The 72,089-nt window shown below is 34.6% G+C and overlaps 3 protein-coding genes and 1 long non-coding RNA gene across 4 annotated transcripts; 1 reads left to right on the forward strand and 3 right to left on the reverse strand.

Moving 5' to 3' along the window:
- Positions 1-5,290: 5,290 nt before the first annotated feature.
- Positions 5,291-6,286, reverse strand: LOC132637101 (uncharacterized). The gene has a single exon (XM_060354249.1). It carries the CDS (start codon positions 6,284-6,286, stop codon positions 5,291-5,293), a length of 996 nt encoding a protein of 331 aa, XP_060210232.1.
- A 9,974-nt stretch (positions 6,287-16,260) lies between these two features.
- Positions 16,261-18,943, forward strand: LOC132635006 (uncharacterized). The gene is made up of 2 exons (XR_009580405.1): positions 16,261-16,905; positions 18,617-18,943. It is a non-coding gene; the product is annotated as an uncharacterized LOC132635006 (long non-coding RNA).
- Positions 18,944-20,326: 1,383 nt separating this feature from the next.
- On the reverse strand, positions 20,327-23,299 carry LOC132635007 (subtilisin-like protease). Its single transcript, XM_060351208.1, has one exon. The coding sequence runs from the start codon at positions 22,836-22,838 to the stop codon at positions 20,562-20,564; it is 2,277 nt and encodes a 758-aa protein (XP_060207191.1). The 5' UTR covers positions 22,839-23,299; the 3' UTR covers positions 20,327-20,561.
- Positions 23,300-29,755: 6,456 nt separating this feature from the next.
- On the reverse strand, positions 29,756-32,254 carry LOC132638117 (subtilisin-like protease). Its single transcript, XM_060355098.1, has one exon. The coding sequence runs from the start codon at positions 32,163-32,165 to the stop codon at positions 29,889-29,891; it is 2,277 nt and encodes a 758-aa protein (XP_060211081.1). The 5' UTR covers positions 32,166-32,254; the 3' UTR covers positions 29,756-29,888.
- Positions 32,255-72,089: the final 39,835 nt, after the last annotated feature.

The raw sequence follows: 72,089 nt of genomic DNA on the forward strand, positions 1-72,089 counted from the left end.
TTGGTTTAAATATTTTCATTAAAAGGATTTAGTTTGCAAGTCAGCCTTCATTTTCTTTACAAACAAATATAATCTTCCTTTGAATACAAATTGATCTTCAAGTTAATTATACGTTGCATACATTTTAATGGAAAAGAGGCTTTTGTGGCTATAGGATCATTTCAATTTCTATGCGTCTGGCCAATGTATATTTTCATAAAAAATGTTTTCCTAAGTATCGATTGAAAACATAATCTGAATTATCAGCCTTTAATACATAATTTTTTACAACCTACACTTAGCCTAATTAATTCACTTAAGTCCGGTCGGTTAATCATTATTAATGAAATTTAAAGGATGCTTAATACCTTCCCTTTAAATTAGTTGAATTCGTACCTAGAATCATTTGGTTTTGTAGACTTTAAAATAGAGTTGACTTTAGATAAATAACTTTAATTAACTTTAGGTGTCCTAATTCACCATAATTAATTAGGTGGCAACTCCTTGATTTTAATTAACCTCGGAATTACCGGGATGTTGTATGCTATTTTGACTCCGATTAAAATATGGTATAACAACCAATATTTTTTTCATCTGTCAGACAATCACCGAAAAATTAAAAAAAAAATTAAAATGTATAACGTGGACTTATCCACGTTATACAATATATTTTGTATAACGTGGATCAGTCCACGTTATACAATATCTGATACATTAGGTATATGTTAAAGTCATTTCAGTTTTAGACATGGGCACGAGATGTTCATTAATATCCAATATGTCACGTCTAAAGAGTGTGCTTCATCTTTGAAGATCATGACTCTAGCCGTGAGTACTCGTACAAATATATTTTGTAAAACATGGACAAATCCACGTTATACAAAATATATTGTATAACGTGGATCAGTCCACGTTATAACTTCATTAATTTTTTTCCCCCGTTTTACAAATACTTGGTAAGACGTTGCCTCTATTTAGATCATATTCGGCTGTGTTTTTAATAAAAATTGTTTATTGATTTTTTAATTTTTAAAGCATATAGTTAATTTCAGTGATTAACTCGAATAAATATTTTAACACATGCAATAATTAGATATGTTAAAATAAATAACACATATTTAATTATTGCATGTGTTAAAAAAATCAATAACACATATTTAATTATTGCATGTGTTAAAAAAATCAATAACACATATATAATTATTGCATGTGTTAAAATATTTATTTGAGTTAATCACTGAAATTAACTATATGCTTTAAAAATTAAAAAAATCAATAATTTTTTTTTATTAAAAATACAGCCGAATATGATTTAAATAGAGGCAACGTCTTACCAAGTATTTGTAAAACGGGGAAAAAAAACTAATGAAGTTATAACGTGGACTGATCCACGTTATACAATATATTTTATATAACGTGGATCAGTCCACGTTTTACAAAATATATTTGTACGAGTACTCACAGCTAGAGTCATGATCTTCAAAGATGAAGCACACTCTTTAGACTTGACATATTGGATATTAATGAACATCTCGTGCCCATGTCTAAAACTGAAATGACTTTAACATATACCTAATGTATCAGATATTGTATAACGTGGACTGATCCACGTTATACAAATAATTTTGTATAACGTGGATCAGTCCATGTTATACATTTTTTTTTAATTTTTCGGTGATTGTCTGACAGATGAAAAAAAAAACGTTATACCCGTTTTGGTATATAAATTTTTGGCCATCCCCTTTTGGTTTATACCGTGTATTTTTATACCCTTTAGGCTCCGGACTAAAAAAAAAAACCAGCAGCAAGTAAATAAAAAGAAAAGAAGAAACAAGGAAAATAAAGTAAAGAAGAAGCAAAATAGAAAAAGAAAATAAGAAAAAAGGAGAACGAATCTTCTGTAAGCTTCTTAGAAAAGAGAAGTCTTTAAAAGAATTGGTGCAAGTTAGACTCGATCCCAGGTGCTATGGGCACAGCTTTCGGCCCTTCACCAGTGGCACCAAACAATCATTTGTTAGTCGGGGTGCCATTTTACATATTTATACTATTTCCCATATATACTCACATATATATACAAGGTTTTACTTGAGGTGTGCGGGTGGCGTGGCATCCCCACCCGCCTTACTAGATCCGCCCCTGCTGGTCCGGTTCAAACCGGTTAACAGGTTTACCTGCAGTTGCATCTGTAAGCAAAGATAAATTGATGTTAATAATATATCAAGACCAAGTAATAAAATTATTGAAGTTGCCATGTAAAATTTACCTGCACCATTATCTGAACCAATTTGACGTGCCTGATCTTTAATCATTTCATCCATTGTAGTAATCTTGTATAAGTATTTGACAAATTCAAACAAAGTCGATATTTGAACAAAAGATAATTTATTCAGGTGCAATAGTAATGAACGTTATATTTAACAAACCAACCTGGATCAAACACTTTGACAGATGACGACTGTGTAGCTTTATGGAGTGTACTGTATGCAGTTGTTGTCCAGTGTTCTGTAGTATTTAAACATCTTTTCCTCTACGTTGATTGTGCTGTATTTAATTCGCAGCAATAATGAGGCAATACTTGGATGTTTGAAATGTTGTTATTTTTGGAAGTGATACAACCGTTATTTAGTTGTTTTGGTAATAGAGTTATTGGTATGGTGGGGTGAAATTGTTAAGGATGGTGTAATTAATTAAAAGTTATCTAAAAATAAGTAAGGTCAATTTCGTAGCAATAATGAGCAAATATTTGAATGTTTAAGAGCCTTGATGAGTAAGATAAGTGTCATGATTTGAATTAATAGTAGGAGGAAGATTAGTGGTTTGCCTTGTTATTATTTATTCTGAAACTTCCGTTATTCATTTGTGACGCTAATAGAGTGAATGGAAGGTGTAGAGAAATTGTTATGGATGGTGTAATAAATTTAAAAGTTAACCATAAATATCACTAACGGCAAATGTTACCTGATTCCATCATTGTTGGTTTTGAATTATAATATTTGTTTATATTTTACCCCTTTTAACAAAGTGGGAAGTGATGTAACGTATTTGTGCAGTAACTTGGGATGTTTAAACATACAGGTGTATGGGTTAATTGTAATTTATAAAATCATAAGAATCGATATTACCATATTGTTTAGGTAAGTCGACACAAGTTTACGGTGATTCCTCTTCTTGTATGATCTACCCGAAAGCCTTTTTCCGTTTTTTAAGAGCTGGTTTTTTGCGGTGTTCATTAGAAGATAGCTCATTAATCTCACGCTATGCTTTTCCGCAGTGGCGGACCTAGTAAGAGCCCAGGGAGTTCATTCCCCCTTCGGCGAAAAATTGCACTGTATATATAAGGTGATTTTTTTTTATGTGTATATAGTAGACGTTGAACCCCCTTAGCTTCTTCATTTATGACTTCTTTATATTTTTGAACCCCCTTGGCATTAATCCTGGCTCCGCCACTGCTTTTCCGTACATTGAACATTAAAAATAACAATTAAAAGTTATTTTTTTGAATAACTAAAAATAGTTACAAAATCTAAACATTAATGTGATTAATTCTTGGAGAGTTTCCTTCCGTAGGTTTGCTACTCGGTAATTCATCTAACCAAATCTATAGTCATGGATCAATCAGTAGCTTTCAGGCGTTTTATGATGTTATAATTGCCAGATAGATTGAGTCCGGAGCATATACCGATTTGATTTAACTGAGCATTGTCATCTGATATGCAACCTCCGAAATATGTATTGTTGGATTATTTGGTTGTTCCGGTTCCTTCTCAATATAACACATTTCATATGATGGCAAAACTTCCACGTCATGTCCATATTTGCCTTGGAATAGCATTATTCGTAATCAATCTCCATGGCCTACTTTTCAATTGGTACTGTCGTTTCTTTTTTTTTGTTTTTGTTTTGCAAAAGCCGCCTTGTGGTGGCTGGGGGTTTGGCAAAGACCCCTACCATGTATATTTAAATTTGAAAAGTGAATACATCAAGTCAGGGGAACATGTCACCTAACCCCCACAAAATTAGGTTGTGAAATGGGCATTCCCAAGTCACTGTAATCTACTGGTATATACCTATTGCATGTTTTGGTGTCCTTAATGTGTGCATCTCCATTGAGATGAGTAGTTAAGCAGACAAAACATTCAGCAGTAGGTACGTGAGCCAAACCATAAAAGCAACGTCATAACTTGTTTTTTTGCTTGCATTTTCCCGGGGCACCTAAAAGAGGGAGGTCCTCTTCTCTCTTCTTCCTTCTTCCTCCTGGGAGCTCTTATTCTCTTCGCACATGTTTGCATTTTTACTTGTGCCTGAACAATGATAATTACAAATATCACAAAAGAATCAAAGCTACATAAAAGAATGACTTTTTTCCCTGTTGCCTGTTTATTTATAGTATATGATACGTTGGAAACTTTTAAAAATATAAAGGAACAATAATATATAAGATCATTATTGATGTAGTGAAAGATCATTAAGTACCATGGATATGTAACATGTTCTTGAGAAAATTTATAGTTTTAGCTATATGACAAAACACATTTACCTCCTAAATATCATTTTTCATTCGTTAGAGAGCATTTTGGAGAGTTCTTTGTGCTTCAGCTACACCATCATTCTTCTATTGTATGCCTACATATACAAAAACACAGCAATGTTGGATGAGCATAATGAGTTAGGATTTGTTAGATTATATAATACTATAGGGATAAAAGAAGAAATACCTTATGTGTGTTGAGCTGGTGGACATATATTTTGGAATACTTCTTTGTAGACAATATTTTTAATAAACATAGTGTCTTCTATGTCGTCATCAACATTCAGTATAGTCAATCCTTGTCTTGTTGTTACTCGGGATATAGCTACATATAACTGGCCATGGGTGAATACTTGTTTCGGAAGATACAATCCGACATGGTTAAGGGATTGTCCTTGACTTTTATTAATTGTCATGGCAAAACATGGAGCTAAAGGAATTTGCCGTCTCTTAAGCTTAAATGGTCACTTTGAATCATTAGGAGACATAATGATTCTTGGAATTGTTACTCTTGAGCCAATGTTCTTTCCCGAAATGATATTTGCGCTAACAGACCAATTACCAAGATGTGTAACAATCAATCTTGTTCCGTTGCATAGGCCTTCACTTTGGTTTAGATTTCTGAGAAGCATAACTGGAGTGCCTACTTTTAAGTGTCTTTCATGATTAGGGATTCCCGGAAATCTTAGGCTATTCAAAAATTCAGTTGGGTACAACAGATCTTCATCATTAGTGTTCACACTTGCTTTACACACATTGTCCGAGCTAAAATATGTTCTTCCTTCACCTGGTATCATTTGCATAATTGTGGCATTCAACTCGTAGTATTGCTCTTTCTTTCAAATATGTTGGGTCATTGTACTTCTGCAAGAGTGATGGGTAAACTACCTCGACAGTTGATCCGATTGGATTGCTGGATGATGCGATGCATATATCGGGAGGTAATTTAATAAGCTCATTGTCAGTATCATCATAAAAGGATCCATCTCCAATTTGTAACAACCATTTATTGAAATTTGCAAGTTCAGCTGCCTTAGAATTAGTTACTCTTCCACTGCGGAGTCGCATATTATGCTTCAATTCGTATATTCTTAAAAATGGCCACAAGTATGAGGAGTTTAGCGATGCATCAACAATATCAGCTCGTCTACCCTTTGGAATTACTGGTAGTATTTGACAAAAATCACCACCAAATACGACTGTAAGACCTCCAAACGGTTTGTCAGAGCTATTTTCGTATTTCACTCGGAGGATATCTCTCAGAGTCCTGTCTAAGGCTTCAAAACAAAATTTATTTGCCATTGGCGCTTCATCCCAAATGATTAAAGAAGTTTTTAAGAGTAGTTCAGCTAACTGGATGCCTTGTCTTATTTCACAAGTTGATTCAGCACTGATGTCCAAAGGAATATGAAACCGTGAATGAGCAGTCCTGCCATTTGGTAATAATAAAACTGCTATTCCCGGAGTAGCAACTGGGAGAACGATTTTTGATTGTGATCTCAACTTGGAAATTATTGTATTCCATAGAAATGTCTTTCCGGTTCCACCATGTCCATTTATAAAAAATAAACGGCCTTCTTCTTTTTCAACTGATGTTAGCATTGCTTCATACGCCGACTTTTGGCAATCATTTAAGAGGGAAAATGATTTATCATGCACTTTCTTTAAAGATCCTTTGTCATAATCTAGCTCCTCATTGATTAGACGATTCCCTGTCTCATTCATTAAAGCAGAATCTGGAAGTGGCAATCCATCTATGTCTTTTAAACTTTTTCCCATCTTTCGTAGGATGCTTTCAATCTCAAATAATGTGTATGCTTCAACTTGTTTTTCAGTTAGCTGTAATTCTTTCAATTGAAATCTCTTCCGTTGTAATGATATTATATCTTCTGATAAAATTTCATAGTTGGTCCTCCAGAGTTTGTATGAATCAGATACTTGATAGTGAATTAGTATCGTCACAAAGCCCAGCACGCAGCTTCAGCCAAGCAGTCATTCCATTCTTTATCATCCTCCAATAATCCTAATGCGTAGCATGCCTCCTTATATGTTTTATGCGGTACTCCATTTATTGTTCTGATGCTTTCAAAGGAAGTGCTTCATTTGACAAAATTAAGCAACATTCTCATGTAAAACCGTTCTCCACTTGCAGGATGTGCGAAGTAAATCCTACCAACTGCCCTCCCATTTTGCCTTCTTTTCCATTTTTTCGATGTTGCATCCCACACCTAGCGTGTAGGAAAATCTAAATATGTCAGCTCTCGCGCATCTTCATTTTTTCTGTTTGCCTCGAACCATTCCGTGAATTTTGTTTTCTCTATATCGGGCTTGCTAAGTACGTTTTCAGCTTGCCTTTCTTCTTTGAATACTATGGTGTTTTCTCCCTATAAATGGAATGGCAAACGCTCAACTGCTGGCTCTCTGTGATGTATGTCAAATGCAAAGATCCTCCAGCAAGCTTCTGTAGCTGATATGTATCTGCAGTCTAGATATCTTTTGATCTCATCACGTTCTGCACCAGTATCGGTACATTCTATAGTCGCAGTTGCTCTATCAGAACCTTTATTGACATATTTGAATAGGTACTTCACCGACCTTGAGTAATTGCATAATTCAACATTTATAAGTGCATCATATTTGACAATCAAATTCCTGTTGTATGGAACGACATATCTGTTGTCTAAGAGAGCATTGTTTTTCTTGACTTGAGTACCTGTGTTCCTTCTCCTATAAACAGGGAGTCCATCTGCATCAAAAGTTGTTTGATTGTTGAATTTCTTCGGAAAATGTTTGGTGCACTTTCCTTGCTTCATACATGGGCATTGGGGATTGAGTTCTCCACAAGGTCCGTGCATCATGTAGTTCTTGACAACATTATAGCCGTCCGGATCAACTTCCATATCAGGTATTTCAGCTGCTATTATTGTGTCGATATGATCGATGGAGGGACTTTTTAGTGTGGGATGGAGGAAGAGCAGTATATGTGCATGAGGCAGTCCTCTTTTCTGGAACTCTATCGTATATAAACCTATAGAATTAATGGTATAGTATTGGTTAGGATGCAGGATATGTAACATCAATGAAATATTGAAACTAAACTTTTTATGCATCATAGTGGAGATAGAAGAGTTAAATTTCATGTATATAACAAAAAAGATTAATTCAACACACACACACACATATATATATATGAGCTTAGATGGCCAATTACTTTTTGTTATTAAATTTTCTTTTAAGAAAAAAGAAGATTTCTTAAGAAAATACCTCTCTATGGCTTCCATTCATATTTATCTTTTTTCTCCTTTTTTTGACTTTTCTCTATTTTTTTTTTTTTTTTGGTTTTCCCTACTAATTTTATGTATCTTTGTAATAACATTAAATGACACAATAATTAATACCCCACTTTTCCCTTTAATTTTTCTAAAACCTCCAAATTTTAATTACCAGCACTTCTTAGTGGACAACAACAGTTTTCATTTTAATTAAGGGATAATCGTGCTCTTTCCAATTGGAAGATCAAAAGCCTCAACAGTTTCCCTTTTTCCCATCTTCTTTCATTGTGAATTAAATATCATCGGTCTGTTAAATATATAGGTGAACCAGAGAGGAAGGTAACACTGTGATTCTGAAGGGTTGAAGTTTTATCGATGATCATCACACTTTAAGAAGATTGGTTCCATAGTGTATTTTAAAAAGGTCATAAATTAGGTATTTTGCTTGATATTAATTATTACATCCAACTTTTCTAGGAGGGTAGGATGTACGCAGGCCTTACCCCTACACCTTGTGAGTTGCTTCCGATAGAAAAGAAAATAACGACAGCAAAACAGTAAGATGAATAACCAAAGAAAGTAATTTATACGATAGCTGCGTATTCCCAATGATCTTTTCAGTTTTGAGCTAACAAAAAGCATAATCTCAACCTCATTACCTAATGCAAAACAGATTAGATGAAATAATAACTGATGCCTTCAATGGGTATGTATAAATTTGAACTTACATGCGATTGTTTTCCCAAACGGTTGTTGCTTTTTCAGATCTTGCATTAGTTGGAATAATTTTATCTGGAAAACTCTGCATATAATGTCCACCCGGTTATTATCACCTTGCTGCCCTAGTAAGCTGAGCATTGCATTTATTTCTGGCCACTTAGGATTGCAAGTGAAAGTGAGGAACAAATCTGGATACCCAGCCCACCTACAAATTGCCATTGCATCTTGATAATTTTGTGCCCTATATCGAGGCCCCCCAGTGTGCGATGAAGGCAGGATAACAGATTTCCCTATCATTGAACAATCTGAATCACCTCGGAGTATGGCATCCATTAAGCCAGAGTAAAGATCAGCTCTGAGTTTTTTTTGATTATTTCGAATATAACGAAACCTTTCTTCCTCTATTACCATGTAAGCATCAACAATGTATTGTTGCAATAGTCTACCAGCTACTAAGAGAGTTTGCCCCTCGTTAAGTCTTTGTTGTATCCTGAAGCAATAAAACTCTCTCATTGACAAATTTTTATGCTTGTAACTTTTGTTGATCACACTTCCAATTGAATTCCAGGTCTATATCCGTCTTCGCCATACGGATGTATTAATGGGTATGTCATAGACATGAAACTTGGGTCTAAATCTGTAATTCTTTGAAGCCCATTCTTTCGATGTTCTACAATAATATGTCGCTGGAAGTTTTCTTCAGTAACATCACCAACGATTAATCCTGCAACTTTAGAAGTTGTTGGCATATTGTCTTGTCGACCATCTCTTGTCCTGTTAGATATGAGTCGTAGCCGAAACACAGATTCAGGATGCTCTCTATATCTATCCCTAGCCATTCGAAATGATTTTACCAAAATATTGTGGTTGTCTAGCATTTCAAATAAGGCTTGAACAATTTTTGGATCAATTTCTTCTTGCAAGAGACAATTCATTCTACTGTTTATCTCATTTTCAGTATCATATATATATAGCTGAGCAAACTGGGGTTTTTTACCAATTTCAATCAACAAAGAGCCTATGCGATGGTAATTCTGACCACTTATCCTGAAAACGTATGGCCCTTTTGAGTGATTGATAGATCCATCAAGTCGGCCTCCCATAGAGGTAAAGGCAAATATTGAGTTGTAGACCCTGATATTTCTACGAAAGTCGATACCTAATTGTCCGGATTCTGTTCCCAAAAGATACTTGAGATAAGGTGGTGGTTCACTCATTAACGACAGTTGTACACAGCCTCCTTCCATGCAACAAAATGAGAATATAGGATTTGTTGGCTGCACAGTTTTTCTTGTCCGTTCTTCATACCATAAAAGGGCTCCACAATATTGGCATGTGTACATTGGGGGGCAAAAATTCCAAGTTGTTGTGTAGTGGCCTGCAAAATTCAGGAATCCAAGTATAAACATAAGCATTTTATACATGCCTAATGTTTTTTCATATTTTTTATTTAGTTTCACATATCATCAAAAAGTCTAACTTTGGAATTTTGTTAATACATAAATCATGGTATTGATTAACATTCCATTTTGATGAATCGGAACACGTCTCCTTGAGATGTTTGTCATCTTCATCAACTTTGTGAATCTTCGCACGAAACGTAGAAGCTGAATAATTTTCTTTTTTGGATGGTACTTGTATTGTTTTCTAATTAAGGCGACCTTTCGCGTCAATCTGGAATACTTGCATCGCCTGTTTTTTACAGCACCTAGTTCCTTGTTCAATTGTGTGCACTCGTCTGTTGATTCATATCTCTTCATTTCTAATTTTAGTATCCGTTCTTGCCGAGCTAAATCGGGCAGAAGCTGTTGTAGGAGGTTAATTTCCAATGGAATATTCACCGAGCCACTGTATTCCTTCACAACAGCAAATACCAATTCCATTTATTTCACCAAAGGAAACTTGCAATCCTTATTGCACTGGTGACATCGATATACACCATCTGCAGGTTTAATCTTATTTGAACAGACATTGCATGAAATGTAGTACCAGCCAAAATAGTCCCGTATTCCTGTAATTTTTCCCCTTACAGTAACAACATATTCCTACAAATGTTAAAAAAAAAAATACAAGCATATAGTAATCTGGTTGATTTGCTTAAAAGGGAAATCAACAACTTAAGGAGGAAAATATAACCTGTATTTCAGGACTCCAATCAGACTCTAACAACTCCTTAATGTCCATCCGGTTAAAAAACATCTCTTCCTCTATAGGAATGGTATTAACATTAGAGCTTTCGACAATTTGCACTCCCGCGGACATGGTGGAAAACTTTTGCATCAAAGATCTTATGTAATCTATATCAAGATTTACATATACTTTGCTTGCAGAGGTGGTGGAGAAGCTAATCTCACCTATTAACAATGGATGCAATAGAAAATAACCGTGACATTACTTAGAAAGTTAACAGATAAATACATGACACTGAAGATTAAATCTGAAACAATTACCACAGAATTCTTTAACTGTGGTGGAAGTTACAATGACTATATACGGGCCAGAATCCTTCTTGTACAAATAAGGAGCAAACTGTTCTCCAAATTCTTCCCATAAGGTAATTTTTTATTTTGCCGAACTATGCAGAAAAAAGACAAATCACAATTTAATAGTTCATCTAAATCTAATAAAAATAAGCGACCAACATCTGGTTCCAATAATGTTGACTATTGAGTGACTGTAAAGAGGAGATTAAGAGGTTGTGTACTTATAGACATGTGCAAATAATGTAGAAATTTAACAGGTATAAAAAAAAGAGTTCCAATAATGAGTACACATTCGTTGGCATCTAGATTATCATAAAAACACTGTTCAGGCCGGATCCAATGAATATAATTTAAAAAGACTCAATGATCGATGAAATTTATCAAGGTTGTGTATTTTGTAATACAAAATCACCTTTACAAACAAAAAATACTTAAAATGAGATAAGGGGCATACTAATCCGTAACAATTTGGATGTCCCTTTTTTTCCACTTTGATCGAGCGCTCTCCATATCCCCAACTCCGTATAAACAACCAACCACGTCTACAAATGTAGACGAAAAAGTATTTCTTATTAGAATATCGTTGATATTTAATTAACTAACCACAAAAATTCATAATACTAGGTGTTTATACCTGATAAGATAGTGTTGTTGTGCACCCTTGACTCAATCATATCAGGTTTAATAAACTGAAATCCGTTAATAGGAATATCACCAATATCTTCGGATAATTTCTTGATCACAGTTGAGGCAAAGAAAATAATTTTCAATGAAATTTCGACAGGTCTATATCCACCACAACTTTCTATGACTTTAAAGTTCTTGATGGTAAATAAAGCACCTTCAATCAACTTGTATTTAAACTTGTGGACATGACTCTTTCTAACAATAGCATGCATCAAATTTCCCTGATATAAGAAACCCGAAAGTGAAGTGAGGATCAAAAGTATCAAAAAAATTGATATATGAAAATAAAAATCATGTAAGAAAGTACCTTTTCATCAATAAAAATCATATCCAAACTGATCAATTCGCCGTTATTCTTGGGATTAATGGCATCCCACATTCGACAAATCCTAACCCTTATGATCCAATAATCTTTATGAATAACCAACTCTGAAAGAAAAGAATTTGTCATTCTAAAATCCAATATAAAGCAAGATAGACTAAGCAATCTACAATCAGGGGCAGAGCTACAGGGGTGCGAGGGGTGGCAACCGAACCCCCTTCGTCGGAAAATTGCACTAAATATATATGGTGAATTTTTTTATTCATGTACAAATATTATTTTTGCATCCCCTTAACAAATGGGGATTCCGGATCAGTGGATGAGGCGCCTGTGATTGAGCCTGCGATCGCGGGTTCGATTCTTGGCAATGACACCTTTTTTAACATTTTTCATCCAGTCCCTTTAAAAAAAAAAGATTAACAAAAACGACGTCGTTTGCTGGACTCAATTTTTTTTTTAAAGCAACCACTAAGGAAACTTAGTGGAGGGATATTATTAAAATATAATAGTCAACAAAAGTAAAAACCAAGACAAAAGCAAAAGAATAGCTGGAACAAATCCTGCCCAAATAAAGTTCAGCAAAAACAACTAGAAACGTGAGCCATTGGGGATAAAAGAATCCCTAATTTCAAAAGTGTTAACATTGTTCTTCACTTCTTTGTCAACTCAATTGTGTTGCTGCCTTCGCCCATGGCTTCCAATTCCAAGGTTTTTTTTTTTTTTTTTTTTTTTTTTTACCATACTCAAAATCACAATAAACCCATTATTGTTTCTTGTTAGTTGTTAATCAACCCATTTTGTGAAATGGGTAGCTGACCCATTTTCCATCCATGAACCCAAGCCTTGATTGTTTTAATTCTTAAATGTTGTTTGTTTGCAAAATTGGTCTTTTAGATATTTATTTTTAGCTAATAAAAGAATCAGAGTGTAGATTTTTATTTAGTAATCAATTCCCTTTTATGTGTGCTGGAATCTGGATTGTGGATTTGTGGTTAAGTTGTTTTCTTGCTTATTGAGACATTTGGTAGAATTTTTCTAAATATAGGATCATCTATAGCCTAAGCAAATATTTTTCCTCAAAACTTTGAACAAGTGAACCACTAGGAACATAATTCTTCCAGTTTTCCTGTGGCTTTAGTCTTTGATTCGATAACTTTTGATGTTTATACTCATAAATCAGTGTTAAAGTAGGTTATGATCCTATATTATAATATGGGATATGCTTAAGGTTACTGATTATTTTTTGCTGTATTGCTATATACAAGATTGAGTTTTTATTCTCACAGTTAGATGTCCTTAAATAGGCTTTATTTTATTGGCTTTTAAGATTGACATTATGCCTTTAATTCTAACTAATTTTTTTATTATAATTCAGTCTCAAAAGTCAGTGAAGAATTATTTTACCAAAGTTCCAAAATCAAGTTTGGACTCTCATGATCAACCTAATCTAGAAGAAAATGTCAACCACTCAGAAGTAACATTGCTTTCTTCTCAGGAATTTGATTTGAATTCTTTAAAGCATGATCCGGGTGAAAGAACTCAAATCTTGGACTTTCATCCAAATCATCGTGATGTCATTCGAAGAGAATACCTTAGGAGAGGTCCTTGTCAACCTCGGCTTAAAGAGTATCCTAAAACAAATGAATAAGAGTTATTTTAGTGGTTGCTTGGTGCCTTATGTAGAAAAAGATGTGTTTAATAGGATCTCTAATGATGTTATTATAAAAACATTTCCAGGAATGAAACCTCGTCGTGTACAGTTGTAGTAATATACTTGCACTTTCAATAGAGAATTGTGTTTGTTTTGATTTCTTCGCGTGTTTATTTTTTAATTTTCTTGAACCCCCTTGTCAAATGTTCTGATTCCGCCCCTGTCTACAATATGAAGAAGATTCACTGCTAATCTATATATAGTGTAAGAATTAGAGTATGAAGAGGCACAAGAGTAATTACCAGTGCAATTACTCAGGGATTAATGAACATTAAAAGTCAATGTAATTGCAAATGATGAAGATGAATATTCTTTAATCAGAAAACTGTGTGGAAGAAAGCGTACCTTACAGAGTTTGGAGGAAATTAAAAAACGCTTTGTTTGGTTTTACCATTCAGGTTTTGGATGAAATTGAAAAACACTTCTTTGGGGTTTAATGCCAACCAATTTAATATGGTTTCAGGTGCTACTACGTGGGCTGGGCTTTATTGGTTTTTAGTAAAAGGCTATATTGATTACTCGAACGTGGGTTGCAGATGCATTTATTTTTGGGAAAATTTCATAATGACTACATTTTAAGGGTTAAAAATCTGGCATAACAACATTTTGCTTATTTACAGCTCGTAGCTACTTTTTTGTTTGTTGTATTCATTTTTTTCGCTGTATTCAATTTTTGTTTTCGCTGTATTCATGACTAAAATAATTTTTTTCCACTGTATTCATGAAATAATTATTTGTATTCATAAATTGGCTTATTTTATTCATGAATACAACAAGTAAAAAACCGAATACATATACACCAATAATTACACAAAAACATCATATTTTCCGGTATGTATACAATAGATACAGGCGAAAAATACTGTATACAACATAGATACACCAAAAAAATAACAAATACAAGCGAAAAACATTGTATACACGGTAAATATACAACAAATATAGCAAAAAATTAATGAATACACTGAATTGTATGCTAAAAAATTAATGAATACACTAAAAAAAAACATGATTTTCTAGATTCGGCATCGGAATCTGACCGGAAAAGTCACCGCTGGCCAGATTCCGACAAAGCAAAATCTGTCCAGAACTGAGTAGATCCGGTCAGATCCGGCCAAGATCTAACCGGATCTGACCGTGAAAACTCAAAAGCCACTACGTCAGCAACAACAAAATTTCAGTGTTGGATCAATGGTATTTTTAAAGTAAAACAACAAGTTGGAGATGGCATCAATTCAATTATGAGAAGGTTTATGAGAAGAAGGGATGCTAATTAGATGAGAAGGTTGAAAATTGAAAGTTGCTTGATTGTTTCTCGCCGGAGAAGAGGTCGCCGGAGCAGTGGGTAGCGGGGTAGGGAGAAGGGGAGAGGGGAGAAAGAGAGATGAGAAGGTTAGTTTGGAAGTGAATAATGTGATATGGGGTATTCTACTTTGTATATATATATGTAGCTATAAGTTTTATTTAACATATTATAATTAGCTATGAGATGTAATTATTTTAAACTATAACTACTAAATATAAATATGTGGTAGAGTTAGTTATGCCATGTAGTTATCCCTTTATTTTTGTGAGACATTTTTTAGATGATTTTGCTGATTTATTATATAAAAGAAGTTCATAAAAAATTCAAAACAATGAGAAAAAAAGATAAATGTCAATGGAGGCCATTGAGAGGTGCCACATAGGATTGTCTATGCCTAGCTTTATATTATATATAGATTAGTCCTTAAAATTCAGTTTCTTACTCCAACTTTTTATATTCTTTATTGTAAACTAAATAAGATATGCATGAACTGATTTTTTATTCTTGTTCCCCAGTAGATACTTACATTAAAGTAGATAAAAATTTAAGGAAGAGATTTGAACTGGAATGGTTGGATCAGTTATTTTTGGAGTCTCTAATTGAAAAGAATAATAACATATCTTTATTCTTTTCAGATGATCGGGGTAAGAATACAATTTAATATTTTACTAGCAAATATGGATATAACATATGCTCTGCTTCTTATATAGCAAAACTCTAAACAAGAATCAGAGTATTTTAGTTTCTACATATGAACTTTGGTCGGGTTGGATCTCTTCTTTTTAATTGAATTTGTATTTATGAGAGACTATTTTTTTTTTTTTTTTTTTTAAAATAGTAAAAGATTATTGTTGACATGCAATTTTGTCCCCCTTTTTCTTTCAATTAATTTATCTGCGTTTCTTGATCAATAATAATTTGAACGAGTTATTTCAAATTTACTTAACAAAGCATTAAATTAATACTTTCAAATATTTATTGCACGATTATTTATTTTAACAAGAAGTTGTATTATATATTTGAAAGCGGTTAATCCTAGTTTAAATTATTAAGATGAAGATATCCACATAAATCAATTAAAAGAGGAAAAGGGCCAAAATTCGGTACCAGCCCAAATCACCCTTTAACAACTTACCCAACAGACCAGCCCAACAACTCAAATAATCCAGCCCACTACCCGTTTCTACCCGACCCGGCCCACTCTCTTTTAAACCCATCTGTCTTCTACAAGCAAAAGAAAAGGAAAAACCTAAAGAATACAGCCGCCGTTCTCTCTCTTTCTCTTTCCCTCCGCCTCTCTCCTCTCCCATTTAGAGTCAAACCTCAGTCTCCCTTTCACCCTGCCAGATCTTGCCCGCCCATTTTGGGCAAAAGGTTTCAATATTTTTGTATTCTGCCCAGCTAATAGCAACGTTCAACGGCCGCACATGATCGTCTCTCTCATCTCTTTCCTTTTGCATTTCTTTCTTCAACCATGGCAGATCCTTGCCATCCCTTTTTCGTGTAAATAGCTACACGGTCAACGCAAGAGGCCAAGCAAACGTTTGAAATCTGATTTTATACAGAGAAAAAAAAAAACAAAAGTATTTCAACCCGTGACACCCCTCAGATGATACTGGCTGCCACACTTTTGGACTGTTCTTGAACGGTCGATTTTGAAATTGGAAACCTTTCAACTTAAAATCCCGCCCAAATTGAAACCCTAGACTTTAATTTTTCGGGTCCGTTGGCTTACCCCTAAATTTTATGCGAGTTGATAAATTACTTTTAGCTATTCTTGAACATTTTCTGGACATAAAACTTTCTGGTTCGTTTCGATCATCTGAGGTTCGAATCGTTCGTCGTAGTCGAGTACAGATTCGAGACCCGACGCCCCATTTCACTGTACACGGAAAAGGTCAGAAATCCTCCTTCTCCCTCTGGATTATTTCTGTTCTATGTGAACTCATACAGTTAGAACTATTTTGATTTACTGTGATCCTGATTTGGCATGATAATTAGCTACTTTGCTAAGTATGTCTTACTAATCCAGTTTGTTCGAGATATAGGAGCTATATGATGTAGTTAATCTGCCTTAATAAGATTATGTGTGTCAGTTTAATTGGTTGTTTAGATGGTTAAGCTTAATTGGAGTCGTTCATGTATGACACTCAATTGTTAGTTACTTATGAAAGGAATTTTACCAATTACATCATGTATATCTTGTATATACTTGAACAAGATTGATGGTCGTATATGCCTGCTTTGAACAGTTCTTGAGTGTGCAATGGTTTTCTTTGCTAACATGGTTGCTGTCATACTATGTCAAAAAAAGGGACACTGTTGGAGTTTATTCCCTTTAATTTCTATAGCATGTTTCACTTCTAAATTTTTTCTACCTAGCATATTCATGTAAATCCTGGGCATTCATATCCCCTGGATTCCATAGATAAAAAGGTTCCGAAATTAAATTAGCTGGTTGTGGTTCGAAGAAATTATTAGAAGTTATTGGTGTATTCACTCAGTTGACTGCTATAAGCTGTGCATCGAGCAGCGACTGAAAGAAAGTGTCCATTTATGCTATAAGCTGTGCATCGAGCAGCGACTGAAAGAAAGTATCAATTAGGCATCAATCTAAATATGCATTCCTTTATAGAATTCCTGAGTTCAAATATAAGCTAAGTTTGTTTAGTTAGATGTTTTCCAGTTTGTTTTCTCTTCCCTTCTATATGAATTAAACTAAGGATGATTTTTCTTCGATAAATGATAAGTACTTTGGCTAAAGTTTCTGTTAAAAATTGCAAGCCTCCTTTCTCTTTAAACATTCACTTATGTCCTGTTTTCAACTTTTATGTGAGTTAAGTTTTATTTGGATTACTCGGTTAATCTTTTCCCTCTTAGTCCTTATGTGTAGGACATGAACTACTATCCCTCCCTTTTCAAATTCTGTTTCTTTCTCCAGGTTGTTGCGTGGAGAAAATGTTGAGTTTGCATCTCTTTCTCTTTGTTGTGTTATGTTGTTTACTTTTCTAAATTCAGTTGGTCTATAGTGTATTTCACAAGCTAGAATGACGAATATCCGGTCTAGTATTCATATGAATGTGTTCTTTCGGGTTTTCGGTTTTATTGTAGGTTAATGGTTAACTTGCGTCTAAGTTTTCAATTTGAATTCACTTAGTTTTTTTGTTTTGTTTTGTGTTTAAGTATTGTATGAGCCAAAACATGACTGTGTATTTTCGTTTCTCGTTTTGTGTTCAAATCCCTATGTGTGGCTCATAAAATTTCCAATGTAAGAATCTCGATACCCTTTTAGAAAATTGATGCTAAGATTCATATATTATAAATATCCATTCCTAAAAAAAAAAACCAGAGTCTCGTTTAACCTATCTTTGGTGAAGATAATATATAAGTAGTGGAGATAAGTTTCCTAGCAACACCTTTTAATTAGACTATGATATTTTAGGAATGTTTTACAAATATTTTACTTACTGTTAGTACATACATGTGGAGTATTTGTACATTTCATTCACAAGTTAGTTTGCTCTACATTGTTGCTTATGGATAAGAACCAATATGTCTTTTCTAACAAGCTTCTTTTCTTTTCCTTTGCATGAACATCGGAGCCGAAGAGTTTCATTTTTGAGACTCAACGACGTCGTTATCACACCGAGTCCGCTCATCGTTATCCCCCTGGCTCTTTCTTAAAATGCATCTGGACAAAAAATGAAAGAGGAGGGGTGAAATCCTGAACCTCAAACGCAAGCTGGCTGCTACAGTGCCTCTGTTTTCTTCCATGCTCGGGTTGTGTAGGAGGCATTAGATATTTAGCTAAATGTTCCATTAAGTTGTTTCGTTGTGTTAGTTTATTGCCTCTGTTTGCTTGTGTGGTATTTGGTGAACAATAGGACTAACAATCGGTTTATTTAGTCATAATAAGTTTCATCTATAACTAGTAATTAAGGAGTGTTTTTTTTTTTTTTATCATAGATGGTAGTATACAGCAGTAACTAGAACATTGGAAATCATATTAAACAATTGGTAGTTGCATGAGTTAAGATACATTTTCAAACCAACTGAGTTTTCAAAAAATTTTAGACAAGCTTAACATTCGGATTTCATTAGGGTCCAAAGTTGTTGAAATCTAATGAAATATTACCAAACTTTCCTAAGTCTTCAAACCAAAGTCCTACTTTCAAAATTATATCGGCCTTTTTGCTAAAATATCATGTTAACCCATTTACACTCTATACTATATTTACAAATAGATTTTCAACATGCTTTCTTTCAAAAAATGTTCACATTTTACACTTAGCATAATTAATTAACATAAGTCCGGTCAGTTAACCATTGTTAATGGGTCTTAGAGGATGCCTAATACCTTCCCTTTAGATTAGTTGAACCTTTATTTAGAATCTTAAATTTCGTAGACCTTTAAAACAGAGTTAACTTTAAAAATAACTTTAAATAAATTTAGGTGTCTTAATTCACCAAAATAATTAGGTGGCAACTTCCTAACTTTAATTAATTCCGGAATTACCGGGATGTTGTAAACTATTTTGATTACGGTTAAAATAGGGTATAACAATTATTACGATCGGATGTGAGTTTTAGATTGAGCCGGGTCGGATTTTTAATTGAATTTGTATGTATTAAATTAAAACAAGTAAAAAAGTTAAAAATAAATAAAATAGTAACAAATTATCACATACCGAAAGTTGAATTTTCCGGCATATGTGACTTTTGCGTTAGTAAGGACAAAGTTTTGAGACTTTTGCGTTAGAAAAACTTAATTAAGTGACCTTGGTGAAAAAAAAGTTATAGTTGTGCGACCATATGCGAAATTTACCCAAGTTTAAGTGCTTGAACTAATTTCATGTTTGTTTTCTTCTCAAGAAATGAAAAAACCAAACATGCCAGCAGTGGCGGAGGTAGCCGTAGTATTATGGATTCAACCGAACCCATTTTTTTTTTTTTTACACAAGTCACGTTAAAAAGTAAATTAGATTCATTCCAAGTACATAAATTTATGTAGTTCATGTATTAGGAAATTAATGCTAAGATGTATGTATGCATTTATTCATGAACTAGGGTAAATTATGATAAACACAATATTTTATGTAAGTCAAGTTGGTAGAACTCCACTTATCTTCAAAGAGAAAACCAACCATTGATTTAGTACGCAACTACGGTGAAGTAAAGAAGAATCATTTACTCCACTTGTTTTCAAGAAAAAACTTGAGTGATTGACAGTGCTTCTCCTCCCTAATTTTCCAATAGAAAACAGATGTATACGTGAACATCAATAAAATTTCAATAAAATATTAGATTCTAAACCGTAATTTTAAAAGTGTATTAAGTTCATGCTAAGAACATGAATATGATTGTATTGACATAATATTTGTTTTTATTGCAAATGAAAAGAAGAAAGACAAAAAAGAAGAAGATACATTTACAATGTAGACAAATGACTAAACACGCGGAATATTATGCAAAAGTTAACATCTTGAAGATGGTTTTACTGCAAATGAAAAATCTTGATCAGTGTGTATGAGATCAGCTCCTTCATTTGTTTCTTCAGAGAAAGGAAAATCGAACACCAATGGGGCTCCTAACAATATGGTTTTCAGAAATCCAACTAAGAGATCCCTGATTATAATATATGGTACTTGGTCTAGTAGCCGAAGGCGTAAATATAACTTGATAACTCAGTTTTTGCTTCACCTCTGAAAAAACAAGCATAGTTGGATCAACTTTCACATCAAGGCCCGGCGGTGAATCAATTTCAACTCTGTATGTTGAGTTGGCTTGTCCTACATTCGTCACAGTTCTTGAATATACTTGAGCTGTTGAGTTGATTCTTATTTGAATCGAAAACGATGGATAATTTAGTTGACCATCTAAGATGGTTGTTATCTTCGAACAATTAACTTTGCGCTGCAAAAAGAGCCCAACTTGTCTGTTCGTGTAATTCAAACCACATAAATAAGGTAAGTAATCGGATGGTTCTATGTCATATATAAGACTGGGATCATTGGCTTTTGCTGGATTAACGTGGCCTGCACCCGTGGCAAAGACATTAGCTGGAAGGTACGTCTCATCCTCGATTAATTTGGATCCAAGGTTTAAGACATCGGCTGTTGTCATAATTGCTGACTTAATTGCAGCTGGAGACCAATCAGGGTGAGCGCTTTTTAGTAGCGCTGCAACGCCACTGAGATGAGGACAAGACATTGAGGTACCTGAGATCATGTTAAACCTGGAGTTGGTGTTCGTGTTGTTCTCCAAGGAAATATGCCAAGCTGCTAGAATGTTAACACCAGGGCCAATAATGTCCGGTTTGAGAATTCCAGGACTTGCATAATTTGGGCCCCTCGATGAAAATCCAGCAACCACTGGAGCACGATCATCTCCGATTATAGTTCCCTTGAACACGATTGTTGCAGTTGGGGTTGTTGTTGAGTTTATGTACTCTTTGATTTTAAGACCATCTGCATAGGTAACGTGTGTCACGGGTAGGACATGTGCCTCGGCTAATGTTGTGTTAGCCCAGGATTGTGGATTCATAAGAATCATGGCAGCACCGCCAGCTTCCTTCACTGCTTTTCCTTCATCGACTTGTGTTGTTAAGCCAGGCTCACACAACACTATCTTTCCCGTGACATTTGTGTTGTTCAATGAAGCAGGGGTACAATATATAGCAGAAAAATCACTAGCATTGCTTCCAGGATAAACAAGAGGCAACAGTGTTGGTGGGAAGTCACTAGGTTGAAATGCTGATTCTCCGTCAAATTCTTGATTGTTTCCAAGCACTGCAGTGGCCTTGATTTTCCTGTCGATAGTGCTTGCACCAACGGTTAAAATCCAGGGCGCTTCGTTAGCCGTTGAAAAACTGGATGGTCCTGAATTTCCAGCAGCACAGCTGACAAAGATTCCCTTTTCCATAGCACTAAATGCACCAAGTGCAATGTTGTCTTGGTAGAAATTATTTCTTTGTCCACCAAGGGAAAGCGAAAGCACGTCGACACCATCCTCAATAGCAATATCCATTGCAGCCAAAATGTCGCTCTCGGAACAAGTGAGAGCAGAGCACACTTTGTAAACGGCAACATGAGCAAGAGGTGCAACTCCCGCGGCAGTGCCATTAGCATTGCCAAAAATGTTAGCACCTGGCACGAAACGTCCAGCAGCCGTGCTAGCAGTATGTGTACCATGTCCGTTTTCGTCCCACGGGGTACCGTTCCCTGACGACTGGAAGTACCTCGCTCCAATGAGCTTGTTATTACACTTTGTGACATTAAATTCACACTTACCCTTCCATTTAGCAGGAGGAGGTGGCATCCCCTCATCGCTAAATGAAGGGTGGTCCGGGAAAATTCCCGTGTCAATGACTCCAATGATCACGCCTTTCCCATAATTCGAGCCATTCCAGAACCCCCTGTTCTGGTGCAACCCCATGAAACTGACACTATGTGTGGTGTATAAATCGAGTACCTTTTCGGGGTGTGCTGAAATAAACCCTTCCATTCTCTCCATTTCCTTTAGATCCTCTGGCGATAATTTAGCTGCAAAACCTGTTAGAACGTTGCGATATGAATAGATCAAACGTGGCACCTCACGAGAACTATCCGAGGTTGTTGCAGGCAAGAAAGAAAGATACCAGCTATCTAAATCTTGATATCTGGTAGCCCTGTCCCCATCAGGAAACTCACAATGAACAATATAGATTTGTGAAATGCTCTTTTCTTCTTCTTTAGGCCTTTGATAAACAGGATATTCAGTTGCATTAGTCGTAAATGGGAAAATCACACAAATAATGCCAATTATAGTGAGAATTGACCTGAGTCGAGCCATGTCAACTTTACTACGAGTGAAAGAGCTGTTATTTGTGCTAATGAGTTTGGATTATATCTAAAAGAGAGGGATGAAGTCAGAAAAATAATGTATTTGCCTAAGGATTTTGGTGAGTGTTTTGGAACTTTGATTGAGGGTATATATAGTTATTGGAAGTATATTTTTTTATTTGCTAGTCAGAAGCTATTATAGATATGTGAAATAGTAATACCTGGAGATTCTTGGATTAAATAGAACAATGAAAGGTGAATTGGTCATCTACAGGCTAAAACGATTTTATTCTATTTTAACTTCTCTTTGATAATGTACTTAGCACAGCAACAGCATATAGTTGAAATAGTACTTGGCATTGCTTTTTGAGTGGATATGGTACAATCCAAATATGGGGTCTAAAAAGTTCAGGTCAGTCTCACGGAAAGGAGAGGAGGAGCGGAGTTACGTGTGTTTGTTTTTATTTTATTTCTGCTGGATAGAAAACATTTTTGAATATCTTCCATTTTTTTATTGGAGAGTGAGAGTATTGATATTTTTGAAGTATTAAAGATTGATGGTAACGTATAATTGATTGTTTTTCCTTTCACTTTCACGTCTTTTCTGGCATTACACAAACTAGCTCTCGTGCAAGTGTGTCGCACGTGTACCTCATATTAATTATCATAAAACGTGTATTAATAAAAAAAAATTCACAAATATAGCATAAACTTATATTTGAACCAGATTACACCCTCTTGGGAATATGATAAGCATAATAGTCCTCAAAAAGATACTGAATATGTTATGTTATACTATATTTGATCAAGAAATAATACTATAGTAATTAATTATGCAATATTTATATCACCATTAGAAAGTTCGTTTGCGCTTCACACGGTCATTATAATCAGCTTAAGCTTATGAAACGATCATTACTTTTGTTTATTTTTAATATAAAACCTCCTTGAGGTGGAGGAAAATGTAGCAAAAGCGCCTACCAATAGTATATATTACATCATTAAGAGGAATGAAGGATCCAATCCAGTAAAAAAGTTAATAAAGCACAAAATTAAAATTAAGGAGGGGTTCCCTCTCTTACAATTAAGCTCTCAAAAAGGGAGTTAACAAATGTGGAACCTGATTCATAGATAGTTCCAATATTTGTTCAATTCTAAATTAGACAATGCCTTTTTTCTGTTTAATTATGAAAAAACGATAAATTAGAAAAGTGTAAAAAAAAAAATGAAAAGATTCCAACCTAAATTAACAGGAAAGGACCATAACACCTCAATGACCTCACTCTTTATGAATATTTACATATTACATATAATATATTATTAACAAATGAGGATATTATGTGGCCTTCTGGAGAGGACATCACAATTTGCTAATCCTTAAGATTAGAAGCAATTTTCTCCTGCGAAAACAGACCAATATATTTGATCAATTAATTGCCACTAAACAATGTTGACATAATAATCTGAGCTATTCAATCGTGGCTCCTCCATGGTTTCAAAACATCAGAAATACAGTGTCAATACCCAAAAATCAGTCTGCAAGTTCACAATGCAAATTTCATCATCATAAAGCAGGATTCAAGCACACACCACGATGAAAGAGAAGAAAAACACATAGACAAAAGTGTCGGTGTTGAATTCTCCCGATATCTTTATAAAAAAATCTCACCACTTCAAAATGGTCTAACAAATAATATATAAAGAACTTAGGAAGATGAAACGGAAGAAAATTAAACAAGGCAAAGGAAGGGGTTTTAGGAAATTAAATGAATAATAACAGTGAGAATGAGAAAGCTAAGGTGGAATGTACCAAAGAAAAAGGAAGAGAAAGCAAACCTAGGGGTTTTAGGAAAGGAATAAATAGTAATTATGAGGAAAGAGATATGTGATGGTGTATTTAATTTTCTGCAGATTTCTATATGCATTTATATCTAAGTAGTACTCCTCAGAATAAACTTTTAGGAGTACTTTTCTTCAACGGATGAAAGAGTTCATCAGCAATTTAAATGTGCATATCGTGATTTTCTTTGGCAGATGAGAAAATTCATAAAGATAAGTAATGGCTCTTCATTTGTAACTGCTAACTCATTATAATTTGAACGTCATGTAAAAGAAATGAATGCTATTACATACATCATTTTCAGAAACCAAAAAAGCCTTGCTGAAAACTAATTAATTAATTAATTTGTACTGCCATTTATTAATTTGGTTTGATTCAATGTAGGGTCCTAAATTTCTTTACTGCCGTCGAACTTGTAGTTCAACCTTCATATAATTTAAATATTACTATTTAACATGGGGAAATTTCATAAATATACAATTTAGTCACTTACATTGCAAAAAATAGCTCAAAACTTACATTACAAAACTTTAACCCATATACAATAATATACAATTTTATAAGTCATATACAATATTATAACCCATATACACTCATATACCCATATACAATTAATATTATAACCCATATACACCCATATACAATATTATACACTCACTACCCCTGCCCTTTCTCCATCACCAACCTCAACCACCTCCGGCGAACCCCATATACACCCATATCATAGCGTCACAGTTCACGAGGCCAGCAGAAGCAAATACATTCTCAACACCTTCCTTGAATTCACCAGCGGCATAAAATCGGCCTGAATCGAAGAAATTGAGACTAGAAGATGACTCCGGTGCCGATCGGTGATATAAACCAGTCACGAGAGACGCAGATGAACTATCTTGAAGAAAATTGAGAAAGAAAGAAAGACATGTGTTCTGATTCGAGAGAGTTCGGGTTTGTTATGTAGGGATCCGCCATTGTATGGATCCACCACCATATCACAAAGTGATCATCTGTTACAGAATTGTATATGTTTATTGTGTTGGGTGTTGGGTTTCAGCTAGTGTAAAGTTTGACTATGGATTTAGAAGTACACATTTCCGATGGTGTCGACCGCCAGCTCAGGCATCAGCGTTGTTGAGATGCCGGCGTAGCGAAGAAGAGAGAGAGTGCGGAGGAGGATGAAGTGAGTGCAGAGAGAGGAGGAGGAGGAGGAGGGAGTGAGTCACTTTTTGTAAGATTTTAAAAAACGGGTCAATTTTGATAGCATTAGTACCCTAATTAACATAGAGTATAATTTTCTCATTTAACATTTAAATAGATTTTTTGTTACATTTTGATTTATTGCAAGGGTAAAATCGTAATCCAGCTTTAAAGATAGGAGCTTTCCACTTTTAGTATAATAGATAACATGTCAACTTGGGCTCACCTTGATTAATACACCAGGTAACTTATTCAACTCGCAACTTGAGCTGAAGATAAGTACTATGTTACTTAACAATAATGTCATTTGCTTTTCCTCCAATTTTTCTAAAATTACACATACATGTAGGGGTGCACAGGCCGAATTACCGTAGTGAAACTGAAATTTTCGACGCATTGATTTTGGTATTACGATATTTGTTACTGTAATTGATTATGCATTTTAAAAAAATTGGTATTCCGTATTAGTAGAAAAAGTATTGAAATACCGCTACCGTACCAAAATACTTAATTACATGTACAATCCATATACATATAATAAACTAAATAGTACAAACTATTACGATATTTGTTACTGTAATTGATTATGCATTTTAAAAAAATTGGTATTCCGTATTAGTAGAAAAAGTATTGAAATACCGCTACCGTACCAAAATACTTAATTACATGTACAATCCATATACATATAATAAACTAAATAGTACAAACTAATAAAAGGTTAAAATCCTTAAATATTAAAATCTTCCTATCTTTACTACTACTAAATATAAACTAAATATGTACTTAATTTTATATAGTCATAGACAACACATATTACTTAAACAATGTGTTGTTATAATTTCCAACCAACACCATGAGTTTCCTAAATTGTAGAAGTCATAATTAATACTCTATTATATGTAAGTCTCTATTATATGTAAGTCAAATTCGAACAAATCGTAGTTAATGACTTACGGTACCGCATAAATCGAAACGGAATTTAAATATACGGAACTATAGCCGAACTAATACATCATGGTAATGATAGAGCATTTTTAAAAATTTAATATCAAAATTACCGAACCGAATTTCAAAATTGTACGTATACCGTACCATGAACACCCCTACATACATTCCCTTATTTTATCCCTCTTAACCAATGGTGAGATAACGAAGGAGAACTAGAATAATGTTACAATCTTGCACCTCATCCAAATTAAAAAAGAGATTTTTACACTGTATGCTAATTCAGGTAAAATATTTACCCGATTTGGCCAAACTTTTTTCTTACACGCTGTAGCCAGATCAGTTAGCCGCCGGTGTTGTGTGGTGGAGTGTTGGTTGTGTTGCCGAAGCTCCTGTATTGAGAAGACAAAGAGGGGCTGGTCTTTGGTTGCTGGTTTGATATTCGCCAGAGCTCCGACGTTGGCTAGTAGGACAAGAAAGCTTTGGTGGCTGTTTTTCAATAGATCGGAACTCCGGAGTCAATGGAGAAGAAGGAAGCGACACCGTCGCCGGTGACTGGAAGTTGGACCGGCGACAACAATGGAGAAGCAACGCCGTCGCCGGTTTGGATGCCGGTGACTCTGCACTTTCTGCTTCTTGTCGTTGCCGTCGCCATCGCCAGATCTAGGGTTCCGATAAAGTATTTTTATACACTTTTATACATTGTAGAAGTGTGTATAAACACCTTACACATTATGTATAAACCTCTCTTGTATAAGTTTGTATAATATTGTATACTAGTCTTACACATTATTATACACTTAGTTTTATAATCAACCCCTTTAATGGGTGGGCTATGAAATGTTGGGTTTTAGGTTTGCAATTTAAAATATGGGCTATAAATATATAATTTTGACCCATTAATTGTTTATTAGTGAAGTTTTCACATTAAAAAATGGATCTAAGTTTTATAGGATCCGGCCTGATGTTGATTGCTTCTATAATCATATGCTAACTTCTAGTTTTTAAAATTTTTGTGCTTTGTCAATATTGATAAAGTCAAGCATTAAATTGTTTTAAATGAGGAAAAACATGTGTGGTGCCTTCTTAACTCCAGCTTGTTAAATCCTTGGTAAACAAGGAACAACACAACATATTTCTTGTCGGCTTAAACTTCTGTCTCAGAGGCTGCAAGTTTAAGGGGTAAATTTCACATACAACTATGACTTTTTTTAATCAAAGTCACTTAATTAACTATATTTTCTAACACAAAAGTTACAAAACTGTGTCGCCCTTACTAACCCAAAAGTCACATATGCTGAAAAATCCATCTTCCGGTGGGTGATAGCTTTTTACTATTTTATTTATTTTTAACTTTTTTACTATTTTATTTATTTTTTATTTAATAAATACAAATTCAATTAAAATTCCGACTCGACTCAATCCAAAACTCATATCCGACCTGTAATAATCTTTTACCCGTTTTTTAAAAAAAATTAGTGCATAGTAAATACAAATTCAATTAAAAAGAACCGATCCAACCCGGCCCCACGAAACCCATATGCAGAAATTACAATACTAAAAGGGTGAATGAATTGTATCACAAAATTAATATTTTCGGTGCAAGTAACAGTAATTATTAGTACTTAAAATTCAGTTTCTTACTCCAACCTTTTATATTCCTTATTGTAAACTAAATAAGATATGCATGAACTGATTTTATAAACTTGTTCCCCAATAGATACTTACATTAAAAGTAGATAATAATTTAAAGCAGAGAATTGAACTGGAATGGGTGGATTAGGTCTCTAATTGAAAAGAATAATAACATATTTTTATTCTTTTCAGATGAGGGAAAAATACAATTTTATATTTTTCTGGCAAATATGGATATAACATATGATATGCTTCTTATATAGCAAAACTCTAAACAAGAATCAGAGTATTTTAGTTTCTGCATATGAATTTTGGTCAGGTTGGATCGGTTCTTTTTTAATTGTATTTGTATTTATTAGACTATTTTTTTTAAAAGAGTAAATGATTATTACGATCGGATATGAGTTTTACATTGAGTCGTGTTGGTTTTTTTAATTGAATTTGTATCTATTAAATTAAAAAAGTAAAATAGTCAAAAAGTTAAAACTAAATAAAATAGTAACAAATTATCACATCGAAAGTTGAATTTTCCAGTACATGTGATTTTTGTGTTAGTAAGGACAAAGTTTTGTAACTTTTGTGTTAAAAAATATAGTTAAGTGACTTTGGTGAAAAAAAGTCATAGTTGTATGACCATATGTGAAATATACCCCAAGTTTAAGTACCGGAACTAATTTCATGTTTGTTTTCTTCTCAAGAAATGAAAAAACTGAACATGCCAGCAGTGGTGGAGGTAGCCGTAGTATTATGGATTCAACCGAGCCCATTATTTTTTACACAAGTCATGCTGAAAAAGTAAATTAGATTCACTCCAACTACATAAATTTATGTAGTTCATGTATTAGGAAATTAATGCTAAGATGCATGTATGCATTTATTCATGAACTAGGGAATATAAAAAATTATAATTAAATTATGATACACTACAAAATTTTACGTAAGTCAAGTTGGTAGAACTCCACTTATCTTAAAAGAGAAAATCATTGATTGAGTAAGCAACTTGAGTGAAGTAAAGAGGAATCATTTACTCAACTTGTTTTCAAGAAAAAACTTGAGCGATTGACAGTTTCTACTCCCTAATTTTCCAACAGAAAACAATGTATACGTGAACATCAATAACATTTCAAAAAAATATTAGATTCTAAACGGTAATTTCAAAAGTGTAGTGAGTTCATGCTAAGAACATGAATATGATTGTATTGACAAGAGTGAAAAAAGATAGCATAATATTTGTTTTTATTGCAAATGAAAAGAAGAAAAACAAAAAAGAAGAAGATACATTTACAATGTAGACACATGACTAAACACGCGGAATAATATACGAAAGTTAAAACATCTTGAAGATGATTTTATTGCAAATGAAAATTCTTGATCAGTGCGTATGAGATCCGCTCCTTCATTTGTTTCTTCAGAAAAAGAAAAATCGAACATACTTCATTTGTTTCTTCAGAAAAAGGAAAATCGAACACCAATGGGGCTCCTAACAATATAGTTTTCAGACATCCAACTAAGAGATCCCTGATTATAATATATGGTACTTGGTCTAGTAGCCGCAGGTGTAAATGTAACTTGATAACTCAGTTTTTGTTTCACCTCTGTAAAAACAAGTGTAATTGGATCAACTTTCACATCAAGGCCCGGTGGTGAATCAATTTCAACTCTGTATGTTGAGTTGGCTTGTCCTACATTCGTCACAGTTCTTGAATATACTTGAGCTGTTGAGTTGATTCTGACTTGAATCGAAAACGATGGATAATTTAGTTGACCATCTAAGATTCTTGTTATCTCCGAACAATTAACTTTGCGCTGCAAAAAGAGCCCAACTTGTCTGTTCGTGTAATTCAAACCACATAAATAAGGTAAGTAATCAGATGGTTCTATGTCATATATAAGACCGGGATCATTTGCTTTTGCTGGATTAACATGGCCTGCACCCGTGGCAAAGACATCAGCTGGAAGGTACGTCTCATCCTCGATTAATTTGGATCCAAGGTTTAAGACATCGGCTGTCGTCATAATTGCTGACTTAATTGCAGCTGGAGACCAATCAGGGTGAACACTTTTTAGTAGCGCTGCGATGCCACTTAGATGAGGACAAGACATTGATGTGCCTGAGATCATGTTAAATGTCGAGTTTGTGTTGGTGTTGTTCTCCAAGGAAATATGCCAAGCTGCTAGAATGTTAACACCAGGGCCAATAATGTCCGGTTTGAGAATTCCAGGACTTGCATAATTTGGGCCCCTCGATGAAAATCCAGCAACCACTGGAGCACGATTATCTCCGATTATAGTTCCCTTGAACACGATTGTTGCAGTTGGGGTTGTTGTTGAGTTTATGTAATCTTTGATTTTCAGACCATCAGCATAGGTAACGTGTGTCACGGGTAGGACATGTGCCTCGGCTAATGTTGTGTTAGCCCAGGATTGTGGATTCATAAGAATCATGGCAGAACCGCCAGCTTTCTTCACTGCTTTTCCTTTATCGACTTGTGTCGTTAAGCCACGTTCACACAACACTATCTTTCCCATGACATTTGTGTTGTTCAATGAAGCAGGGGTACAATATATAGCAGAAAAATCACTAGCATTGCTTCCAGGATAAACAAGAGGCAACAGTGTTGGTGGGAAGTCACTAGGTTGAAATGCTGATTCTCCGTCGAATTCTTGATTGTTTCCAAGCACTGCAGTGGCCTTGATTTTCCTGTCGATAGTGCTTGCGCCAACGGTTAAAATCCAGGGCGCTTCGTTAGCCGTTGAAAAACTGGATGGTCCTGAATTTCCAGCAGCACAGCTGACAAAGATTCCCTTTTCCATAGCACTAAATGCACCAAGTGCAATGTTGTCTTGGTAGAAATTATTTCTTTGTCCACCAAGGGAAAGCGAAAGCACGTCGACACCATCCTCAATAGCAATATCCATTGCAGCCAAAATGTCGCTCTCGGAACAAGTGAGAGCAGAGCACACTTTGTAAACGGCAACATGAGCAAGAGGTGCAACGCCCGCGGCAGTGCCATTAGCACTGCCAAAAATGTTAGCACCTGGCACAAAACGTCCAGCAGCCGTGCTAGCAGTATGTGTACCATGTCCGTTTTCGTCCCACGGGGTACCGTTCCCTGACGACTGGAAGTACCTCGCTCCAATGAGCTTGTTGTTACACTTTGTGACATTAAATTCACACTTACCCTTCCATTTAGCAGGAGGAGGCGGCATCCCGTCATCGCTAAATGAAGGGTGGTCCGGGAAAATTCCCGTGTCAATGACTCCAATGATCACGCCTTTCCCATAATTCGAGTCATTCCAGAACCCCATGTTCTGGTGCAATCCCATGAAACTGACACTATGTGTGGTGTATAAATCTAGTACCTTTTCGGGGTGTGCTGAAATAAACCCTTCCATTTTCTCCATTTCCTTTAGATCCTCTGGCGATAATTTAGCTGCAAAACCTATTAGAACGTTGCGATACGAATAGATCAAACGTGGCGCCTCACGAGAACTATCCGAGGTTGTTGCAGGCAAGAAAGAAAGATACCAGCTATCTAAATCTTGATATCTGGTAGCCCTGTCCCCATCAGGAAACTCACAATGAACAATATAGATTTGTGAAATGCTCTTTTCTTCTTCTTTAGGCCTTTGATAAACAGGATGTTCAGTTGCATTAGAGGTAAATGGGAAGATCACACAAATAATGCCAATTATAGTGAGAATTGACCTGAATCGAGCCATGTCAACTTTACTATTAGTGAAAGAGCTGTTATTTGTACTAATGAGTTTGGATGATATCTACAAGGGATGGATGAAGATAGAAAAATAATGTATTTGCCTAAGGATTTTGGTGAGTGTTTTGGTACTTTGATTTGAGGGTATATATAGTTATTAGAAGTATATTTTTTTATTTGCTAGTCAGAAGCTATAATAGATATGTGAAATAGTAATACCTGGAGATTCTTGGATTAAATAAAACAATGGAAAGTGAATTGGTCATCTACACGCTAAAAGGATTTTATTCTATTTTGACTTCTCTTTGATAATGTACTTGGCATAGCAACAGCATATAGTTGAAGTCACCGATCTACAATATACTTTTTAAGTTATGTTTGAATCTACTTGCGCGCACCTTAGTACTATTACACCAAACGATCTCTTCAACTCGCAAGTACATCTTACCAAAGTAATCGTGCTCATAAAGGCTGGAGCAGACGACCCGCACACAGTGTGATAGCTGAATTTTGAACCTGGAATCTCCAGATTGTTGCTCCGATGGCTCAATCACTAGGTGTGTATTAGTATTCAGCTCTCAAGTTTCAAGTTCAAATCTTAGCGGAGGCAGAATACTAGGCGGTTTCTTTTCATATGTCCAAGCTTGGTGGACAGAGTATGTGTGCTGATGGGAGATAGCAGGTACTACGTGAAATTAGTTGAGGTGTGACAAGCTGGCTCGGACACTATGGTTATAAAAAAAAATAAGTACATGTTACTTAACATTAATATTTTAGCTTTTGCTCCAAATTTCTAAAATTACACTTACATTCCCCTATTTATCTCTCTTAACCACGGCGAGATAATTAATGAAAGAGAATTACAATAATGTTGTAAGCGTGCACCTCTTTCCAAATTTAAAAAATGGTTATGATATTAGTCATTTCTATATTTATATGCTAACTTCTATGTTTTAATATAAGTTTTGAGCTTTGCCAATATTGACAAAATCAAGCATTACCACTTGATTTGACTTTTCTTTTGAATGAGATAAAACATGAGTGGTGCCTCCTTAACTCCAGATTGTTAAATCCTTGGCAAACAAGGAACAACACAACATCTACTTGAATGAGTTTCGTGTTTGTTTCCTTTTCATTTTAAACGCATTTCCAAGAAAAAACCATACATGTCAGCAGTAGCGGATGTAGCCTTAGTGTTACGGATGCAACTGAATTTATTATTTCTTACACGAATAGTACATAATATAAATGAAAAACAACATTTTTTTTATAAATATTAGATTATGAACCATAATTTTAAGGGTGTCACTAGTTCAATGCTTAACACTTTCAAGATTGAACCTATCAAATTAAAATACTGATCCGCATCAGCATGACAGTATGATCTATGCAGTGATATTTATATTCTCGAAAAGTCAACCTCATCTTCAACAGGACAAACATGTTTTTTAAAATTAATTTGTTAAAAGTAAACTTTAAATGTACAAAGTATATATGAGAAAGTGATATTACACCTGACCTCTTCAAGATAGAATATCAAGATGAAGACAATTCCTTATTATTTTTAAATTACTATGGCTTAGTCTTCTTTTTTTAATAGCTACAAATTTATACGTTAGTAATCTGCATAATAATTTATAAAACTTCATGGACTATCTTCACTCAGATACCAAAAGATAAATAATTATTTGTAAATATTTACTTACATTTTGCAATGTTCAATGTGATTATGAGTTATGTATTATAATCTACAATATTTTCTTGTTTAAATGTTATTTCACTAAAAGTATGGTGTTGTCACTAAATTGAATCGGTCTAACTATTTGATTTTTCTCTTTAAACTAAATATTTTATGGGAACATAAAATGCAAATAAGTGTTTATGAAAGCTTAAATAAACAATCCTGTAACTTCCTTAAACAATTGGATTTGTCGCCATATTGATCATTCTTGTCGTTAATATAGTATTCAATACTTAATAATTTTAGTGTTCCCCGAGAATATTTACAATTTGAGGATTGAAGAAACATAATAATATCATATCACACATATATCTATAATATAAAGCTAGGCATAGATAAGGTGAGGTGACACCTCTCTATGACCTTCATTCATATTTATCTTTTTTCCCCTTTTTTGTCATTTTCCTTTAACTTATTAACAAAAAAATCTACTAATTAATTGGATTAACACAAACCTCATAAAGTAAATAGTTAAATAAATATTATGTTGCAATAATAAGCCCACGTACAACTTTGCAATAAAGCTCAATTAACTCTCCCGTACAATCCACCCAGAACGGTAGAAGCACTACTAGGTTAGTCATGTAGTCGCCCTTCCCCTATTTAAGTCCTATTTAATGTCTTTAATTTGCAAATACACTATTAAAATTTAATTGTCGGTTTGGTTTAATTTTAAAAATTAAGTTTTGTAGTACACGTATGACTTGAAATTAAATTTGTACCTTTGGAGTAATCTTTTCAAACAAAAAATAAAGTAAATTTCACTTTTCGCAAAATATACTTTTAGATAATTTTAATATTGAGGTATTATAAAAATTGAATCAAAAGTTTATAGAGATGTTTTTATGCTCGCGCGGGCAAATTTACTAGTAAGAGAATATATACAACAGTTGTTGTATTCTTTTTGCGTATGATAACAAGTAAAATTCACAAATAGCCACTTTTTTAGCTACTATAATTGAAAAATAATTATTATCATGAAGCTTCAAATTTACAAGCAAAATTCAAAGACATTATCTTGAAATTTCATCCGTAGAATTTGAAAGTCCTTGACGACAGCTATTTTCCAAAAACGGGTCGAAAGCTGGTCCGTGGACGTGGATTAGGCAATGATGACGGGGCAAATTAATGTCTATCAAGACAAATTAAATGATAAAACAAATTAATACGAATTGGAAGAAGAAACATCTTCCTTGGGCAATGTTGATGCGATCATAGGAAGTTCTCAAATAAGCTGACAATTCAAAGTTAGTATGTGACAAAGTAATGAAACATAAATGAGGGTGCAAAATGATTTAAGAGTATAGCTAACACAAATTGAAACTGCTCACTATACAAAAATATGTTCATTAACCACCCCCATGGGTGCGTACTATACCAACTGCAATCTATATATAATATAAAGCTAGGCATAGACAAGGTGATGTGATACCTCTCTGAGGCCACTATTCACATTTATCTTTTTTCTCCTTTTTTAACGTTTTTTTCTATTTTTTTAACCATTTATATGTTATGTGAAAAAGAAACTCAAAATTCACAAATTAATTCTCTTAATTATGTTGAATCAATGAACTCCCAACCGTTAACCTCATTCTCTACTCTACAAATCATTCACCCATGATATGTTACATTCCCCTCTGCAACCATTGGTTATTCATTGTTGGAATTTAATGTAAGAAATTAAAGGAGTCCATCACGTATTTGCAGGTTATGAAGGAGTATTTATCATTAAGCTTGAAGGCTACCATATAGATATGCCTATCATTCAGCACATGCTTCTACTTCTAAGCTAGTACAATGCCTTTATTTTCTGCTACTTTCTTAGTAAGCTTAGATTTTTTAAACTTAATTTACTCCATTTGGTTGATTATTTTCTGATTCTTTAGGTGCAAGAAATGGTTGGAATGCTATTGTCTCATTCAAAGAAATGTTTTTGATGTACGTTTGATGTTGCCGAATGATGATCAACTATCTTTGCTCCTAGATGCTAGGATGGAAACTATTTTGTCACCATATATTACAATTGAGTTTACATAGGTTTTGTAAGTTTTTGTGTTATTGATAATTGATACTTTCTCTTTATGTTATGGATTGTGCTGTTTAGATACAAATATTTGAAAATAACTAAACAATTTCGATGTTATGGAAAATTTTAATTATTCATATACCTCAATAACAACAACAACATACCCAGTGAAATCCCACAATGTGGGGTCTGGGGAGGGTAAAGTGTACGCAGACCTTACCCCTACCTTGGGAGGTAGGGATGTTGTTTCTGAAAGACCCTCCGCTCAAGAGACAACAAGACAAAAGAGTCAGATACGGACAAGCATATCAGAGTAATGCAAAAATAAGGAATAACAAGAGCGAAGAAGTCATGATAAAACAATCTGGAAAGACAAGACCCAACAAATATAAGCAGAAATCAAAGGGCAATAAACGATAGAGCAAAACTATGACCACTAGTGCGAAAGAATAAGTGAGACTACCTACTAGCCTTACTATCATTCTATCCTAATATGAGTCCTCCACAACCTCCTATCTAAGGTCATGTCCTCGGTAAGCTGCAACTGCAACATGTCTTGTCTAATCACCTCTCCCCAATACTTCTTTGGCCTACCTCTACCTCTCCTGAAACCGTCCATAGTCAACCTCTCACACCTCCACACTGAGGCATCTGTGTCTCTCCTCTTCACATGCCTGAACCATCTCAGTGTCACGACCCAGCCCCGTGGGCCGCGACTGGCACCCTACCTGGGTACCCAGACCAAATCGCCCATTCAATTACCGAATCCAAACTTATTTCAAAATTTCATAAAAGTCATATCAAACATAATTTATATCAAAATATGTCTTAAGCGGTCGCACATATCAAAATATCATATCGAATCCGAAAGGAGCGGCGGAATAGACATCGCCGGTCACAAGTGCAAATATAAGCATAAGGGCCATTTAGGGCCATCATAACAAACAGACCGCTTTAAGACCAGAAAACAAAATCGAACAAACATATATAGGACCCTCGCCCCACACACATGACTACAGGCCTCTACGAATCCAAAACAAAGACATATGGCGAGACAGGGCCCCGCCGTACCCAAATAGTCAAATGTACAGAATATATATACACAGCAAAAGAAGTCTGTACCAAAAGTGGACTCCGAGTCAAGAAGGAGTACTCCGAAATAGCAAAGAGTGAAGCCTACAGTGGAGGATCACCAATGTCTGTACCTGCGGGCATGAAACGCAGCCCCCCGAAGAAAGGGGTGTCACACCCCATTTTAACCGCGGAGAGTTAAAATTTAGAAGTACGACATATTGGAAATTCCTGTTTTTGTTTGTTTTGTTTAAGGAGTCGCCACCTAATTATTTACGGTGAATTAGGACACCTAAAGTTTATTAAAGTTATTTTCTAAAGTTAACTCTGTTTAAGGTCCGCGAAACTTAAGATTCTAGGTAAGGGTTCAATTAATCTAAAGGGAAGGTATTAAGCACCCTTTAAGACCCATTAACAATGGTTAACCGACCGGACTTATAATTAATTAGGCTAAGTGTAAATATAGTATTATAAAAGAGAAAATAGCTTTGTAAATATAGATATATAGAAATGTTATTTTAAAATAGAACTTGTAGAAAAATAATAATTTGTATAAAAAGAGTATCTTTAAGGCTATTTTGTAATATGACTTATGAATGTTGTTAAGGTTTTAAACGAAGGTGTAATAGTGTTGTTTGAAATAATACTTATAGAAGCATAATAATTTGCATAAAAATAAGATTTGTAGAAAATAATAGTTGCATAAAGAGTTTAGTTTAAAAAAAATAGACATGTAATGTTTATATTTTGGGGGAAATGACCAAAATTCGAAAGAGTTATTTAATAAAAGTTTTAAAGGTTGTTCTAGACAAATATGCAGTTCTAAGTGTTGGAAGGAAACTAAATTGAAAGAGTCATTCGTTGAGTTAGTTTACCCTTTATTTTTTTAAACGAGTTAGCATTAGTGTCAAATATGTAATGTTTTAAATTTCTAAAGTAGTAAGGGTGAGTCTTGATTCTTCTAACTCAAATATGTAGTCATGTTATTTAAAATACATTATCCTACAATAGAAAATGACAGTATAGATATCATAAATTGTTAAAACTTATGGATTTAATAGTTGATTTTCTTTAAATTAGCTACTCATAACTAAAAACCCAAACCCACTAATTCGCTAAGGTTCACTTAATCTAAGCAAATAAACAAGTAAAGTGTTAGTCATGTAATTACAATTGAATACACCAAATAGAATAAAAAAGATAGAAGAGTAAGATGGTTTAAATGGGCCTAGCCCATTTCGGATTGCTGTGACCCGGCTAATGTTGCTATTCACATTGATTGGGCTTCGGCCCAAATTTATTTCCTTGTTGGGGCTGTAGGTTGGCTGACTTGAAAGAGAAATTGCGTTGGGTTTTAGCCCAACACCGAATGCGGGAGATGTCGGGTCGCTTGGACTCGTATGCGAGATGTCATGCATAAAACGAAAAAGGAAAGGATTAATACATAACCAATAAATAAGACTAAACATGTATAGTGTAAATGATTCGTGTATATATGGTGTATATTTAGGTATATCCAGTATATACATGCACACATATAATGGATAGCTACATGCTTGCGATGTAAGAGCATAAAAAGGGACAAGCAGACACGAGATGTTTTGTAGATTCGTCTCTATATAGCTAAATCCTTTACGCAGCAGTTCAATATGGCAGAGGACATTAATTTAGTATTCCATACCATATTCACTAGGTAAAACAATCCATTAACCATTTAACAATTTTAGTTAATAGTGAACTACTTTAACGGACACATTAACAGCTTCCGAACAGACAGTAAGGATAAGGAGAACTTCAATGAGTGCAGCAGGAATCATTTCAACACACAGGACACCATGACAATACGACATAGCAGTGGGCGTATCTAAAGGGAGGCAACTGAAGAAAAAAATAATAATACAACAGACGAAAGCGGCGTATCACAGTTTAGTGTTCTGCAATCCGGATAATCAGTGTTTCTCCATATACACATGTTGGATCCTTTTCAGCAATTAGGCAGAATGGGGGAGCTGTCCAATACAGGCTACTAATACAGGGGCAGAAGATAGCAATTCTGGGCTAAATAAAATACTTACTAAGTGTGGCAATTCATGACTTAATGATTAAAACAGAGAACTGCTATATTTATTTGGGATGAAATACAGCAAAGGGAAGGCTATTGACATTGCCGAATACCTGGTCTGTGGATACTACTAAAGAATCATAAATTGCTAAACATATACATTTGACATTTAAGAACGACAAGGAAACTGGGACAAGCACCTATATAAACTGAACAACTATGGTCAGTACCTAATGAATTACAGACCATTACATGTTGCAAGTGTGTTTACTAGCACATAAAACTTGGCTGTTTAATAGCAGAGTGCAAGCAGATCTAAGTATACGAGAGAGATGCAGGAGGAGATGACAATGCAAGCAGATTTGTATGCATAAAGATGGCACGAGAAATGGTCCTTTCAATTAAAATTAATGAAGTGGCAATAGTATGTGGAAACATGTAGAATTCCTATGAGGCAAACAAAGGAAGAGGCAACAAATAGTAGTGGCAGAATTTTAATTCAGCAAAAACCAAACTAACTACTGAAAACCAGCAATCCCACAGTAACATGTCAAACACAATCAACATATATTCCCTCAGAATAAACATGTGCATATTAGTACTGTTGGACATCCATTTATATTTTAGAAATGCTTCAGAACCATCGAGGCCAAAACAGACCTATACCCTGTGAGATAGACTTGACAAAATTCAACTCGTATTGTAACTTAAAATCTGGATGTACGTTAAACGGCTACCTCAAAAAAATAATAAACCAACTCATAAGACTCCATTGCTTTACTCTCAAAACTGGTTTTCACAATTTTTGAAGCTGTGGTTAAAACTGAACGCAGAGGGGATGGTTATTAAAGAAAACATGATGACTGAGCGAAAAGGGGCTGCTGCCATCAAACAGCGACTGAAATCATATTTTTTCACCAAGCCACCACGACATTTTGGTACACTAAAAGAACCCTTGTGAGGGTATTTGGCTAAACATGTATTTAAAAATATGAAAAGATCAGAATTTAACATACAATGCTCGGGCCAGTACTGATTTAGAATTCACAAACAATCTATTGATTCATTCATGCTTTCATACATATATAAATCTTCTCCATCAATTATATCGTAACAAACAGTCCTCATGTGTTACTACCTGTTTTAATGATACACATAATATACCTGAAGTACACCTATCACGATGTGTATATCAGATGTATATCGAATGTATACCTTCTTACTTTGATAAACCACTGTATATCCGATGTATATTAGACCTTAAATAAGTTCTAAGTCCTGTAAATTTCATCTAATCATCCAAACTAACAGACATCTTTCAAATTTCATCTTAACGATCGTTATTCTATCCTAACAGCATCCAAACATCAAACAAACAACACGACGACAGCGAAATTACATAACCACTGAACATACAGCAGAGTAAACTAAAAATCTTAAACAAGCAGAAATTAAAGATCACGAGTGACAATTATATCGAAGTTTACCTGTTTTGCGCGCAATGGACTGGGATGTCGAAGCCTCGAATCTACGCTCGATTTTAAAGCAGCAGTAGAATTGAAAGAGTAAACCACCTAATATATTGAGTATGTATTCCCAAATACAGTAATTTAGAATAGATTTTCCAAGAGGGGTTAAGGTTATCAAAGGGACTGAAATTTCGTATTCTTTTTGATGAGTCGAATGATAAATTAAGAATGGAGAGCAAGGACTCGATCCCTCTACAAGCTGAAGAATCCCCTATTTCTTTCGATCTGTTCTTGTTTGTTTTTTTTTTTTTTTGTCTCCCTTTTCTGATCTCGTCTCCCTCCTCAAAACCCTGAATCCCCCTTTTGTTGCTGTCCTCCCCCCATTTCTGTTGTCGTCCCTCCCCCTTTATAGGTTTTGTTTTCGCTTCTTTTGTATTGAAAAAAAGAGGAGCGGGAGAGAGAGACAAGTGGGGGACAGGGGCGAGTGGGGAGCGGAGAAGAAGGAGGAAAAGGAGGAGGTGGAAGTGCGGCGGAGGAGAGGCGGGAATGGAGGCGATGAGGCGGAAATGAAGGAGAGAAAAAGGGAAAAGAAAAGAAGAGGAGAAGAAAGAGGCGGAAATGAAGGAGATGAAGGGTAGGGTTTCCCTCATTTTGCTGAAAAAATGAATTGGACCCGGTCCATTTGTGGACCGGGTCAAATTTTAGACTGGGTATTTAAAAGAATGGACTGGTAAACTAAATATGGACTGATCTAAAAATTGAGATAAAAAATATGGTCTAGTCCAAAAATATTAGGAATTAATCGGACTTTGATTTGGGGTCCGGTAAGTCAAAATACGGGCTGAGTGCAAGAAATAATTTGGCTTCTAAATTTGAATAAGAGACACATTTTGATTAACGATGTACTAAGGGTGCCAGAATATCACCTAATACGGAAATATGTAATTATAAAAAGACCCGGGTAAAAATTATATGATGTCGCAAATGACCGTGCAATAATATTTAATAACAAACGCTATCATTTAAATGTGCGAAATAAATGCGATGCGTGTGCAGAAGTTGGTAGAAATGTCGAGAAATGCAAGTTTCAATAATACTAAATAATAGTAGCAAATAAATAGCGGTAGTAATACTGCTAAATAACAATGATAATGGTAATAATGATAATGTTGATGATAATAGTGATAAAATAATAATAGATATAATAATAATGGTAAATAACAAACATTGATAATTAAAAAATGATAATGAATTAATAATAATAACAATAATAGGGGTAATAATAAAATAATAATGATAATAATAATAAGAAATAATAATGATGATAATAATAATAATAATAATAATAAATAACAATTATTGATAAAATAATGATAATAATTAATAATAAAAATAACGATGATAATGATGATTAATAATTGATAACAAATAACGCTGATAATAATGATTAGTAACTAATAATAATAATAATGATAATGATAATGATAATGGAAATAACAAGAAATAATAATTAATGACAACTGATAATAAAAAATGATAATTTAAGAATAATAATAATAATAATAACAATAATAATGATAATAATAAACTGCAGAAGAATAAATAAAACGCGGGTGTTAATAAAAGACTAATAATTATAGTAAAACTTAAATGCATATTTTTTAATTTCTCGAAATACCAGAAGTATAAATAGGTATTTCGGAGGAGATGTGGGACAAAATTGGGTGTCAACAGATGCCCCTCTTCGACCGGAGGTGATGTAAGAATCTTCGGGCGAAGAAGTTGACGTAGTAGCCAATTTTGTTTGGACCGACGAGTATGAGTTTGTAAGAAAGCATGATTTAGGAAAATTGATGGAAAATGTTATGAGGGCCGAAGGAATTATGGAAAATTATGGCCGAATCTCAGTTTCGAGTTGCCTACATATCTCGGGTTGCACGAGAATCAGGCCATGTGTAGTTCGAAAGTTTTTGTGGATTCACAATCTTGCAGGGGGTTGTAGACAAGTGACGAGACGTTCAAAAATGGAACACGTGTTTATAGCCTCCTAATTATAAATGTGATGCACAACACACCCATAAGTAGGACTCTACTAGACACGGTGTAAATTCTTCAAAGATGCCCCAGTGTTGAGTTATGGAAACACTGGGGATGTAGAAAGGAATATGAGATGGTGAGAAGAGTAGATTTAGTAGAGTTTTAGCGGAGGATGTGAAAGAGAAATTAACCTACGTATCACGTGTTTGTGGACATAGGCGGAATTGACTTCGAGAGTAGATTCGTGACCTTTGCTTGTGAGTTTGGTATTCCTCTTTAGCAAATTTGCCCCAGTTCACTGCGTAAGATAAAGTTCCACGTAGTGTTGCGTCTCTGCAGGTTGTACTTTCTGTCCAAACTGAAATTCACGTCCAAATTAGTAATAAAGTTGAAAGTGTAAAGTTATAAATAATTTAAAATGATAGTAAATAGGAGTGTGAGGACGAAGGTGAAGCCGTGTGGCTAATGTTGTCTCTGATTGTCTTCAGGGACTTGAATGAATGCGTGATGCGTATGCTGAGGGTGTGACAATATTTCCCGTTGCATTTGCAGATGATAGTGATAAGGTCTCCGGCTGTCTTCCGGGACTCGATGATAAATGATATCTGCGAATTTTAAGGTAAATTCATTAAAGCGGTAAGGTAGATGATGAAATAAAGGAATGAAGTAAGGAGAAAAATAAGTGTGTAGCCGTTTGGCTTATGCAAGTGAGGCCGTGTAGCCGGGTGATGTCTCCGATGGTTGTCGGGACTCAATGATATGCTGATGAGGTTGTATAGCCAAACGATGTCTCCGGTTGTCTTCGGAGGCTCAATGATAATTCCTGTAAAGTTCAGGGTAAAATTGTTAAAGTTGGTAAAGTAAATGATAAAGTAGAGAGTAAAGTCAAAGTGTAGCCGTCTGGCTTATGCGTATGAGGCCGTGTGGCCATGCGATGTCTCTGGTTGTCTTCAGAGATTTGATGATGATTCCCGTAAAGTCCAGGATAAAGTTGTAAAGTGGATGATGTCTCCGGTTGTCTTCGGAGGCTCCAATGATAATTCCTGTAAAGTTCAGGGTGAAGTTGTTAAAGTTGGTAAAGTAAATGATAAAGTAGAGGGTAAAGTCGTAGTGTAGCCGTCTGGCTTATGCATATGAGGCTGTATAGCCGAATAATGTCTCCGGTCGTCTTCGGGGACTTGATGGTATCTCTCCGGTTGTCTTCAGAGATTTGATGATGACTCCCGTAAAGTCCGGGATAAAGTTGTAAAGTGGATGATGTCTCCGGTTGTCTTCGGAGACTTGATGATAATTCCTGTAAAGTTCAGGGTAAAGTTGTTAAAGTTGGTAAAGTAAATGATAAAGTAGAGGGTAAAGTCGTAGTGTAGCCGTCTGGCTTATGCATATGAGGCTGTATAGCCGAATGATGTCTCCGGTTGTCTTCGGGGACTTGATGCTGTGTCTCCGGTTGTTTTCGGGGACTTAATGATAATTCCTATAAAGTTCAGGGCAAAGTGGTTAAAGCAGGTAAAGAAGGTAATAAAGTATGGAGTAAAGTGATAGAGCCGTTTGGCTGATGATTTATGACGGGAGGAATTAATGACGCGTAATCCTGATTTGACTCGTCTTTAACCTGCAAAAAGATGTATGAAGTCATAAAGTTGTTGTGATAAAATAAAATGAAATTATAGATAAAGTTGGAAATAAAGCCGTTTGGCTTTTAAGGCGAGGCCATAATGAGTCAAACGATGCTTTGGCCCTGATTGATAGGCTTGACTGTTGATCTCGCGACTTTTAAATTCCTGCACTCAAAGAAAAATTCTTAGTTTGGGAGGGGGAAGTTGATTCGTGTTGACTCAAAGCTTGACGTTGTTGGCGCTCCATTCATCCTGTTTGTTTGGATCTTGTGGCCTTTGTTTAAGCCTCGGTAGATGAACAGTAGTGAAACAATTGCAAGAAGGTATTTTATTTGAAAGGTAGGTATGTAGGTATATGAATAAGGAAACGTGACTATATGTATATAAGTTGTTAAATATATATATATATATATATATATATATATATATATATATATATATATATATATATATATATATATATATATATATATGTAAATGTATGTATCCAAGGAAAGATATATATGTATGTAATGAAAAATATATGTGTAAATATATGTATGTAAGTTGTAAAATGTTCTATCAACTTCGGACTGTGACATTTCTAAAGCAATTGGTTTCTAATATTTCCTGTCTGGTAGCCTTAATCTTGTCAATGTCCCCGTTCTTTTGTCTATATTTTTTTTTCCAAAAAAATATGCCCCAGTTTTGGTTCTGAAGGGTGTACTAAATTTATGTTGCGGTGTGACCGAACCTTATATGGGTTGCCTACGTATCCGCTGAGGAATCAGGTCAGAACGTAGTTCGTAAGGGTGAATGGTCTGAAGTTTTTTTTTTTCTAATAAAGGGACCGAACCCGATGTGGATTGCCTACGTATCCCACCAAGGGAATCAGGTCGGCGTAGTTCTACTATATCTATGGTAAAGGGTTTGTTGGATTTTATCTAGGTGTGACGGATCTGTATGTTGATAGTCTATGAATTCCTCCGGGGGAATCAGGCCCTATGTGGTTTTCTTTGTGTAAGGATTTTTGGATTTTCTGTTATAGCGCAACCGAACCTTATGTGGGCTGCGTAGTTCGTACGGATAAGATTTTTTTTTTTTTTTTTTTTTTTTTTTTTTTTGTAAAGCAACCGAACCCTTTGTGGGCTGCCTACGTATCCCACCAAAGGAATCAGGTCAGCGTAGTTCGTATGCATGCCAATGGGAAAAATTCTAACCTAGTATGACCGAGTCTCTATGTGGGCTGCCTACGTATCCACCGAGGAATCAGGTCAAGCGTAGTTCGCATATAAATGGTAAAAGGTTGCAAACTAGGTTGTCTAACCTAATGTCGTACTTTGATTTCTTCTTGAATTGCTAGCTTTTAGGCTTATGTTATCACCTATCGGCTATTTCAATTCTTGTGAGTGGAATCTTGTCTTGTCCCCCTAGTTTCTTTGTTACTCTCTCGGAATGTGTGTTGTCTATTCGTACATTTCATGTCACAATCGTAGAGTTGACAGTTTTGATAAATAAAGTAGAAAATAGATGATTAAGAAAAATCAGAAATGCATTCATAGTTTTGCAATTCAAGCTTCCACAAGGTGAAGCAAAACAAACAAAATTTTGAGTACGGTTCAAGCATCAATAAAAGAAAACAAGTTCACTACATGTTCATGCTACCAAGGCTCCCGACGGATCGAGGACGGAGTACAAGTCCAATTCTTCAGAGTCTTTCCTGGTTCGGCGCCCCATATTGTCAGTGCCTTGGTGTTGCGAGTAGTTGTATTGGATTGTTCCCACGAGAGCGACAAAGTTGTTGATCTGACTCTTTCCGCACTGGACTCCTCTAAATCTTGGTATTTCCGTGAGCAGGCAAAGGATTGTTGACCACATTGGGCTTAGCTTCAGCGAGCTGAATCACTCCTTCCTTAATCAGGGCTTCGATTTTGTTTTTAAGCCCATAGCAATCTTCAGTGGCGTGCCCAACAACTCCAGAGTGGTATGCGCAGCTTTTGGAACCATCAAACCATTTTGGGATAGGCTCGGGAATTTTTCCTTCAATCGGTTGTATTATGCCTGCTGCTTTCATTCTTTCGAACAATTGAGCCAAGGGTTCAGCGATCTGAGTGTAATTGCGGGTGTTTTTGGTGTCAGGGTTTGGACGAGCTCTAGGTATAGTATGTGGTCGATTTTGGTAAGTTGGAGCTTGGTTGGGTTGATACGGGCGTGGGTTTTGATGCGGAGGTGCTCGGGGTTGGTAGTAGTTTGCTTGGGTGTTGTAAACGGGGTAAGGAGGTAGTGGAGCTTGGTAGGGTTCAGGGTAGTGGTAAGGGTGGAAAGTTTGTTGTGGGTGGTTAAAGTATGGAATGGCTTGGCTCGGCTCATGTCCTTGAGCGTTCATGACTGCAGCGACATCTTCCTTCTTCTTTTTAATCCCGTTGATAGAACCAGATTGTATAGCTTTGTTCATTGCTTGTAAAGCAATAAGATCCTGAATTTTCCCCGATTTGATTCCTTCTTCCAGTGCTTCTCCCATTCGAACAACTTCTGTGAATTTTTGTCCCATCATACCTATCATTTTCTCATAAAATATGCCAGCCTGGCATTCAATGAAGGTAGCAGTCATTTCCCTATCATTCATCGGAGGTTGAACCCTGGCTGCTTCTGACCTCCAACGTAACGCATATTCGCGGAACGTCTCAGTTGACTTCCTGGTTAACTTAGTCATGTAAACTCTATCTGGTGTGATATCGGTGTTAAAACTGAACCTGTCCATAAAGTCTTGCGCCATGTCACTCCAACCACGCCATTTACGGACATCCTGTTGTGTATACCAAGTAAGTGCTTCGCCAGATAAGCTTCTTATGAAGAGCTTCATCCTTATGCTCTGGTCTCTACCCACTCCAACCAGTTTGTCACAATAAGCCCTTAAGTGTGTATGAGGGTCGCCTGTTCCATTGAATGTATCAAATTTTGGCGGTTTGTAGCCTACGGGTAAATCGACGTCAGGTTGGACACAGAGATCTTCATATTCTACACTCTTAGTTCCCCTAGCAACTTGAAGGTTTCTCATTGCTTCTTTGAGACTGTGGATCTCTTTTAGCAACATGTTATCTGCCCCTGCCTTTGCATCCTTTTCCATTTCTTCGTACTGATCTACTTCGGGTTGGAACCTGACCGTTACTGGATTGGTAAAGGTTTGTGTTTCTGCGGCATATACCGGAGGAACATATTGTGCATTTGGGGTGACAAAATGTGCCCCGTGCATATGCTGGGTTGGATAAGTCTGGACGATGGGGGTGTTTTGGACAAGAGGTGGTGTGTTATAATTGGTGTTTATAGGTGGTTGATTTGGTGGGTTTAGAGGAGTGGTCGTGGGTAGTGGATTAGTGTTGGTGGGTAAAGGAACATAGGAAGTATGAACTAGCGATTGACTTGGTGGGTTGACGGGTGGTGGATTATGAGTAGCATAGGTAGTGTAGGTGGGTGGTTGATTTTGTGGAGGAGTATAGCTAGTGTAAGTGGTTGGTTGACTTTGTGGGGGAGTATAGACGGATGTTGGATTTGGTGGATTTGCGGGGGTGATCGGAGGCAAGTTGTTGTTAGTAGGTGCATTGTTTTGGGGAGGAAAATGCTCAGGAACTGGGGATTCGAGTGATGGGAAACGAGGTGGTTCTGGTGCAGTATTGCTAGGTTCAGAAGGTGAATTTTGGAGTGTGATGGATAAATTGGTTAAGTCCCTAACCCGATTTAGTTCTCCACGTAGATTCTCAATTTCTTGAGTCAGGCGGGCGATATGTTCATCCCGTTGAATAGCAGTTCCATGTTCGGAAGTTTCAGGCGGATCACTAGCGATCACGAGGTTTTCTACACCAGTTGGAACAGATGCGGCCGGATCAGACATAGTAATTTCATTTCCTTGGACAGCCCAACTACGTTCAGGTAACGATGACGTCTTTGACCTCGTGATGTAAGGATGGTCGGCCATCGAGCGTCAACACGAATCAACTCTCTGTTTGGGAATAAGACAGTATAAACGATGTTAATCTCATGAACATATCTAGGTAAAGTCATGGTCACGTAAAGTCGAGTAAGGCATGTAGCGAATAATTTATCAAGTAAAGTCAAACAAGTTGTCAAACAAATGTAAACGATTATATCAAAACAACTAGCACGTCCTAACATGCATGTGACCTCTTTGCGCCAGAGGTGGGCCTAACGTTGTTTAAAGGATAAAATGTGCCATAATATGTCATCCCGTTGCTTTGATTAATTAAACAGATTCTATTTCTCAAAAGTAAAAAATAATGTAATATTTATTACATGTCAAATGAATACAACATAAAGTGTTTCCTAATCTAAATAAAGTAAATAAAATTTCTATGCCTAACTTCTAGCTTCATTTGTGATGCCCTTGATCTTCGTCATTTGTTGTACTCCGATGCAAATGCATACCTGTCATAGAAACGTTAGTCATTCCTTACTTCCTAAAGTTTAATTAATTAGAGCAAATAGTCAATATTTAGGCACAGTTATCCTTCAAACATGCATATAAGGTATGATTGGTGTCACTCGGGGTCGTGAACCCACTCGGACGTTTGGGTAAAGTCATCTAATGGATTTAATACACCAAGGGTATTAAACCTCCTAGGTCATGAAACGTATGCTCTTAATAAAGTGTGTTGGTTTAGCTCTATCTTAGGCTGACTAAGAGTTGGCTTCTTACGACACAAGGTTCCCCCAAGCGAACAACTTGGGAGTGGAAAGTCCGTGGCCGTCGACTGCACCGCTGATCGACTAAATCCACAAGATCAATCCAACTAAAGGGGTAATTTAGTAGTGAACGGGCGCGAACCGCGAAGCCGTTTTAAGTGTGTGAATATGTGTGAGTTTTCCAGAAGTGGAGGAAATATGAACGGAATGACAGTTTTATCAAAGCAGTAACACATAAACAGTTTATATCAGACAAACAGTTTATATCAAACAAACAGTTTATATCAAACAAACAATTAATAGCATGTAAAAAATAATTAACAAATAAATAAAGCGATTTCAAAATAAGCACACAAAGCCTACTTAAACTAAGTCCGTTATGGTTAGAACCTAAGTATTCCCCAGCAGAGTCGCCAAGCTGTCACACCCCATTTTAACCGCGGAGAGTTAAAATTTAGAAGTACGACATATTGGAAATTCCTGTTTTTGTTTGGTTTGTTTAAGGAGTCGCCACCTAATTATTTACGGTGAATTAGGACACCTAAAGTTTATTAAAGTTATTTTCTAAAGTTAACTCTGTTTAAGGTCCGCGAAACTTAAGATTCTAGGTAAGGGTTCAATTAATCTAAAGGGAAGGTATTAAGCACCCTTTAAGACCCATTAACAATGGTTAACCGACCGGACTTATAATTAATTAGGCTAAGTGTAAATATAGTATTATAAAAGAGAAAATAGCTTTGTAAATATAGATATATAGAAATGTTATTTTAAAATAGAACTTGTAGAAAAATAATAATTTGTATAAAAAGAGTATCTTTAAGGCTATTTTGTAATATGACTTATGAATGTTGTTAAGGTTTTAAACGAAGGTGTAATAGTGTTGTTTGAAATAATACTTATAGAAGCATAATAATTTGCATAAAAATAAGATTTGTAGAAAATAATAGTTGCATAAAGAGTTTAGTTTAAAAAAAATAGACATGTAATGTTTATATTTTGGGGGAAATGACCAAAATTCGAAAGAGTTATTTAATAAAAGTTTTAAAGGTTGTTCTAGACAAATATGCAGTTCTAAGTGTTGGAAGGAAACTAAATTGAAAGAGTCATTCGTTGAGTTAGTTTACCCTTTATTTTTTTAAACGAGTTAGCATTAGTGTCAAATATGTAATGTTTTAAATTTCTAAAGTAGTAAGGGTGAGTCTTGATTCTTCTAACTCAAATATGTAGTCATGTTATTTAAAATACATTATCCTACAATAGAAAATGACAGTATAGATATCATAAATTGTTAAAACTTATGGATTTAATAGTTGATTTTCTTTAAATTAGCTACTCATAACTAAAAACCCAAACCCACTAATTCGCTAAGGTTCACTTAATCTAAGCAAATAAACAAGTAAAGTGTTAGTCATGTAATTACAATTGAATACACCAAATAGAATAAAAAAGATAGAAGAGTAAGATGGTTTAAATGGGCCTAGCCCATTTCGGATTGCTGTGACCCGGCTAATGTTGCTATTCACATTGATTGGGCTTCGGCCCAAATTTATTTCCTTGTTGGGGCTGTAGGTTGGCTGACTTGAAAGAGAAATTGCGTTGGGTTTTAGCCCAACACCGAATGCGGGAGATGTCGGGTCGCTTGGACTCGTATGCGAGATGTCATGCATAAAACGAAAAAGGAAAGGATTAATACATAACCAATAAATAAGACTAAACATGTATAGTGTAAATGATTCGTGTATATATGGTGTATATTTAGGTATATCCAGTATATACATGCACACATATAATGGATAGCTACATGCTTGCGATGTAAGAGCATAAAAAGGGACAAGCAGACACGAGATGTTTTGTAGATTCGTCTCTATATAGCTAAATCCTTTACGCAGCAGTTCAATATGGCAGAGGACATTAATTTAGTATTCCATACCATATTCACTAGGTAAAACAATCCATTAACCATTTAACAATTTTAGTTAATAGTGAACTACTTTAACGGACACATTAACAGCTTCCGAACAGACAGTAAGGATAAGGAGAACTTCAATGAGTGCAGCAGGAATCATTTCAACACACAGGACACCATGACAATACGACATAGCAGTGGGCGTATCTAAAGGGAGGCAACTGAAGAAAAAAATAATAATACAACAGACGAAAGCGGCGTATCACAGTTTAGTGTTCTGCAATCCGGATAATCAGTGTTTCTCCATATACACATGTTGGATCCTTTTCAGCAATTAGGCAGAATGGGGGAGCTGTCCAATACAGGCTACTAATACAGGGGCAGAAGATAGCAATTCTGGGCTAAATAAAATACTTACTAAGTGTGGCAATTCATGACTTAATGATTAAAACAGAGAACTGCTATATTTATTTGGGATGAAATACAGCAAAGGGAAGGCTATTGACATTGCCGAATACCTGGTCTGTGGATACTACTAAAGAATCATAAATTGCTAAACATATACATTTGACATTTAAGAACGACAAGGAAACTGGGACAAGCACCTATATAAACTGAACAACTATGGTCAGTACCTAATGAATTACAGACCATTACATGTTGCAAGTGTGTTTACTAGCACATAAAACTTGGCTGTTTAATAGCAGAGTGCAAGCAGATCTAAGTATACGAGAGAGATGCAGGAGGAGATGACAATGCAAGCAGATTTGTATGCATAAAGATGGCACGAGAAATGGTCCTTTCAATTAAAATTAATGAAGTGGCAATAGTATGTGGAAACATGTAGAATTCCTATGAGGCAAACAAAGGAAGAGGCAACAAATAGTAGTGGCAGAATTTTAATTCAGCAAAAACCAAACTAACTACTGAAAACCAGCAATCCCACAGTAACATGTCAAACACAATCAACATATATTCCCTCAGAATAAACATGTGCATATTAGTACTGTTGGACATCCATTTATATTTTAGAAATGCTTCAGAACCATCGAGGCCAAAACAGACCTATACCCTGTGAGATAGACTTGACAAAATTCAACTCGTATTGTAACTTAAAATCTGGATGTACGTTAAACGGCTACCTCAAAAAAATAATAAACCAACTCATAAGACTCCATTGCTTTACTCTCAAAACTGGTTTTCACAATTTTTGAAGCTGTGGTTAAAACTGAACGCAGAGGGGATGGTTATTAAAGAAAACATGATGACTGAGCGAAAAGGGGCTGCTGCCATCAAACAGCGACTGAAATCATATTTTTTCACCAAGCCACCACGACATTTTGGTACACTAAAAGAACCCTTGTGAGGGTATTTGGCTAAACATGTATTTAAAAATATGAAAAGATCAGAATTTAACATACAATGCTCGGGCCAGTACTGATTTAGAATTCACAAACAATCTATTGATTCATTCATGCTTTCATACATATATAAATCTTCTCCATCAATTATATCGTAACAAACAGTCCTCATGTGTTACTACCTGTTTTAATGATACACATAATATACCTGAAGTACACCTATCACGATGTGTATATCAGATGTATATCGAATGTATACCTTCTTACTTTGATAAACCACTGTATATCCGATGTATATTAGACCTTAAATAAGTTCTAAGTCCTGTAAATTTCATCTAATCATCCAAACTAACAGACATCTTTCAAATTTCATCTTAACGATCGTTATTCTATCCTAACAGCATCCAAACATCAAACAAACAACACGACGACAGCGAAATTACATAACCACTGAACATACAGCAGAGTAAACTAAAAATCTTAAACAAGCAGAAATTAAAGATCACGAGTGACAATTATATCGAAGTTTACCTGTTTTGCGCGCAATGGACTGGGATGTCGAAGCCTCGAATCTACGCTCGATTTTAAAGCAGCAGTAGAATTGAAAGAGTAAACCACCTAATATATTGAGTATGTATTCCCAAATACAGTAATTTAGAATAGATTTTCCAAGAGGGGTTAAGGTTATCAAAGGGACTGAAATTTCGTATTCTTTTTGATGAGTCGAATGATAAATTAAGAATGGAGAGCAAGGACTCGATCCCTCTACAAGCTGAAGAATCCCCTATTTCTTTCGATCTGTTCTTGTTTGTTTTTTTTTTTTTGTCTCCCTTTTCTGATCTCGTCTCCCTCCTCAAAACCCTGAATCCCCCTTTTGTTGCTGTCCTCCCCCCATTTCTGTTGTCGTCCCTCCCCCTTTATAGGTTTTGTTTTCGCTTCTTTTGTATTGAAAAAAAGAGGAGCGGGAGAGAGAGACAAGTGGGGGACAGGGGCGAGTGGGGAGCGGAGAAGAAGGAGGAAAAGGAGGAGGTGGAAGTGCGGCGGAGGAGAGGCGGGAATGGAGGCGATGAGGCGGAAATGAAGGAGAGAAAAAGGGAAAAGAAAAGAAGAGGAGAAGAAAGAGGCGGAAATGAAAGAGATGAAGGGTAGGGTTTCCCTCATTTTGCTGAAAAAATGAATTGGACCCGGTCCATTTGTGGACCGGGTCAAATTTTAGACTGGGTATTTAAAAGAATGGACTGGTAAACTAAATATGGACTGATCTAAAAATTGAGATAAAAAATATGGTCTAGTCCAAAAATATTAGGAATTAATCGGACTTTGATTTAGGGTCCGGTAAGTCAAAATACGGGCTGAGTGCAAGAAATAATTTGGCTTCTAAATTTGAATAAGAGACACATTTTGATTAACGATGTACTAAGGGTGCCAGAATATCACCTAATACGGAAATATGTAATTATAAAAAGACCCGGGTAAAAATTATATGATGTCGCAAATGACCGTGCAATAATATTTAATAACAAACGCTATCATTTAAATGTGCGAAATAAATGCGATGCGTGTGCAGAAGTTGGTAGAAATGTCGAGAAATGCAAGTTTCAATAATACTAAATAATAGTAGCAAATAAATAGCGGTAGTAATACTGCTAAATAACAATGATAATGGTAATAATGATAATGTTGATGATAATAGTGATAAAATAATAATAGATATAATAATAATGGTAAATAACAAACATTGATAATTAAAAAATGATAATGAATTAATAATAATAACAATAATAGGGGTAATAATAAAATAATAATGATAATAATAATAAGAAATAATAATGATGATAATAATAATAATAATAATAATAAATAACAATTATTGATAAAATAATGATAATAATTAATAATAAAAATAACGATGATAATGATGATTAATAATTGATAACAAATAACGCTGATAATAATGATTAGTAACTAATAATAATAATAATGATAATGATAATGATAATGGAAATAACAAGAAATAATAATTAATGACAACTGATAATAAAAAATGATAATTTAAGAATAATAATAATAATAATAACAATAATAATGATAATAATAAACTGCAGAAGAATAAATAAAACGCGGGTGTTAATAAAAGACTAATAATTATAGTAAAACTTAAATGCATATTTTTTAATTTCTCGAAATACCAGAAGTATAAATAGGTATTTCGGAGGAGATGTGGGACAAAATTGGGTGTCAACAAGGGGGTCAGTACGAAATATGTACTGAGTATGTAAAGCACGGAGTACAGAAATATGAGTCAAAACTGAAAGCAAACCGGATATCAAAGGGAAGTACCAATCAGTATGTCAACATCCGTATCAAATCATATACATATACATAATGCAAACGAAATGATGCAAACGCTCAAGAACGTGGTCGCCACTCCGACGCTGGCGCCACACACAGCATAACACCAGAAGGTTTCGAATCTCCGTACATCCCCGAACACAAACGTAAGTGAGCGTATCGCATCACTAGCCATATCACAGCATAACTCCAAACGGAACCCGGCCCTATGGCGAGGCCTCGGGAACCGTAACACAACATACGGCCGAATTATCATAGGGCGCACGAATCATAACCGGCCCGGGAACCGGTGAACGAAGTCAAAATAAGGCACGAGCGGAGTCGTGAGCAAACAGATGCAATTTATATTTCAAAATAGCCTTTCAAAACTTAATAATCTCATAAGTCATTTCATAAACCAAAATAGTCGAATGATTAGTTCATACGAAAGTTTATCTCACAAATTGTTTCCAAAGTGGTACGTATAGCTCAAACGAAACTTAACATATCATAATAGTCAAAACATATTTCATAGAGGGAAGTTTCAAGGTCGAAGATCTCATATCGAAGTTCACCCAAAAAAAGGAGCCCAATAGGACAAATAGGGCGTCTCGGGGTTAGCGGGCCCACCTCGAGTCAAATTGAGGTGGCGAACATAATTTACGAACATTTAAAGGCCAAAAGATCATACATAATGATTTCAAAGTGACCCGATCACCTTTCGATAGGTTTCGAACATTTGGTTGCATTCTAGCCAAAATAGAGCCTTTAGGCTTCAATTGAATTGAATGAATAGTAGTCGTTTTGTAGATCGGGTTTCGAGGAGCAGAAATGCTCCGGAGGTTCCAATATTCACCTAACATACTAAGACATGCCAAATGAAGAAGTGGGAAGCTTTACATACCTTATGGACGCCTTATGCTTTCCTTAAAATCAAATCCCGTTTCGTCCAGAGTCTGCAAATGGTCAAAGTTACCAATTAGAGATTCTTAGGCTTAAGATTTCCATTAACTTGATTTTTGTCTACCGAAATTTCGACAGCATTTTCCCTATATATCTAACACCCCCGAGACTTAGCTCGGCTCAATATACATCAACACAACAACCCAAACATCACAAACATCCCAAACCATAACTAAAGCACTCTAACTTCAATATTCTTCCTTTCTATATAAGTTGACAACTTTCATTCAAACTTCACAATACCAAACTAATGTCCACATTATTGTATTCATTTACTCATTCAAGATTATTCAAACACGTCCCAATAATATTCCAAGCAATATACATAAGTTCAAACAATTCGCTACTTTCCATATTGCATCCCAAACGTCAACAACTACGACGAACTTACTAACTCGCATTGTTTTATTCCAAATTCATTAACAACAACCATAAGTCACATTTGAAATCTTAATATCATAATTATACAAGGATATACACAAATATACCGAAATCACATACTTTTCCATAATAATCCGCCACCACTTTCAATACCAATTCATTTCGTTAAACATTCGTTTACGTTATAAATGCCACAACGACACAACTAATCAACTAAACAAATCAAATTCACCTTGCCTTCTACTCCTTGTAGCTCACGGCCACAACACCACACACGCACACACCCACGATTTCATACACACACCAAAACTACGAAGTTCTCGTCTATTCTTAATCCTTATCATATTCATACAAATTCCATAACATCAAAGTGGAAAAATTCTTACCTTTTCTTGAAAATCCGACTTGTCGCAAACGTGATTCTTCCGCCAAATAAATTATATCACGTTGAAGAGCTTCTTGAGTACACTACAAATATGGAAAGAACAAGATTTTTGGATCACAAACAAAGGCTAGAAAATTTTTTCTTTCTCTCAAAGGGGGGTTCGGCCGAGAGAGTATTATTGAGCTCAAGGATAAGTTTGTGTAATTTTCTTGATAATTCTAAGAGATATGGATATACATCCTAACTAAGGGTCATGTGAAAGTCACATGACCACTTAATAAAGGGCTTGGGCCAAGCCTTTGGCCGGCCACCCTTAGCTCTTGGGCTCAATTTTTCTTCCAATTTTTTTTGGCCCAATTCGTTAAAATCTCGTTTTTTATAATTCCCGAAACTAATTTCCAAAATTTCAAATTTGCCCTCGGCCTTCCCCAATGTATTTACACCAATGGTTTCATAACCAACATAGTCATATTAACTAGAATCAAAATATTTCCTTGTACATACAAGTCTTAATTATTTCTCGATTTCCAATTATACGAAAACACGGAACATAACACTCAGCCACGTTTCCCGCATCTTGTCCTCTTCCGATGTCACTCCCACCTTGTCCCGGATGTCTTCATTCGTAATCCTATCTCTCCTAGTGTGCCCACACATCCACTACAACATTCTCATTTCCGCGACTTTCATCTTCTGCTCATGAGAGTTTTTGACTGGCCAACATTCTGCCCGTACAACAAAGTCGGTCTAACCACCACTTTGCAGAATTTGCCCTTAAGTTTTGGTGGCACTTTCTTGTCATACAGCACACCAGAAGCGAGCCTCCATTTCATCCACCCTGCACCAATACGATGAGTGACATCATCGTCGATATCCCCATTTCCTTGTATAATAGACCCAAGGTACTTGAAATGGAGGAGAGATGATATTAGTCTACCTCAACAATTTAATTAAATAATTGAACGATATGATTTGAAACAAATCATCTTAAGAGATTATATTAGTCTACTTATGATTGCTTGAAACGTACTCATCTGATGTATTTGCGTTATTTACATATATGAGTTTCAAACATTTCTGCCTTCCCTGTTCTCATAAACAAATACACATAGCTTCTCAACAACCAGAGAGTTTGTAAGACAATTTCGTCGCACGCTCTCTTATTTTCATTTATTTTCTCAGTCTATTTCTTTTTTGTTTCCTTTCCTTTTATTTTGTATTACTTTTTTTGTAAGTTTTATTTGAAAAAGAATGAAAATAATGTTAACCTTATCAAAGCACAAGTTGCCTCAATTCATAACACTAGAAAAAGGCATTAGAGGAAGAAGAAAAAGCAGGGACCGCCAGAATTAGGTAACTGGATATTATTTATCCTCTTTGTTTCAATTTATTTGGCACTATTTTCGTTTTAATTCGTTCTACTCTTAATGAAAAACTTTTATGGTCACGCAAATACTATATTTTTAAGATGACAAATTTTTAAAAGCCTTATAGCCACATATATAATATAAGCATATTTAGATCACAAGTTTTAAAAGGCTTCATTTTTTCTTAGACTTCGTACCGAGTTAAAGAAATTGAAATGGAGAAAGCGCCAGTTTTTTTTTTCATAATTCTTTTTGTTTCCTTTTTTCCTTATCTGGGCATCTATAACTGATTTATATGTGTTCTCAAATTTAACATGTAATCTCTATCCAAAAAAAATTATGTATAGGAAATTAAAGAATCATGAAAAAAAATCATAGTTCTAAAAAGATATTTGATTGGTAAAGATTGAGTTTTAAAAATTTATGAATTTAATATGCAACTTTTGTTCTCGACCGCGCGAACTAGTTGATGAATAAAAAAGAAAAGAAATATGTTCTGTACTTTTCCTTCCGAGAATCAAACTAATTGAATTTTGACTAGCATTTTCAAATGCCTATTATAATTAATTTGACATAAAAATGTTATAATTTTTGTTACTACCTTTTGTAGTTTCTGATTTCTAATTTTATTTTGAAGAAATAAACCTATTTACTCATATACAGCTCTTTGAGTAGATGAAACCAACTTTCCTTCGACTAGCAAAAAATATTAAATTGGGTCATGTATTATTCTACCTTTCCTGAAGAGAAAAGGACACAGTATGGCCATTAGAAATTTTAATGGCCAAGTTTCACCTTAATATCGGGAAATAGACCTTAGGTCCAAATATTGACGTGAAATAGCTTAGCGGTCCAATCAGTACTGTTATACCCCCATTTTAAACGGGTCAAATCGGAGTATAACATATTGGTGATTCCTAATTATTTATTTTAAGGAGTCGCCACCTAATTATTTTAATGGTGAATTAGGACACCTAAGTATTAACTAAGGCAAAGCTAAACTAAACCTCCGTTAATGGTCTGCTTAATTAATGTGATTCTAGGTAAGAGTTCTTGATTATCCTAAAGGGAAGGGGTTAGGCATCCTTTAAGATTCGCTAACTACGATTAACCGATCAAACTTAGGTTGCTATAAGGAATTTTGACAAAAATAATATTTTTATATTTTATGGGTAATATAAGAAAAAGTATTTCATCTCAAGGAATTAAGTGATTAAATAAAAATTTGCATTTGATAACACAATGGGTTTAATACTTAGTACTAGCCGAATTTAATGAATACAAAGACATAAGTGGACATCATAATTAAACAAAGAGATTAACTAATTAAGTCTAAAATGAAACGAATGAGGCATTATAGGCAATCTTATCTTATGTATTTAGAAAATTATATTTTTTATTTTTTAACAAAACAAAGAATAAGTACGCTATTGTTTTTTTAGTATTCTAAATTTAAATATCATAAATTGTTTTAAAATACGTTAAGTACGTTATTGTTTTAAATTATGTCATAGAATAAGTATGTTATCTAAATTTAACTACCTTAAATGCGCTATTTAAATAAGTACGTTATTTTTTAAGGTATTCTAAATTCAACTATCATAAATTCTAAATTGTTTAAATACATTATTTCTAAGGCAAACTCGAACTCTAACTACCCGTTATCATAAACTATTCCCCATGTATTCCACTAGGATTCATCTAAGCTAAGAAGACAAAAAAAAAGGGTAAAATGTTAGTCATGCAATACAAATCAAATACACAAAAGAAAATAAAATAGAGGGGACAAATATAATTATATGAATCTGGCCCATTTAGGCCGCTGCGATCTACTTCCGCTATATGGGCTTTGGCCCAAAATCCCTTTTTACTACACTGCCGATGAGGGGTTGACTGGATAAGGAATATCACATTGGGCTTTAGCTCAACACCGAATGCGGGAAGAAGACGAGCCCCCTTGGACTCGTACGAGAGGGTCATGCATAAAAATGAAAGAAAAAGGATTAGTAAAGTGGGGGTTTACAAGACCTATACTTCAAATAAAATAAAAAAGCAATGACCGAAATAAAAATAAAACACCACGTAAAATAATAAACAAGAACAGAACCTTGACATACCAAATTAATGGGGCAGTTTTGAACACTCGAGACAAACAAATGATTTATGTATACATTATGTATATCTGAGTATACTTCGTATATATACATTCATAAGGATACTTAGAAGGTTAATATTGGAAAGCTTTTGCCCCCGTCTTCCCGATGTTGCACAAGTTCTAAGGGATTTCCAGGAATCCCAGGCATGGCTAACACTGATAACGTCCAAATCCACTCCTCAAAGAGAAAGTGTACACGGTCGTATGCAATATAATTTACCCAACTATGAGTCGGGGTCGATCCCACAGGGAACAATATGCTAGGCGTTTAAGAAAGTAAGGAACTTTCACCAACTAAGCTAAAGCCAAACGATGGATAATATTTTGGTATTTTGAGAAAATTATAACTAATGCAAAAATGTAAACTAAACTAGAAAGCAAGTAAAATGATCAATGGCCACAAGCATGGATACAAGGGAAATTACTCTCAAGTAACGATCCAATGTATTTTACAATTTTACAACTAAGAGCGGGTTTATGTTAATAGATAATGATTTCTAAAATCTCATTGAAAGTCTTCCAACCAAATCAATGAATTTCACTCTAAGCTTTTCCAAGCCTTAGAGTGTGATATTGAGCACAATCAATTTAACCTCAAGTAACTATCCTCTTCCGAGCTCAAGTTATTAGATGGGTTTAATGACCCAAATTCTTGTTAATTAATCTTTTTCAACCTAGATTTCCTCTTCCGAGCCCAATCAAAGTAAATGGGTGAGTCCTAGGGTTAGCTAATCCCTTTGGAAACATTCAAGAACGAGATTAATTAAAGAAACAATAACCCACTTCAATAGCAATAAAAATCATTCAATACATAAGCAAAACAAGAGTTTCAAACCAAACTTTAATCAAGAATATTTTCATAAACAAGATTCAAGTAATGGAATAAATACTACACACTTAGATATACAATACAAAACAAGAAATTGAAGAAAGGATTAAGAAATATCTCATTAAAGTGCTTCCAATCTTCTCCTCCAATGGTGTAGATGAAACCCTAGCCTCCAAGCTTGTAAGAAAAATGGCCAAAGATGATAATGTTTTTCCCCAAGCCTCTCTTTTGTAGCTCCTCAATTTTTCCAAGTCCAAAAAATGACAAAATATGCCTCAGATTTTCGTTTTTGCAGTTCTACCAGTTTTTTTGCAAATCTGTCCCATTTTTGTCCAATTTGGCCTGTTTTTGACTTTATTTTCACTTGGTTTCTTCCGATCACTTCTAAATCACATAAACCTATAAAATGGAAGTAAACGACATTAAATGCACTATTTTCTCAATCAAAAATAGCAAAAATCTAAGATTAAAGAAGAAATAAGTTGGTAAAATACTAACTTATCAAACACCGGGGAGGGTTCAAGCTTAATCCATAATGACCAACTAATCTCCCCATAAATGTATTGACTAAAGCATACTCTAAATATACACATATAAACATAATTAGACATGGTATACTTGCAATGTAAGAGCATATAAAATTTTTAACAAGTGCAGAAACACAACATACTTTAGCAATGTAATGTAAGAGCATGCTTGAGCTAAGTTAACAGAGGAATAAGGAAACTCGAATACAACAAGCAGACATGAGGAGACCAAACAGGGGATTCAACACTTAGTGTGAATGTATTCGGAAAACATCTATAAACATACTGTAGCAACAGAAACTCAGCAGTTCACTGGACTTTCAAGTAAAATACACACTAACATTCGTACAGGGATCATTTTTTTAAGAAAGAAACGCAGGAAAGGAACACTTGAACAGTTCCTGCATATATCATTCAGAATCAGACTCAACCTTATGCCAAAGAGGGATGCTTATCTATCTTAAAGGGAAGAAGGATATAGGATTCATATGGAAGAATGTATATACGATTCTAACAAGTGACGACATATCATGTAAATCCCAACATCACCTCATTATTCAAGTATTACACTATGCAGGTCTTTAACTTGATTCATACTAAGTATAAATGCTCAAATAGACATCAACAGAGCCAAAGAGAAGCAAAGATGCAAGGCTTCCATGAGTTAATTGTGATTATGTACTTTAGCACATACATGAGATGAATTCAAAGACATTATAATAGGCCTAACATTTAAATCTCAGCTCCTAATCCATACACAAACATATGCAGGCTTAAGGGATTTAAAAAAAAAAAACATGTTTATTTAATGTAACTTGTAGATGATAGGATGACAAGATGCTAACCACACCATAGCAAGCAATCTGGTATATCTGGACAGCCCTACATGAATCTAATAACAATAAGGTGGGCATGCTATACTCATCTATCAATTAGCAGGCCCTAAGTCCAATATTAGTTAAATAGAGATCTCCTCTTAATCAACACTATAGCATATCAGACCAAACAATTCACAGACAGATCTTATACTAGTCACAAACAAACTGCAAAAACTCAATACCAAGCTGCTAATCCTACTTACATGAACATGTCAGCATAGAATGCACTAATAGGTTTGAACATAGGCATCTAACAGAGACCAACATATTGATTAAGAATATAAGCAGAGCTTAAGCAAGACCAGTAAGATCTAAACATGGCCTAGACATGAACTGATGCTTTAATCTTACTTAACAGCATAATAGAGGCTTGATTCATTAGAAACATAGCAGAAATGTAGCTGAACAGGATCTAAGATTAACAACAGACCAAACAGGCGTTAAACAAAGCACAATACTGACCATTCATTCCACATAATGATCCTAACTCAAACAAGGAACTGCACCACATACAAGCAGAAGTTGAATATTTATAAGCATAATTAGACTTGATACCTAGAGAATAAACTAAGCAAGATTAACGATTAGCATATACTAACCTAACTTAAATTAACAATATTGTAACTAACACATGGTTTTAATCAACAAATACAGCATATACTATATTAAACACCATTAGCAAATACTTACTACTTATGCTAAGCAAGTAATCAACTAGAAGCATTTAAGACATAAACAAATCATACTACTTCTAACAAACAAGCTGCTAAAGCAAAACAGATGTTGAAAATACTTAAAGGAAGAAAGATTACCTTTTTCGGGTGCAGCGAACAGGGGCTCGAATCTCAGGTCTACGCTTGATCGCGAACGATGCTCGGACCCTTTTCGAGTGCAACCCTCAACACCCAAACACAACTAAACAAAAGAGAAAACAAACAAGACCTAGACTCGATTGGAAATTATACTGGAAACGTTTTTTTTTAATTCAAATAAGACTAAGTTTTTTAAAGCTTTTCCCTAACTTTCAGTATCTCTTCCCCGATGAAAAAAAAAACCCTCAACACTGAGGATGGGGTTCCTTTTTATAGAACCCGAATTTCATCGTCGTTTTTTGTAAGGTGAGTAGGAATGGAGGGAAAAATCCCTCCAAAAAGTTTTAACAACCAATCACATGCGAGTATTTGAAATTAATAAGTGGACAAAACCTATTAAGGGTTTTCAGATGAAAGCAGAAGAGAGGGGAAGAAAACAAAATTACCCTCTTTTTCAACGGTTGAATCCGGATGGGGGAAGGGCGAGCCATTAATTCCCTTCCCCAAAATGGCCATGCATGGCCTGTGATCGTGAAAGGGCTCTGTGGATTTGCTATTCGCGTCGTTGAAGAAAGAGAGAGAAGAGGAAGAGCGGCGGATCTGATTAGGTTTTAGGGTAACGAAATGAAAAAAGGTGTGGTCCGGATCGGGTAGGTGGGTAGTGGGCTGGGTCGATTCGGGTAGTGGGTTGATTTTATGGACTGGTCCGAAAAATAATGTGGATTGATTGGGCTCGAATTTGGGATAATATTGGCTGAATGAAAGAAACAATTTGGGCTTCTAAGTTTAAATAAAAGACCTTCTTCCATTAATTATATATTAACGTGTGCTAAAATATTACTTACTATAAAATATATTTATTACTAAATAAAATTATACGACGTCGTAATAGCCGTGCGATAATATGTTTAAAGTTTTAAACGTAGGTAAATGCTATTTATAAAATAAATGTGATGCGTGTGCATAAGACGGTAAAAATGTTTAAGGTGATCATAATGCAAATCACAAGAATAATGGTAATAGTAATAATAGTAATAGTAATAATAATAATAATAATAATAATAATAATAATAATAATAATAATAATAATACCTAAGCAGGCGTGTTGGATGATTAGAAAGATGTTCGAAGCGAGGAATGTTCTTAACCAGATTCATGCCATCAACCCTACTAAGAGTGTGATTAGACAGATTTATCTTCAGCTGTTACAAGACCAACCTAGAGTTCCATGGAAATGTTTCATGTACCGGAATGATGCAAGGCCAAAATCCAGGTTTACCACCTGGTTGCAGCTACAAGAGAGACTATTGACGACTGATAGACTACTAAAATGGGGGATAGATGTGAACTTTAAATGCTGCCTATGCCAACTATATGATGAATCAAGCGAGCACCTATTCGTGCAGTGCCAACTCTCCAGGAATATGTGGGACAAAGCCTTAAATTGGATGCAAAGTCAGCCTTACAATGCTAGTACGTGGGAACAACACTTGAACTGGGCTATTAGCCGAGCAAAAGGCAAGTCTCAAACAGCTCAGATATTCAAAATGTTGTACACAGAAATCACTCATGCCCTATGGATTGAAAGAAACTTGAGAATATTTGAGAAGAAAAGCAGACCATGGGAAACCATTATGAAGGAAATCATCTACGTTATTTGTGTCCGAGCTCCTCCTAGGATTCAGAATATAGTTCATAGTCTTATATTCTAGATTAGCTCATTGTTGTCTGATAGTTTAAGGATGAGTAGCTTAGCTGTGTATAGCTAGCTACAGTTTTGTAAATCCTACACTTTGGTGATTAATAGAAAAGTCATTTAATTACCAAAAATAAATAAATAAAAATAATAATAAAAAAATAATAATAATAATAGGCAATGACTATAGTTGGATAATGGAAACGACGACATTAATGAAAGCTAAATTGTAATAAAATATAAATAATCGTTCTTAAATTATCAAAAATATTAGAAGCGCAGATAACTATTTTGGGAAGAAAGGCGGGACAAAATTGGGTGTCAACAAGTACAAGAGATCAAACGATTTTTGTGGTGACTGAAGTCGCTGCAAAATCTCATAAAGTCGCCACTAAAGACATTATGGCGCCGTTGAGATCGTTGTATGTACTGATGTTGCTAAAGGGTTTTTGTGACTACTCCAGAGTCGCCACAAGAACTACACATTTTGTGGCGACTAAGCTTGCCACAAAAATGAAACATATAGGCGATGAAAAAAAAATCATAATGAGCCTTCAAAAAATATCCCAAAATATGTATAATATGTGTATAATTAATAAGTTTACATTGATTGAGCCTTCAAGAAATATCCCAAAATATGTATAATACGTGTATAATAATGTATAATACGTGTAAAATTAGTAAGTATACGTTAATTATACATTTATTAAACATAAATTATACAACAATAATATATTTTCTAAACACATACTATACAGATACATATTCTAGACAACAATGATAGAATTTCTAGATGTATGATACATTTGCTATACATATACAGTAGTGATATATATTCTATACAACAATGATATAGTTTTTATACAGATGCAGGAATTAGTTGAAAAAGGGCTACGAAATGGAATTATTTTTAAAAAGGCTAAAAAGATGTCTTTTAAGTTTCTTGGGCCATCCGGTTGTCAATAATTTGGGTTGGATGACTAATTTTGTCCTTTTCCCTTCCTGATATGGGCAATTCGCAGGAATGCCCTTCTTTTGGGTGGTCTTTAATTTTTTTTTCCATTAAATTGGTGGTCTTTAATTTTTTTTCCTTCGTTAGAATCTCTTGATTTCTGGTTCGAACCTCCGCTCAGTCAAAACTTAAAAAAAAATCACAAAGTTTTGCTTGCTTTAGGCAGATTTTCAAACTCTACCTTAAGGTAGAGTTTTGGGTCAGAATTCTGCCTTAAGGCAGAGTTTTGAAGATAAAATTCTGCCTTGCGATTTTTTATTTTTTTTTACTGAGCTGAGGTTACAACCCAAAACCTCGGGGTATTGGGCGAAATGTAAAAATTAAAGAACACCAATTTGAGGGGCAAAAATTAAAGACCACCACAAAAAAAGGATAATCCGCGCAAAAAAAGGTCCTGATATTCAATCCAGGAACTTCAAAATTGTTGGATCAATCTTATCGTTCGTACTATAGCCCATTTTAAGAGTTCTAAACTTCTAATAGTAGGATTTGCATCAGGTAGAGTTTGAAAATCTACCTGAAGCATGCAAAACTTTGCGAAATTCCTTTTTTTTTTTATTGAGATGGGGTTCGAACCCAAAACCTCGAAGTATTAGGCGAAGGGCAAAAATTAAAGACCACCCAAAAGAAGGACAATCTGCGCAAAAAAAAAATCTTGATATTCAATCCAGAAACTTCAAAATTGTTGGATCAATCTTATCGTTCGTACTACAGCTCATTTTAAGAGTTCTAATAGTAGGATTTGCATCAGGTAACCCATTTTACATGTGATATTTAAATCTATATCCACTTTTTCTAAAGTATTTAACTTTTGGCTAATGTTGAAACACTTCAGACATGCGGTGCTGCCCTTCCTCCGCTTCCTTTTCTTGTGAATTGTAAATAGCAAAATCACAACATTAATAAGACATAAGGGATCCGTTTTGGCTGGCTTCTTTCGAAGTATAGGAACTTTGAAAACTTTGTTAACTTGATTTACTCTACTAACCTTCACAAAGTTCGGACCTTTTGAGTTGCAAGTTTTCCAACTTTAGATATACGGGTCTGAAGTTGGAAGCCGTCAAGTGTAACTTTAAACTCAAATGTCTCAGATTAGTTTGGCAGTCCGTAACTTTAGACCCGTATGTTAGAAGTTTCAAACTTCAGACCCGGAATTTTAAATTTCAAACTCACAGATTTGGAGTTGATTCCGAGACGACTAATTAAACAATAAATGCTTTATAATTTTCGACTATTGTTTAAGCAGTGGTGCTCCAAACGGTTATTTGACCAAAAAGCCCAAAGCATTACTAACCATCAAACGAACAACAAAATACGGAAAGAAAAGATAAAAGGAAAAGCTGACTTCTACCAAAGAGGATATGCTTTGATATTTTTCTGTTGGATATCATTTTTAATGAACCAACATTGAAGCAATTAATATTGATAAAATATCAAATACAATTATCTAATAAAAAAGGTAACATAAAACATCATATCATATCATCATATTATACTAAAAGTTGGAAACTCCTATCTTCAAAATTAGATTACCATTTTGGCCCAACACTAAATTAAAATCTAATTAAATAGGAGTATTATTTTGCTCCTAAGCAAAAACAACCTTTAATTGGAAGTGGATCAGTAGTACTTACTACTTTAATTTAATGCTCACACCGTCATATAAAATGATAAATTATTATCATATTAAATGATAAATTATTACAATTATAAACGTACACCTTTTCACTTCCCCGCGAAGGACCTTTGACTAGCTTTGTAACCATGCCTTTTTCTTTAGTTAAGAATGTTATCGGGACCTATATAAATGGATTTTTACCTCAACAATCACCATTAGAAATTTTCTTCCTTTCAATTTCAGTTCATCTTACCATGTTGGTTCAAAATCAATCGAAGATAGCATTCAATTTTTAGTAGAATATTTATTTTGTAAGATAATTAATTTTACTTTTCTTTCTTAATGTTTAGTTGGTCGATCTTAACATTCAATATTTTAATCCATCTGACTTGATTTTATTTGATTTTAAATTGTCACAGTAATCGATTTCTCTAGTGATCACAACAGATTTTGCCTCTGTGATTTATAGGGGCATCGCCGAAAAAAGAGATTCTTGTCAAAATCTTGTGCTAAGATGTTGATTAAAGTTGAATAGCAGCGGCATTACATTTAGATTAAGCAAGTTGTTAAACTTTATTGGGATTCTGATATGATTCTTTAAGTCTAAGTGCCTCATTTTCCATTGTTTTTTATTTTTAATTCTTTTATATTCTTGTGAACTATAGCATTATGCAAATTAATTTCTCCTTTGTAAAATGAAATGCAAGATTTGAACGCTTTTTTTGCAGAGCATAATAGCATATGATTTGTTTTAATTTCTCTTTGATTAGGTGTTAACTTCAAAAGGTTGCTACAAAACAAAAAAAAATAAAAATTAATCAACTCTTTCCAATGAATCTATTTTTTTGTACTCAATGTTTGTCTTTTAAGAAAGATATATAACTAATATAGCGAATATTTCCTCCTTTGAATTAGCTACATAAGATTTGCATTCACCATACTTCTTTAATTTTTAATCTATTACTCAAACACATTTATCTAGGACTCCTATGTACTCCATATTTTAAATTATTTTATTCATCGACACAAGCTACACATGCGAAAAAGTGAAAAGTTGAATGACTTTATTGCTCACAAAAAGTTAAATGATTTTTTCACCCGTTAAACAAAAATTACTACAAAAGTGTTTTTATATGAAGATAGAATTAAAAATAAGAAAAAAAATCAGTATATTCAACTAGGCACATTAAAGCAACTTTCTCCACTACTTTTATACTAAATTGGGTCATTAATTAATTTTCTACTGCTCTTTCTATGAAAAAATAAAATATAATAATGCATGAAGTTTCTTTAGCACTTGTGAAATCTTTTTGTATTCCCGATCAAGCTCATCTATAATGTAATTGGCTCTTTCACTTCTTGTTAGTTTCATACTTCTTTTAGGAGTAAGTAAATATGGACGATTAAGTATGAACTCTAAATAAGCATGCCGTTAGAACAAATGATGAGACACTGTCTATATATCAGTTTTGTAATTTAATGAGTAGCAGTTTGTAAGGGCAAAAGGTCTGCAATATTAAAGAAAACTCGGTTCCCCAAATGCTCCAGCTTATATGATCGCAACTCTGAAATGCTTGGCGGGAGCTTTATCCTTGTCACATTTGTGTATGCTAAATTGAGATCAATGGAATTGGATTCAAGAGTTAAGATCCAAAGTATAGTTTACCTATGTAATTTTATGTTGTTTTTGCAGCTTTTGGTTGCTGTCGGGGTTAAATTTTTTACGCATAGCATCAGATGTTTATAAAATAATTCAATGAGCACTTATTTCCTTATTTTCTTTGCTAAGGTTCTTACTGGTCCGATAAAAACTACTGCTTTCATGGTTTAACTAATTTTATTTTCTCCAATATTGACATCCATATCAAAAGCGTTGGGTAAATATCTCAAAAAATCACTCAACTTTGAGAAATTATGTAGTAAAGTCATTGAACTTTGACATATCAATAAAATCACTCAACTTTGGCCTTTTTTCTGATAAAATCACTCAACTAAATGTGTCATAAAAAAAATATGACATGAAAATATTAATTAATTTTTTATTCTATGTAGACATGAGCCGCACAAATAAAATAAAATAGATTTAAAATTATAAATATACTGAAATTGTAAACACTATTTTATCTCCTTAATTAATTTTTTGAGAATTCAAAACTAATTCTAAATAATTTAATAACTAATATATCAATTTTTTTTTCTAAAAAAAAGATACTAAAATTTTACTCATATAAAGAAAGTAGGAAACGGTTCTATCCTACTTAGAGGAATTTAAGGCTTGATTTAAGGTATGTATCCCTCATTTTCTGTTAAAACATAACATAATAATTATGACAAAAAAATAATAACTGTTATTATAAATTTCAAAAAATTTACATGAAAGTTTTAAACTTGAAAAAATAAAATTTCGCCAATCTACTGTGCAATTTGATTTGAAAAATTCAGTACTTTCTTTATATGAGTAAAATTTTAGTATCTTTTTTCTTAAAAAAAATTGAAATATTAATTATTCAAATATTTAGAATTAGTTTTGAATTCTCAATAAATTAATTATGGAGATAAAATAGTGTTTAATATTTCAGTATATTTTTAAAAATTTATTTTATTTTATTTGTGGGGCCCATATCTACATGGCATAAAAAGAATAATTAATAGGAATTGCCATGTCATATGTTTTTTATGACACATCTAGTTGAGTAATTTTATAAAAGAAGAAGACAAAGTTGAGTGATTTTATTGATATGTAGCAAAGTTCAATGACTTTGCTACATATATCCTCAAAGTTGAGTGATCTTTTGAGATATCTACCCCAAAAGCGTTAATTTTCTTTCCTAGCTAAGATGTAGGACCTTGTTCCCTTTACTCTGATTAGTGGTACTGTCACGCCCCAAAACTCACCCTAGACGTGACCGGTATCCGACGTCATGAACAACATCGGAAGAACCTAAATAACACAATAATTACTTGAACTCGCCAGGTTCAACATTCGCCTCCAACAGTTTATAAATTAAATTAAATGTAACAAATCATGAATATATGAATTAAATCAGCGGAAGTTTTTATAAGTAAATAGTCATAAACGTGGCAAACACTCATCAAGTCGTACGAGACTTTGACAATCTACCCACAATACTGACAACTATCTATGGAGCTTCTAAGAGATAAAACAGTCATCTAACTTGGGGATGCAGCCCGGAAATCTGGAATAGTAAATGAAACAGGAAGTGTCCCACGAACAAGGATGTGGGCTCACCAAATCAATAGCAGCAGCAAGTTCTCCTATGCGTCGAGAGTATCACGAACCTGCTCTTCTCTGTTACCTAACATACTATAAAAAACAACAATGGTATGCCTGAGTACTTTCGTACTCAGTGAGTGTCTTGGGGACAACAAGTAATATGAACATAAATTATAATAATAATAATAATAATAATAATAATAATAATAATAATAATAATATATAAAGAAATCAGTCCAGAAAAGATAGTATAAAAACAGTTATTTCACATTGTGATTCTTAATATCATTTGCTAAACAGTTTATAAGCCATTTCAAAATCCCAATTCCTTTTAATTATGCTTTCCAAATTGATCATGATTGTCAACAACAGACCCATGAGAGAATAAGAACATCACACATGCCAATACAGGCCCAAGAATCAATCACATCGAAGGGATGACCATAGAGGTTCCCTAAACACTGCGCAATACACCGAAATATGAATTCACGGTGGCTACTCTTCCTCCCGAATAGCAAGGCCATTAATACACCGGAATATGAAATCCTCGGTGACCACTCATCCTCCCGAATGGCTAGGCATAAATACACCGGAATATGAAATCCTCGGTGACCACTCATCCTCCCGAATGGCTAGGCATAAATACACCGGAACATGAAATCCTCTGTGACCACTCATCCTCCCGAATGGCTAGGTATAAATCACATCAACAGAGTTCAGAGCTTAAAAGCCGAATTACAATTTGTCTCAAAGTAGTCACATCATCAAATAGAATTAAAGCTCATTATGCCATTACGAAAATTCATAATTTCATAGATAATCATGAAAACGTTTCCACTTCTTTAAACAAGATTACTTTGTCATAGTTCCCTTGTAAAAGCATCAATACCAACAATTAACCATCATTATTAAGCATCTTGCATAGAGGAAAACATTCAATATCTTATACATATATAGAGTTTGTACAATCTAGGTTTAATGTGGGTTTGTCCCCTCACACACATTAACCACCATTTAAACATGAATTAGAGTTCAAGAAACATGAAAAGATTACATTTCCTTTCATTCACCAAAGAATCTTGAATAAAAATTTATACTTCCAACAATAGGTTCAATAGTGATTTTCATTCCAAAATAAGTTTCCAAAAAGAGAAACATACAAACCATCCTTATAGCCAAAATATGATTTTTAAAAGAGACATACATCCAAAATAAAATTTTTAAAAGGGAGACATACAAATCACCTTTATAATCAAAAATGATTTTTAAAAGAGACATACATCCAAAATAAGGTTTTTAAAAGGGAGACATACAAATCACCTTTATAGTCAAAAATGATTTTTAAAAGAGACATACATCCAAAATAAGGTTTTTAAAAGGGAGACATACAAATCACTTTTATAGTCAAAAATTATTTTTAAAAGAGACATACCTTAATATGTTAAACAAAGTTTAACAATTCATTTTCTTAATGAAGAACACCCAAACCATAGCTTGAATCACTTTAGGAAGAATTATGCTTCAAACCATAGGTTTTGATCACAAGAATCATGGTAAGAATCATGGGTTTGATGTTAGAATAGATTAGTAATGTTAAGGGTGTTCTTACCTTTGATTTGAAGACATGGAGAGATTATTTTCGTGCTTAGGGTTTGGAAGGATGAAAAAAAAATGGAAACAAAATAAGACCATACCCATTTTAAACCCAATTTTTTGCCAGAAACGGAGAAAATACGACCTACAAAGTACGTCCCATACTTTGAAGTACGCCCCGTA

The sequence above is a fragment of the Lycium barbarum genome, chromosome 4, assembly GCF_019175385.1.
Source record: "Lycium barbarum isolate Lr01 chromosome 4, ASM1917538v2, whole genome shotgun sequence".
NCBI classification, from domain to species: Eukaryota; Viridiplantae; Streptophyta; class Magnoliopsida; order Solanales; family Solanaceae; genus Lycium; species Lycium barbarum.

What these genes read in the sequence shown, in the direction of transcription:
- LOC132637101 (XM_060354249.1), bottom strand. Translation starts at nt 6,286, where the DNA reads ATGGGAAAAAGTTTAAAAGACATAGATGGATTGCCACTTCCAGATTCT.
- LOC132635007 (XM_060351208.1), bottom strand. Translation starts at nt 22,838, where the DNA reads ATGGCTCGACTCAGGTCAATTCTCACTATAATTGGCATTATTTGTGTG.
- LOC132638117 (XM_060355098.1), bottom strand. Translation starts at nt 32,165, where the DNA reads ATGGCTCGATTCAGGTCAATTCTCACTATAATTGGCATTATTTGTGTG.